A 70,734-nucleotide genomic window follows, 5' to 3' on the forward strand; every position below is an offset into this window, starting at 1 on the left:
ATCTTGAAGGAGATAGATTGATACACCAGAGCTTGGATGCTTTGAATGGTTGGAGGAATGTTGTTGCCAAACCATACCATTTTTCTTCCTCTATTCGAAGATTTTAAGGTGATCGATAGATTCAGCTTGGGTTCTTCTACTTTGACATATTTGTATAGGGTGATTTGTAGGGTGGTCAGTGAATCGATCGACAAAGTGAACATTTGTTTCTTTCTCTTGCAAACTTAGGCATGGATACACATACTGTGGTTAGCGCTCATCGTTTCCCAACCGTAAGGTTTCCCTCTTACTAGAAGGTAATAATATCACATACATATTTAATATCTTAATATGAATTTTAGTACAAATACTTAATCTCTCCTATTACACTTGAATATGGAACAAATTTAGGGGTCGTATGAATCATATGTGTTATAGGAGGGACTTGACATGATTGCATCAAGAAATCAATTGATGAGACAGTGAAAAAGTATGTTGATGTTGCATTCGCATTCAATGAAATCCAGTGTTCCAATTAATGAATATAAATGTATTCGTATATTTTTGCAATTTTGGTGGATGTCATACCTAGACAACACAATATTTGCCAACATAACAGAGACTATTCTTGAGTAGTATGCGTCATTCAGAGAGTGAGTGCTCATAATTTGTTTTCACATCGCAGACGACATTGCCCTGATTTGGTGAAATGTAAGTTTGAGTTCATCTAAAAAAATTCAAGGATCCCCAAAATGATAAGGGGCTTCGGATAATATATATGAAAGGGCAAGATTAATATTGGTCGAGAGATCATACAGAGTGGGTCTAGCTTTGGGGGATAGTGAGCTAAGCTAAGCATATTTGGGAAAATTATCTTGGATGGTAATTTTCGAGCCTCTGAGGTATATACATATACAATCGTTTAGGCAAGCCGATCACAAACAATTTTATCCGATGAAAGAGTATATGGTTGAACAAAAACGATGCGTACCATCAAGTTGTCGATGAGCGCATCAGCAAGATCGTTCTTGAGTATCCTAGCCTACTCACTTGGATTTGGAGCCACCAATGCAATAGTTCGTTCATTTTGCCTCTTTGACCTATTATCCTAGTGGGTCTTTGTACCACGACGACCAAAGATTTAGTCATGGCGGTATCTTTTTATGACTATTTTTTACTTAAGTGATGAAAGTAAACTATAATATTAAATGATTTTATTAAAATAATAAATTATATTAATCATATTAATAATTTATTATATCTTATTAAATATAAACATGTATGTTTAATAATATTGAAAAAAATTAATATTAGGAATCAATATTTTAGATATTTTTAAAATTAAATATAAAAAAGCATGTTATTTGTAAGGGCTTTATATATATATATATATAAATTAACTTACAATTTTTAAAAGATAAAATTAATTTTTAGAAAAAAAAGCTTATTTTTAATTGACCAATAAATATGATATTTTAGAAAGTAAATGATGTAAAATTATTGACAGAATTAATGATCATAAATGAAAACAAGAATCATTGTACATATCTCTTCTATATAAATTGACCTTTAAAAATAAATAACTATAATTAGGTTAAAATGGTACACAAAATTGAGGTATAGAAAAGGTAAGGGGAAAAAAGGAGTTTGAAGGACGGTTGCAAATTAATGCAGCAATTAAAGAGAAAATGAAAGCATGCAAATGGCCAAAGAAGTCTTTAAACTTAAAAAAAGATATTTACACCCAAAATTAGCTCATAAAATATTCTCCCACTGTTAGGGTTAACTCAGATCTGAGACAATCGGATATACAAAGTGTTAATCCCACAAAAAGCATGTTCTTTTAAGGGCCCCATCATCTCAGGAATCTCCCCTTTTGCCTTTCATCACACCATTAAATTAAACCAAATATTAGCATTTTCTTCTTCTTCTTTTTCTTTCATGTTCAAATCAATCACGACTTATTTCCTTAAAGTGGCTATTTATATTTGTAAAAATACTTACTTCATTATTAACTGGAAATTGTGATTAAAATGATACTTGTAACTATGATCACAGCTTTAATTACGAAGAAAAAAAAAAGGGTGTGAAAATAATAAAAAGAATATCGAGATTGTTTATATAGTTCGACCTTAGTCTAAATTTGCTAGACCGTACTCAAAGTAATGATCCATTATCTTTCTCATAGTACAACCAATGATTAAGTCCTAACACTGGTCTAACACTCACCAATTTAGCAACTTCATTGTTATACAAAGACCATATCACTCTCCCACTAAACTTTCCCCTTGGAAGCTCAAGAGGCTCTCCTTATTGCTTATAGAAATTGCTATACTATACGTCGATAATGGCAATAGGAATGATCGCAAAGCAATAAGAAAGAAAATTAGAACATACAAATTTGATGTGGAAAGCCCTTATCGAGAAAAATCACGAGTAGAGGAAGAGAAATTTACTAATGTTGAAAAAACAACAATATGAGAAGTTTTTGACTAAACGTTTTAACGGTTAAACAATCTTGTTATAATCAATATCTAATAGAAGAAGTATAGTTCTATACAAATTCAACTTGTACAACATGGCCCTCGATCCTTCGTCCCCACAAATCCCCCTATTTTGCCTCTTTATTTTATTTCTTTAATAAGTTACAAGATTCGGATTACACAACTCTAACAAAAATAATGTACACATACACATTCCTAACTTGAACAGATTTGTGCTCTATCAAATTCTCAAAAGTCTCAGTTTCTTTTTAACGTAGACAAAACTTAGGTTTATATACTACGTAAGTTTAAACTAAACTTTTGTTTACATAATAATTACAATCTAATCACTACTCTATAAAATAAGGCTAAAAATCAGTACAAGATACTACTTCCATAAGAGTTTCAATTTAATCCAATGCCTTCAAAGATAAAAAGTGATTTTACGTGTTTCACAAATAACCTATTTACTGCAAGGATGTGTTCAGCTTCAACTCAAGTGATATTCATGTTATGAGCTTTACTCATCTAAATATCTTCGAAATAAATAGTTCAATAATATCGTTTCAACCAAAAATATCTTGCCTCCAAATGTGTCAACAATATTTATGTATGTTATTTTTTTTTGAATTAATTCTCTAAAAATTATAGATAAATAAATAAAATGAAAGAACAAGTATTGAATAATTTAAAATTTAAGATAATATTATTAAGAGGAGTTGGTCACAAATGTCAAGAAATTAATGTTGATAGACAATAAAGATATATTAATGATAAAAAAAAAAGAAAATTGAAAGGACTGGTCTTGCTATACTTTCACAATAGAGCTTCCCTCCATGTTTTATCACAGTGACCCACTCACTTTTTGTCATGTAAGAGAGGTGTTGAGTGTTGACTACATCCAACGACTTAAATAAATAAATAAATAAAAAGGATCTTCTACTGTATCTGCTGCCACGTCAATAATTCTGAAAGTTTTTATTCTGTTAGCCCGACATGGACTTTCGACATTGATTAGTCACTACAACTTATTTCTTTTTATTTATACAAATGATTTTAATAAATTTAAAATTTATTTTTAATTAATTATTCTATTAATCATTCAATTATTATTATTTACTTTAATAATCTAATTATGAAAAATTATAAAACGATCCTTCAACTATTTTTTTCTTATCATCAACTATTAAATTACAAAGGAAAAATATAATTTGACAGTTTTTAAAATTAGCACAATAGCAACTTTGACTCTCAAACAGTTATGCTTTGTGTAAATTTAGTTTTTGTTCCGATCATATTTGCTTTTTCTGACACAATGCCTAGAAACACCCATAGCCCCTCCCCAACCCTTAAATAGGAAGATAATGTGCTTTAGCACACTTGAACCCACATCCCCCTGCATTGACAGCAATGCTCATGCCAATCGAGCTACATTGAGAGTTAATTTTAAAAGAATAAGAAAAGATGAAAATTGTTATCTTAGATTTTTTGTATTTCCATTTTTTTTTCATATTTTCAATCAAATTTTGTTGATAATTCTTTTTTAGCTTTTTAGGTGAAAAAGGTCAAAAAAGAAGAAAGAAAGCAGAACTACAAAATAGATCAAATTATACAATGTGTAAATATTAAGGGTTAAATTTTTTTAGTATCAAGACTAAATTGACACAATGTATAAATGTTGAGTGTTAAAATTGTTATTATGCTAATTTCAAAACTGCTACGTTATCTTTTTATTAGTCATCAAACGACTAGTAATAAGAAAAGATAAAATCGAATAATTAAGTGATTATTTTATAATTTTTCATAGTTATTACTACTAGTGTAGTTTAGCATTTGAAGCATTTTCTTTTTATGTAATTTCAGTTTTTTTCTCTTCTCTTGATTATCATGATGACGATGATGATGGTTGTTTAAACTTAAGGATTGTACACCCAAAAGGTACATGCATTAATTCGTTGAGTTAAAGTTTTGATATGGTGGCACATAAGGTTGATATTTAAGACTACCCAAAAGAGAAAAGAACAGAAAAAGCAGGCCAAGACAAGGTGGGGTTGATTTTCTAACCCTTCTTTAAGGCTTGTCATTTTGTATTATGCTTGATTTGATTTCTTTTAGCAAGTGTTTTCTCTTTTTCAATTTTAAAGCAACCCATTTTTGAAATTTATAATATATTTGTTAAAGTTTAACTGAGTTTTTACTGAAATATTTAAAGTTCATTATAATACAGATCATTATTGATTTTAAATAAATAAATATATAAATATAAATAATACAACGTACTTTGTATATTATAAAAATCCGTTTTTTTTAACATTAAAAAAATAAATCACTTTTTTTTTAATCTCAAAGTCTATCACAACCTCAATAGTCGATGAGTATTTGGCAGATCCGCTGGTAATATTAAAGCAACATGAAATCGATGTGTTAAAATTCTTACAAATTATTTTAAATACAACCAAAAATAAAAAAGCAAAGGATTTATGGGACATTGGTTATTTCACTTCAACTCTATGATTTATGTATGGCAACTCATTTAATAAGCTATTTTTCTGGTAGACATGCTTCTTACATCTCTTGTAAAGTGATCTAAAAGGCTAGTCCTTTAGGAGACACCATATTACTTTCCCATTATGAAGGTTTTAAATAAAAAATACTACATTGTACTTAGAGCTTAAATTTATGTCATGTCACCGATAAGGTTAAATTGGAATTTTAATATTTGTAAAAAAGAGTTTCTGTCCTAAAATTATGGTCATTTTTGTATTAAAAAGACGAGAGATGCTCACTTATTTAGTTTTTCAAGTTAAGTGGTACATGAAATCAGTGTATTTAATGTGTCGATGGATACATCCTTTTCGCTTTTAAAAATATTGGAATAATAAAAAATAAATAATTTTGATCATAAATCCTATAAGGAAGCTTGAAAGACCAAAAACATACATACCCTAAACCATCTTTGCTTAAAGGGGGAAATAACATTTAATGTTATGCAAGTGGAAGATTCTAACCTTTTAAGACTAATGCTTAATCGCGGCAAGTATTTAAGTAGATATTAAAACGATATGAAAGAAAAGAGAAGGTGTTGATATTTTGAATGGAGAACAGGAAACTGTGGTATATCCACATGGAAAAATAAGGATCCATTGGCTCGTGAGTAGCGCTACTATTGCTACAATAAGCATCTTGTCTTTGGTGCAGCAGCTTCTGGTTGGGGCTAGTCTTTTCCCAATCTTTCTAAATGAATCTTTGAATTTTCAATGTGTGTTGGGGAGGGGTCTTTAAAAAGAAAAAGGGTAAGTGGAAGCAAGAAGGAGCGTAGGGTAAAGCAAAAGAAGAGGTCTTTCTCATACACAGATCCCTATGGAATGCAGGAAGGATGCCCAGCATAGCTTGCTGGAACTCATTCTTTTTGTTTAGTTTAAAGGAACTTACTAGCTTTGTTTCTCTTTAGAAATCCTTTTTCAGTGAGAAAGAGAGAAAGAGAGAGTCATGCATAGAAATAGAATTGATTCAGTTGCAGGAGCTTTGGATTTGTTTTAGATAAGTTGCTAGATTTGATCCATCACTTCTGCAGCTAAAAGCCAAAAATCCCTGTTGTTTGTGTGTGTCTGTTTTTTCTTCTTCCTTTTTTCTTTTGCAAAAATGGAGTGAAGCATTGAGATGTTTGGTTTATGATTAGTTCATTTGTTTCCCAATGATTGAGTTGCCCTGCGCCAAGATAAACTTGCCTAGAATCTTTACTAGGTTTGAAAGAAGCATCATAGTTAAAAGATGAAGTCTATGAGCAATGATGATAACAACAACAACAACAATAAAAGTAGTAACTGGTTAGGTTTTTCACTATCTTCTCACATGAAAATGGAGGTTAGCAATCAAGGCCCTAATAGTAATCACAAAACACAGTCAGCTGCTTCTGGTGTTACAACAGCAGTTCCATCAAGCTTTTTCCCATCTCCACCATCTCATCTTAATTATGGACTTTATTATGGAGTTGAAGGAGAAAATGGGGGCTTGTATTCTCACTTTCCTGTGATGCCACTAAAGTCTGATGGGTCTCTTTGTTTAATGGAAGCTCTTGGCAGGTCCCAGTCACAAGGTTAGGCTCAAACTTCTACTTGTATATTCTTTTCTTTTGGAGTTTGTTTTATGCTTTGGGGGAAATAGTAGTTTATATTTTTTTCTGGACTTTTCTGTCTTTGACTTTTGGTGTGAAGCAATGGTTCCTACTTCAACTCCTAAACTGGAGGATTTCTTTGGGGGTGCAACCATGGGGACCCATCACTATGAAAGCAGTGACAGAGAAACTATGGCTCTTAGCTTAGACAGCATGTATTACCATCAAAATCCCAATCAAGATCACAACTCTCAGAACTGCCTAGACCACCTGCAACACTCCTCGAGGCAGCAGCACCACCAACACCAACTTCAGGTCCAACAATACCAATACTACTCAGGATACAGAAACCAAGAAATGTTGCTAGCAGAAGAAGCTGATCAAGAAACCCATGTTACTGATTGCAATCTTCAGCTCCCAACAATGGCAGATGATGGAAGCGCTGCTATGAAGCACTGGGCTTCAAGAAACTACTCCACTGAGCATTCTGCGATGAATCAGAAGATGATAGGGTGCATGGGTGATAATGGAGCTGACTCTGGCTCTATTGGTGCCATGGCATATGGAGATTTACAGTCTTTGAGCTTGTCCATGAGCCCTGGCTCACAATCAAGCAGTGTTGCTGGTTCACAGCAAATCTCACCTTCTGCAACTGACTATGCAGCAATGGAAACCAAGAAAAGAGGGCCTGAGAAAGTAGATCAGAAGCAAATTGCCCACAGGAAATCCATCGATACTTTCGGGCAAAGAACCTCTCAATATAGGGGCGTTACAAGGTTAAAAGTTTTTTCCTGCATCTTTAATATCTTCTTATTCGACATTCTTCTGTCTTCTATGCTTTCCTACAAAACCCTTTTTCTTTCTTTAAATATTAAAGTTTCTATTTGGCTCTTTCTTGTAATCTATTCCTTTAATCCTGTTTTTATTAGTTCTTTAAAGCATTTCCCTTTTATGTTACTTAGACATAGATGGACGGGAAGATATGAAGCTCATCTATGGGACAATAGTTGCAAGAAGGAAGGGCAAAGCAGGAAAGGAAGACAAGGTTAGTCTGGAACAATAATATACCCTCTAATTTTGGTATTCTTTGTTCTTGACCGGACTCATTTTTGTTCTCTCTTTTTCATGCATGACTTGGGGATTCCGATTCTAATCAAATGATTATTTTCAGTTTATTTGGGTAAGCCCTTCTGGCATTATTAATCATTAATTATTATCTTATATTTATTCTTGTAATGTGTTGAATAACAAATCATTTCCAAAATCTTTGTTTTAGGGGGTTATGATATGGAAGAGAAAGCTGCAAGAGCTTATGATTTAGCTGCACTCAAGTATTGGGGACCCTCCACTCACATCAACTTCCCAGTAATTAGCTAATTTTCTAGTTACTTTTTTTTCTTCTTCTTCTTTTTCAAATCGTAGGGTTTCCAGGGAATGTGAACTCTTTTTTGGTACTGAAATGTAATTATGATACTTTGTTTGGTAGTTGGAAAATTACCAAAAAGAACTTGAGGAAATGAAGAACATGACTAGACAGGAGTATGTTGCTCATTTGAGAAGGTAGTCGATCTTTGTCCCCTTCTTCTTTCACTGCAGTGCATGGATCACCATGATCTATGATATTTTTTTTAATGATTATAAAATTATACAATATGCAGGAAAAGCAGTGGATTCTCAAGGGGAGCTTCAATGTACAGAGGAGTGACAAGGTCTTCTTATGTACTTCAGTTATAGAAGCTGTTGAGCTTCAGCTCCACATCATTTCAGCTCCTTTTATCTTATTACTTTTTTTTTTCTGTTCTGAAATTTTAAGCAGACATCATCAGCATGGAAGATGGCAAGCTCGGATAGGCAGAGTTGCTGGGAACAAGGACCTTTATCTTGGAACATTTAGTGAGTTTATTTCGGCTATTTTCATTTAATCATATCATTGAATTTTAGAGTGTGTTTTTATTGACTTTAGAAACGCCTATTCGCTGGCTCTTTCGGCTCTTTTCCTAAAACAAAAAGCAAAAGCAAAGTGAAAAGAATAAGGCTGTTTTGTCCACAATCATGCACGAGAAGAAAGCTGATTATAATTCTAGATTGTCTTCTTTTGTACTATACGTAACAAGGTTAATTCAAGCTTTTTTTTCCCTCCATTTCAGGCACTCAGGAAGAAGCAGCTGAGGCTTATGACATAGCGGCTATCAAATTCCGTGGTGCGAATGCCGTGACAAATTTCGACATAACGAGGTACGATGTGGAACGAATCATGGCAAGCAGCACCCTCCTTGCAGGAGACCTGGCACGGCGAAACAAAGACATAGGACCTGCAAATGAGGCTATCAACCACAATCTTTTAGCTCATAACAGCTACGGTGAAACCAACATTTCACCAAAGAACAATGGGTCTCAACCAGACTGGAAAATCGTCCTTCACCAGTCCCCTGAACAGCAGATGGAGATGAAACAGGCAAATATGATTGAGAACTATAAGAGACAGGATTTCTCATTGGCCCCAGACAATCTGGTTGGGATGGACACAATCAACTCAGGCCAGAGGGAAGTGGATGATTCGAACAAAATGGGGACTCACTTTTCCAATGCTTCTTCACTGTTGACTAGTTTGAGCAGCTCAAAACAAGGTAGCAGCGGCAGCCTAGATAGAAATAGCCTACCATTGCCGTTTGCCATGCCTGCTCCACCGACCAAGTTGTTCACTAGTTCAACAAACTCTCTGAATTCTTGGATTCCTTCAGCTCAGCTAAGGCCTGCACTCACTGTACCAACTGTGCCAGTATTTACTGCCTGGACAGATGCTTAGATTAGACGTTTTGGTATAGTAGCCTTTTTTTTTTTTGCATGAAAAAAAAATCAGGAAAAAAAGGCTGTTTGTTCTTTTGTGAGTTTTTTTCCCTTGGTGAAAGCAATTAAGAACTTAATGGAGGTTTATGTGATAACTGCTGTGAAAAAAGAACAAAGTTTTAAACTTAAATCATATCCTCTTTAACCTTTCTTAGGATCTTGAAATGAAAATTGATTGAGGGAAATACTTTAAAGACAATATGATTGAAGTCTATGAGATGATTTTTGCAATATTGGGGGGTGAACTGATGACCCTATAGTCATAATTAGATTCACCTTTTACTGGTTTTCTTTAAGTACAAAAACAGCTCAGTATTTGTCCCAATAATGCAAAGCTGGTCTTCAGCTTTGGGGCCTTTGACCATAATATCTCTCATCTCAAAACACCCATAAGTTCTCCATATCCATAACACCATCATTGCCAGTACCCTTTTTTTTTTTTAAATCTCAGCTTTCTGCAAAGGCAAAAGAAGAAAAAGAAGGGTCCAAGGGAAATGGATTCCCCGCCCTTGTATGATTCAAGGGCACATAATTATTTCAAATTTTATCTGTTATTTTGTTGGAAAGTGAATGAACTAACCTTTTTTAATGGTCTTCCTTTAGAATCCCACTAACTGTAAGGCCTAATGATGCAGGGGAAGAAGGGAGAGAGTTTTTTAAAAGACATTCCATGTCCAGTTGTGGGTTTCCCGTGACCAGTCTAAGGTTAGGTTGAATCAATCATGGTTTTTTTTTTTTTTGGTTTGCAACTCGTGGGATATGATTTCTTCCCTTCATGCACATGTGCATATCAAAGCACTTCCATGCAAAGACAATAATGATATATTTCTAATAAAAAAACAATAGAAGGTTTCAATTTCATACCACCAGAGTTAATGGTTCAGCTCAAAGTTATCAAAGTGCAGTAGCTTAAGAAGTTTGCATTTGTTAAAATCTACTGACAAGTAGTAGCAGCATTAAACGAAACAGTGGCTAAAACCCGGAAAGGACAGTGACCATTAATTTTTGGTGCTGACCAACAGTGCAAAAAAGCATTGAAGATGATTGAACAGTGCTTTTGTGCTAACAATGAGCCTCGTAATTCAATTTCATGAATGATTGCAAGAGCTTACATTCTGGGTTTTCTCTGTGTTTAGGATAATAAAATGCTTTTTACACAATCATAAGAGCCAGAGATGTGTGTTAACTAAGCAACTTGGCGCCTTCAAACATGGAGCTTAAGAGACTAAGAATAGTATAACTTTTTTTCTTTTTTACAACTCAGCAGGAGTAAATCAGAAACATGAATATGTATGACCAATAAAACAAACATTGGGGTTCAAATAGCATAAATAACTTGATTGACATCGGAAATCCATTGTTTTCATTGATAAACTGCATACGACAGGCATATCTTTTGATAATGAAAAGCTTGATTGGAGAAGATTGATTTTGATTCTAAGTAGCATTGTCGGAAGTATAGGATTACAGTGAAAATACACACCCTCCCTTGGTGTGGATAACAGTGTTTTCCCTGTTTTGGATTTTAAGGCTTTAATTAATGAAAATAATAAAACATAGATTGGATGTGAGTGGCCTATCTCTCAGCCTCTTCCATGAAAGAGAGCACATGGATATCTCTTTTTTCCCACAATTATATTTTATATTATTTTAATTTCTTAACTCTAAATTCGGAGAAAATAGTCAGAATTATACAATCTGTGTAAAATGTTTCATCTTTCATTCTTAAAAGGATTTATAATGGTAAAATAAAATACTTTTTGTAAAGAAAAATCAACTTTATAAGATGTCAAACCATTAATGAATAACTTGTTCATCTTTCTTACAAAAGAAATTTCCACCGAATATTCAAAGCTGGAAACAAACAAATTTATTGACAAAAATTTTATTTTTATTTTTTTGGTTTGGACAATAAAATCCTTTTGGGATAAGTGGTGGTAGCAAAATTGCAGAAGAATAATGACACATCACTTTATTCATCATCAAATGTAGGGGTGGGTGGACTTGAAATTTTTGCTTTCAACCTCAAATTCGTGTGGAAATTATGCTGCATATAGACAAAAAATCTTTTGACTAAACTTCTCCCTTGTTTCTTTACAAAATACAAATTCAATTATCTAAACTTTAATTCATTTAAATTGTATAATCATCCTGCACTATATAGAAGAATACGAGTTTGAGTGTACTTTAGAACATATGATTTTTTTTTTGCAAATTTTATCTGCTTTTATGTAAGGGTAATATAATTTTTGACCTTTGAAGTCTACTTTAGTACTTGTACTTATTTTTGTTCACTTTGGTACCTAAACTCGACAACTAGATCCTTTTTGATCCCTTAACTTAGTTTCTGTTAAGATTTCATAATATGACTAATGTTCTTGGAATAGGACTGGATTCATCGATCAGGCTGGTTAGACTGAGAACCAATTGGTATCCTGGTTTGAAGGAAAGGATTGAATCAGAAGCTACTCAAAACCAGTAAAAATCGAAAACCAAGACAAAAACCAATAGTTGAATAAGTTGTACCTATTAAATATTACGTAATCATTCTTGGTCTAACAATTGAACTAATCAAACCGATTGAATCGAAAACCAGTGATCTGATTGGTTCAACCACTAGCCCGATTATTAGAACACTTTATTTGACACTCTAAGATTGTACCACATTACCACCTAAAAATTTATACATTTTTTTAATTTTCAATTGATGATGTGGCACAATCTCAAAGTGTTATGTCATCAAACTTTTATATTTTTTTAGTTTTAGGACCAAAATGAATCTAGTTACCAAGTTCAAGTACTAAAGTAGATAAAGAAAGTATAAGTACCAAAATAGACCTAATTACCAAATTTAAGGACCAAAAATTATATTATCCCTTTTACATATAATCATTTCTTTGTTTATATATATTTTTGGTTTCTCAAAAAGATATTTTAACTGGAGCGAGCTCAGTGACTCCAGTTGATTAATTTTTCGCGTTTTGTAGGTCCATCAAAAGGGTAAATAGTGATAAAAAGTTTTAAAACTACTCAATACCTAAAACAGGGATTGAATTCTCGACCATTAATTAAAGTAGAAAAAATCTTTATCATTTTATATATAACCTCGTGATTTGTTTATAAAACTCTAGAAATGTTACCATTGTTTAACAATCTCAATTTTTTTTAAGAAAAAAAATAAAATTAGAATTTACATACGACCATAATTAATTTTCATAACATAAAAAATATTTTATTCATTAAAAAACTAATTCATAAGCTTGTTTTTTTTAAACCAATATAAAGTTGAAGGCAACATTTTTCAAAATATATGATATTTATATTTTTCTATTGAGAGTTATTTCAAAATATATAACATTATATATTTTAATTTGTAATTGTTATATTTTAATATTTAAAATATAATTTATATATTCAAATTAAATTTTATAAATAAATTATATTAATTACTTAAAAATAATATTTCATATATCAAAATAATAATAAGTTACAATAAAATATTTTTTAGTATTTTATTAAAATATTTTAATATTAATAAATTTAAATCTATTACCATATTTAAGTTTTTTTTATTGAATTAGTGTCACCCTCAACATAGTCACTAACTTTCAAGAATTTACCAAAAGTCCCTCATTTTCAATAAGTAATAGATATTATCTTGAGATAATTTTTTTTTTCATATAAAATCTAGAGAAGTACTTCTGCATAATGAAATCGAACCCAAAAAATTGTGATTTGTAGTTTTTTTAAGATTAAAACATTTGACTTTTTTTTATCATTTATATATTACTATATTTAAGTGTTTTATTGAGATGGTGTCACTCTCAACGAGGTCACCAACTCAGTAATGAATTTACCAAAAGTCCCCCATCTCTAATAAGTAATAGATATTATCTTGAGAGTAATTTTATCTTTTCATATAAAATCTAGAAAAGAAAATACTTCTGGGATTTGAATCCAAAACGTTATGATTTTTATTTTTTATTTTTTTTAATTTGCTACATACATTTATTTTCACTCTCATTGTGGATATGATAAAATTTAGTATCATTTAAATGTATATATTTTACTTTACAACATCAAGTTTAAAATAAACATTTTATTTTCTCTAAAGCAATAATATTAAATATTTAAGTTTTAAATCAAAATTTTCGAAAGCAATTTTCTACCCAGTTTTTAAGTTAACTAGCCCTAAATCCATCAATTACAAAGAAAAACCACACGCACACAAATTCAAAACTTACGATGGAAAATGAATTGGGAATGTCATGTTGTCCAACAATTGTGGAATTCTGTTTATTCTCACTATTAGAGTAGGCCTCCTCAACCAAGGAATTGAGAGGAATGGCTTTAAGATAATGTTACCTCAAAACAGTAAGCCCACCATCCACTGATGCTCTGGTTCATTGTTTTTGTTTTCTCCCTATGGGAAATCTGGTTGTGTCATAATGCATTAGTTTTTTTTTTCAAAACCTAGACCTTTACAGGGGTTTGTGCAATGAGTAATCCTTGGTGCGGGAGAATTTTCTACTCTCTCCCCCCTTTCAAAGAAGCTTAGGCTATCAGGTTTTGTTCCAATGCCATGGAAACCCCTTCTATCGGGGTGTTTCAAATTAAATCCGGATGAACCATCTTTGGGGAACTTGAGGAAAGCAAGTGCAGGAACATTTACTCATGATCATCAAGTCTATTAGGTGATTGGTTCTTTCTGTCATATCCCTAATGTGACTAGTGTAGAACCAGAACTTTGGGCACTACGAGATGGACTAATATTAGCTAAAGACCATAACATTGAAAATCTTGAGATTGAAGTTGACACTGCATCTATGTTACATTTCATGAAGGCCCCTTCACACTCTAACTTATTATTATCTCATTTAATTGTTAAATGTAGGATGCTCCTCCATTCAATGAGTTCTAGCTCTACGATGCACATTTTTCAGGGAAGGGAACAAATGTGCGGATGCGTTGACCCGTTTGAGAAATAGTTATCAATATTAAGGGCACGTTTAGTTCGCTGTAATGAAATAGAGGCGTAATAGGTAATTCAATTGTTTGGTTGAATAGAATGGAATAGAGGCGTAATGACATTCTTGTGTTCGGTTGAATGGAATAGAGGTGTAATAGCATGAGGAAAAAAACTAAAATGACTAGAATACCCATAGCAGAAATTTTTTTAGGTGGATGATTATTGTTATTGTTATTAAATTTTAATAAGATTATTAATATAAATAATAAATAATTTAATCATATTTAATAAAAATTATTATTAAATATAATTTAATAAAAATATATAATTTAATAAAATTCTTAATATTAAATATATGAATTTACTAAAATCATAATATATAATACTATAAAATATAATTTAAAATAATTATTATTAAATATAATTTAATAAAAATATATAATTTAATCTAAAGTTTGAATGTGTATTTACCTAGCAAAAATCAACGAACTCTCGTGTAACTATAACCTAATAATATATTATGTATAATTAATATTTCGTGACTAATTAATAGCATAGAGAAATATAGTAATGAAGAATTTATAGTATACGATTAAAATGCTAATAATTTATAGTGTACAATTAAAATATTATAAATAAAATAATAGTAAATGATATATAAGATAAATTAACATATAAATAATTCATATATTTAGAAGGAATAAAGATAAATTTAGTGTTTATATTTTTGTAAATTCATATGTATTTATATATCTTTATTATTTTGTATTTTTTCTGTTTTTTCTTGAGATTTTCTGTTTATTTTGTATTTTATTTTTGGGAATTTTATATATTTTTCTGATTTTTAATAATTTTTAGACTTTGAAAAAGTTTACTGTATTTTTTATTTTTCACCACTTTCTGAATAGAAGAAACCACATGGAACAACTAAACAAATTCTTTAAAAAGAATTTATTCCCTTTTTTTTATGTATATTTGTTCTTGGTGGCTAAATTCTATTCCAACTGTTCATATGTTTTTTCATGCCTCACTCAGTTCCTTTGTACAACAGCAATACATAGAACAGATGCATTTAGAAGCAAATTTATACTAAAAGTAGAATTTGGATGCTATAGAATAGATGCCAAAAGTTTTACAATTGTAGGTTTTTCACTTCACTTGAATCTGAAAACACAAGCAATTAGGATTTTGAACTTTGCAGAAAAGCTCACCGATCTCACAAATAATTTACAAAGTAATGGAACTGGCATAAAAAAACACACACACACATACACATCTTGACAAGAAACCAAAACATTTTTGAGATATTTACAAAGGGCTAAAAAGAAAAAATTGTAGTAGTAATTCATTGGTTACATGTTGTCGTCCATATTTGTGGTCCGGAATGACCAACAAATCGAGCAAATCCTGAACCAAAAACCTTTCTCCTACTTTGGTGGTGTTGCCTTGGTATCCCTCTTGGCAACGAGATCAGCCATGAACTCAACAACAGCCTAATGTAGAAAGAAGTTGAATAAGTTAGTAGCTCATAAGAAATCAAACAGGAAAGGTCCCAGCAAGTTAAATTTGTAGCCAGATTAGCATTACCTGAGCACCCAATTTGATTACTTCTCTTGGTGGAAATTCTAAGGGAGTCTCATCAGCTCGGAAAACTCTCAATTTCGACAATAATCTGAAACAATCGGGTAAAACTCTGATCTAGTTGTCACTTATGTCCAACTCTTCAAGCATCTCAAGGTTTCCAATTGATCTTGGTAAGGCTCTTAAATCTGCAAAGTTCTTCCCGACATTCAATTGATCTCAAGGTTTCCCCACATCTCAAGGTTCAAGACTCCCTTTTACTTCACAATGTACCTATTAAAAATTATTGTAACCTACTTAAGTTCCATGTAGCAAGGGAAAAGCACAAGAATAAACTAGAATTAAAGCTGGATGACAGAACATTTGCTTTTGATAGAAATATTGACAACACCAAAACAGAACACATTCAAATTTATGGATTTTCTTATCCCAAAAGTTGTAGTTTCAGATTAATATATCAAACCTAGCAGTACATCTCTCAAATCATATATTAATATTCAATATAAGAACTAAATTCACAACTTACACAGAACTAATAACAAAATTTTAACCTACAAACAATGATTTCATGCTCAATTCATGGCTCTAAAATATGAACAATTCTTAAACGAATACAACTGTAAAACAAATGGCCTTGGTTACAACATTTTGGTCTTCCCCGAACATTTAAAGAACCCTATCTATATATGGTTTTCTAACACAGCTAAACTCCAAAACTTATATACTAAATAAAGACAGGATGCTATCACATAACATGATTACATAATTATGATAAAAAGAAAAAGTCAGCCCACAAGTTGATCATTGCTCTCCCTTCCAAATATTCACTACCCTCTGTCCCTCTTCTTCATTTTATAATACTACATTTTTTTCTTTTTTTATTATTAGCTACTACTCATTCCCCTTCCAAAATTTCAATTTCATCCTTTATAATTTTTTTGTAGGTTTTAATTAATTGTTTTAAAAATTAATCAGAATTTTCAAAAAAAAATTGTAGGGTTAAATAAAAGCGTTGCAACACTTGTATATATTTCCAAAGGCGTTCTAATTCTGCATAGCTTCATACATACTTTTTTCCTTTCTCCACCCTTTTAGCAATTACAAAGAAGTACAAGTCTTTCAAAAGAATAAAATACAAAGTTAGAACTTACATATTAATAACTCCAAACAACATTTAAATTATCATTCTCCACAACAAGAATGCCATAATAAGGCTTCAATATACCTTTTACATCTTTTTTGAAATTTGGTTTCTATTGAATTTCAAATCCTCTCTTTTAGCTTTATGTCTAAATTTTATCCTAGATTCATCAAATTAAGAAATTAGATTTAAGATCCACAGACTCTAAAATGGTATACAGTAAAACCAATATTTTCAAGTTCATTGGAATTGATTCTGTTCAAACACATAACATGCTTAAGACTAACTGCAGGCAAATTAATATCCAATACCTTCATGCCTACATACATACATGCATACATAAAAGTAGTGAATGGCTAAAATTCCATATCCATTAATAACCTATTTCCCTGCAATCACTGATCATCTGCCTGGCCAATAGAACTTCAAAAACATTGACAATATATAGATATATTGATAAAACGACAAATAAGCTTATAATATACATTATAGGTATAAAATATCACAAAATAATACATGAGAAAAAAAAGTGAAGTCTCTAACCTAAGAAGCTTTGACCAAAACTTGAAATGGGAGGAAAAGAAAGGATTGGTACAATGTTGAAACAAAGATCAAATGCTTGAATCCTCAAATTTATAGGAATGGGCTTATGAGATTTAGAGAAAACATGTTATAAAATGCTCTACATTTTACTTTTCTAAAATCGTTTTGAAATTATTTTTTATTCTATTAAGGAAAAATTAATATAAATGAAATGAAAAATTACCAGATTACTGTATTCTCTTCTTTCTTTCTTTATTTCTCCTTGTACAGTTGTTTGTCTCACATGGGTTGCTGTTTTTTTTCTCTTTTCTGGGTTGTTTTTTTTCTCTTTTATGGGTTGCTGTTTCTGGTGAAGTGTTTATACTGAAGAGATGTTTTTGTGTTGCTGTGGGTTAGGATTTGAAAGATGATAAAAATAAATTAACAAACAAACTAAACCCTAAACATAAAAACTTACACGGCGATGCGGCAGAGGACTGTCGATGGCAATGTAGAAGAGGACTATCGATGGCAATGCGATAGAGGACTTTCGATGGCAATGCAACAGAGGACTTTCGATGACGATGCGGCAGAGGACTGTCGATGGTGATGCAACAGAGGACTGTCGATGGCAATGCAGCAGACGTTCAGGGAAATCTAAGGGATTTGGGGATTTTGATTTGGGGAAAAAAACTATGGGATTTGGGGAAATTTTTAGGGGGAAAAATAAGGGGTTTCGGGAAACTGATTTGGGGATAAAAAATAAGGGGAGTAGGTGGAGGTGATTTCTCCGATTAGCTTCTGTTGATGTTGGGAGCGAAAGGGTAGAGGTCGATTTTTCGGGTTGGGAAGGTAAAACAGGAAGAGGGTGGAGGTCGATTAGCTAATCGTTACTTTTGGCAGGGAATACAAATCGGCCCTTAAGCAGAGAATTTTGGGAATACGTCGGTAATGTAATAGGCCAGTAATACCCTATTACACCGAACCAAACACACGATTGGGTGGGGCCCACGTAATAGGGCTGTAATGGCTATGCCATTACACCCAGCCAAACATGGTGTAAGTTTCTCATAGTGTAACCTCATTTAATGAGTTATTATGTATGTGTTCTAATCTACCTAGTTGCATTTGTCATTTATTGTTAGAAGACTCAAGGGCATCTTATGTATTGGACTTTAATCTAAGGATAAAGTACACCAACAGTCATTCAACTAGATCTCAATGACAAAATAGTAACTTAGCTTTCGATTCAATCACTAAAATTTCGAAAAATAACAAATCAATCATCACTAACCATTTTTTGTCACAAACATAACAAATATGTCATTTTCCGTTACAGACATAATAGAGCTGCCATTTTACATCCTTCTCTGTCCCTCCCTTCTCATCTCACTCCCCTTTACCACTGTTCTCCCATCCCTTTCCTTCTTCCCACCATCCCTCCCCCTTACTTCGATTCTCTCCTTCTCCCCACCGTCCCTCCCCTTACTCTGATTCTCACTCTCTTCTCCACCATCCCTCACCTTACTCATCTTCTCTCCCTCTCTCCCACCGTCCCTTTCTCTCTACTAACCCTCTCTAAAATCAATAATCGTTTATAGTCCCTTCCCCTCTACTTTGTAATCGTTTACAGTCTCTTCTCCATGCTCAATCCTAGAAAATAAAATTGTTTAGCAATAAATGAAGCCTTGAATCCCATTACATTCACAAAAAAATCCATCAATGTTTTAATTCTACCCTCAAAAGCTACCATTATCGAGGGATGATTCTTAAAAGCATCTAAAAACTCTTCCTCAGACCAACCACATTTCTTATAAACATCAAACTTTTTCTCCCAAGTGAATTTGCTCATTAAACCCAAAACAATAACAGCTAAAATAAAAGTAAACCTTTCAGGATTGAACCCCATTTTCTTTACTTTCTCTACAATCCCTTTGAATTGAATTGGAGAATAAAAGAATATCTTAGAAACTCGACGAAATCATTTAACTATGTTAAGCTCAAGCACTCCATTTTTTCTCAAAACATAAAAGGGTTAACTTTACCATAATTCTCAAAATCTGAAGAAAGCTATGGTTTTTCAAATTTTCATGTGAAAGAAAGGCCTTTTTTCTTTAGTTTTTAAAATGGGTTTTTGTTTACTTGCGTGGCTGTGGAGGTCACTTCTATCATTTTTTTTCTTCCAAATTTGTTAAAGCTATCATTTTGATAAGAAAAAGAAGAATATGATGAGAGAAAGAGAGAAACTTACTGGTAGTGGTGCGAGAAGAAGAATGGAGCAAAGGCAACTGTGGCTACCACAATCTAGGCTTTGCTTGTTGAAACTACTCCACTACTCATTCTTCAAAAATAGGTCTTTGATGGGATTTTGCTTGGAGGTTCAAGTTGAGATTTTTGGTTGGGAAGAAAAGGACCCATGTTTTTGGGAGATAAAATCAAGAGTTAGTAGAGGGAAAAGGACAATGAGGAAGAGGGAGAGAATCAGAGTAGGGGGAGGGATGATGAGAGGAGAGGGGGAGAGAAGGATGTAAAATGGCAACTTCGGTATGTCAGTAACAGAAAATGACAGCTCCGTTAAGTCTGTAACAGAAAATAGTTAGTGAAGATTGATTAGTTATTTTTCGAAAGTTTAGTAACTATGTTAAAAGTTGAGTGACTGTTGATATACTTTACCCTTAATCTAATAGTTGAAATGGTTACTTTTCTTGGTAAAAAGAAAGAATTGGGCCAAAAAAGTAAGTAAAAAGCTTTGGGCCATAACTTATTTACGGCGATACAATAAAGTAAATGAATGCATGGTTATTTGGTGTTCGTTAATATAAAAATTTAACACTTTTAAAAATTGCAATTATCTTTAGTAAATTATACGTATGGGATGGTTTCTTCTGGGGTTTTTTTTTTCTAAATCTCAAAGTTATATATTAATTTTGATTTAAAGTTAAATTTTATATATAAATTTTGATTTTGTATAAATTTATATATAAAATTTTGATTTAATGTAATTCTCATAAATTATTAACACAATTATTGATATATTATTTTATGTTTATATATTGCATACACAAATAATTATATTTAATCAATATAAAATAAATTAGTGTATTTATTTCTTTAAATATATACGATTGAATCAAAATTAAAGTTTCATGTATACATTTGAGCCACAATCAAACTTTCATGTATGATTGCATCAAATCAAAGTTGTAACACCCAAGTCCCAGACTAGACGTTAAGGTCAAATTATGAGGGATACTTCGTACGTGAAAACAATAATGCTTATCTTTGGTGAAAAGCTTATTCCAACTTAAGGAAAAACAAAATTGATTAACACATTGAAAACATTTCTATTCTAAAAAACCCGTAAGTATTATGATGAAAACCCCGTTTTATTAGCTTTATTAAAATAAATCCATTTTACTTAAATTGTTTGTGTGATAACATGTCGCAACGACTTAGTTAAAAACTTTGCATCAAAAAAACAATATAGCAATTCGATCTTATACAACCTTAGTTTATTTTTGGTCATGTTGTCTTGATTAAAATACCGCTTAAAATTAAAAAATTTTCAAAACAAATACCAAAATAAATTTTAAAGTCCCAAATAGAATTAAATGTCCAAAAGCCCGAAAAGCCCATAAAAAGTCCAAAACATACTTAAACACAATGTGCAAACCAAGCTCCAAGTCGTCGTCCAAAACTAAGCTTGAGGATCACCTGAAACAGAACAAGACAAATGAGTGAACTAGAAGCCTAATATGTGACTTATCCCACAAACATAATTTACTTATGGGATTTGCATATACGAATAATCAGATCGAAATTTTGTATTATATAACATATCAGAGAATATAATATAACATATTGGAGCATATCATATAACATATTGGAGTATATCATATAACATATCAGAACATATCTTACTCCCATCCGCTACACACCATCTCCGTCCAACCAATCACACCAATTAAGACAATAAGAGTCAATCCATCCAATCACACCGATATGTGGTGATATGCCATTCATAATTATGTAGCTGAGCTGCCAGACTGAAATTTACAGTCTAGTTGCCATAATTGCAGTAATAACAACCAGATTACACTTCATTTATCATATCATAACCCACCCCCAATGCAACTGCATAACATAATAGCATACATACATATATCATATATTGCATTACATGCATACCTACACATATATTTTACGTAACATAACTCAGCACAAGATTTTTACAAAACAAAACTTACTTATCATGCATCCCTAGCTCACCCATGTGTATACACTAAAACTTATGCTTTTCTGGGCCTATATTATGCTCACGAACCCAATGTATTGAGTCTCTTAATTGAGCCTTAAAATTGGTCATATAATCACACACAGCCGTGTGCTTCACATGGCCTACTACATGGTCGTGTGGCACACACGGTCTGTCACACGGCCGTGTGATGCTGAGTAGCTTTGAAAGTAGCCCTTGTTTTTTAAATTTTTTTTGAGTTTTAGTCGAAGTTTCAGATTTGTTTCACACACAGGGTTGCTTATTTGATTGACCACTCAACTAAGAACTCACAATACATATATTCAACCATCAAATCATACCAACTAATCATAAAAAAGCCCATTCAACATATCATCTTTTTATCAAAATTTTAGCCCTCAAAGCGAGATTCGAGTACTTCACTCGAAAAACAGTGTCCAAAATGAGAATCACTCCGCTGGTGGAACTTGATTTTCACATCTTTTGCCTAACCACAACACAAGAACATTTAATACCTTTGAGAATGAAGATTTAACATTAACGCAACCCTATATTGTTCCAAAGAACGAACTAAGAATAGAGCTTCAGAAAAAGTAATTAAAGGGAAACTTACACTGCGAACAACTTGCAATCCAATAGCAACAATATGCACGAAGTAAAAGGCAATACTCAAGAGTTATCAAAAAGAAGAAAAATAATTCAAGGAAGAAGAGAGAAAAGAAAAGAAAATCAGCCGGATAGGATAAAGAAAGAAAAACAACGTGCAAAAGGGGTGGGGTTGGACGGTTGCAAGTGGAGAAAAATTAGGGATTTTGATCATTTTTCAAAATAAAATAACATATTCTAATAATAACCCCACCCGTCAGATTTTGTAGAATTTGAATTGAACTCTACAACCAACAATAACAAGGAGCAAAAATATTCCATATTTGCACAACACAAGACTTAGAGGTAAGTTAAAACCATTAAACCAACAGGCTCATTCTTACCATAATCTTGTAAAAACAAAAGATATGCCCTAAGGCTCAAGTTGAGCATACTTCAAAAATAAATAAGAAAATCTCACAACATCGGGATCAAACTCAAGAACTAAGCAAACATCCAAGGCACTTAACCAACACACCAAATCAAATTATTTAAAAAATTTGCACAATTTATCTAAGAAATCTGGGGCGTTACAAAAGTTCATGTATCAAATTGCACATTGAATCAAAGTTAATGTATAATTTTGAGATTTGTGTTTTTTGTTTTGAAAGTAAGATGGTTGGTCTTAGCTTTACAAATTACAACCAAATTATTGAATAATGTTTCAAAATATAGGTTCGATTGTTAACATTTTTATTTTTTTTTTAAATTTGTTGGTGTGATATTTTGAAATAAAAAAAGTATTCGTTCGGTAGAAATATAACTAAAAAGATGATGTAATGAATTTTAATTTAGTAAAATGATTTTAACAATGTTAATAGTTGAAATTAAATTTTAAAATCTAAAAGTAGAAGAACTAAATTCCTAAAAACGAAAGTAAAAGGACAAAATTTCAAAATTACCAAAAGTAAAGGTACTTATGGCATATTTTAACGTAAATTTAGAAATGAATCAAGAATGGGGTAGACGAGAACGTAAGGCAAAGTGTTCATCCATGAACAAATTAAACTCTTTTGGTGTGAAAGCAAGCAAAGAAATAGACAAATCTATTTTAGTTAGGAACGAATTTTAGGAAACCCAACCCAGCCATGCATGTATAGTTGCAATCAAATTGATTGGGCCTCTCCTTTGATTTCCACTAAATGTAATTTTAGACCATTGGGGTCCCTACAAGTAGCTAACTTATTTCACCTCCAACCTAACTCTTCTTTTTTAATAATGGAAGTATATAAATACCTAACCTTTTCTTTCTTCTTCTCCTCCTGTTTTCAAACATCAATCTTTAATAATTGTAATAGGGAATAAGATTACTAGGGATTCAACCTTTTGCAATTAAAATTGATATAACCACTCACGTTGTTTATAAACATATATTTACTTTTGAGCTTACCTTAACGAGGTCCATTAGCTTATGTCTAACATGATTGCACAAAATATGGCCGGAAGTTGTGTATTATTTGTATATTTACATTAAATAAATTATGTTGAAACATCAACATTTCTCGAGTTCCTTGGAGCCCCAAGCATTGGACTAGAACCTGAAATAACCTTTGATTCCACAAACAGTTTCCTCATTAGGCTTTACAACAGAGAAATCATCTAAAGACACATGAATATCCCTTTTTTTTTCTAAAGTATCTATAGGAGTGAGCTTAACAATTAATCTTTCACATCTCATAATCCCGTTAAGGGTAGGGATGGATCTAGGGGCACGAGGGCGGTCGCCCCCTTAGAATTTTCAGGTTTCTGAATTTTATATATAAATTATCATTTATTCTAGATTTAGTGTTCACATTGTATAAAATTCACCCCTTGACCAAATTGTATCTCATATAATTCGCCCCCTTAAGTCTTAAAGTTATACTTTATATTAACACTGTATTTTTTCAGCCATGAAAATTATAAAGGCAAGCTTCACCATAGAATGGAGGATGATTTTCTTTCAACTTACTTGGTGGCAAACATCGAAAAAGAGATAACTCGAGAATTTTCTATAGTTTCTATCATTGATGAGTTTGATCTTATGAAAAAACGGATGGTGCAATTTAGGATGCCTAGTATTAAGAAATAGAACTAAGGCCAAATTTTTTTGATTTAATTTTTGGAATTATAATGATATTTATGAAATTTTTAGTATAGTATTAATTATTCTTTTTGCATATTAGAAAGAAATATTTAATTTTATATAGTGTGATTTTTTCTTTTAAATTTTTACAGTTAAATCGTTCATACTTTTTAAAAAATATTAAATTGATTTATTTAATAAAAAAAATATCCGAGAATAATTGTCTCTTTTTATGTTAAAGAAAAGGTCGTTCGAATTTAAAAGTTCTGATTCTTTAGAGTAAAATCCTGAATTCGTGTGTGATTAATGGGCAGATGTTAGACCATTGAATAATCACCCTAAACCTATAGACTAGAGTTTAAAGAGTGTCACATTTTGTCTGCTTGTGCCCAAGCAAATCGCAAATGTCAAGATATGCTCTTTCTTAATGAGACCCCCTTTCACACCACGGAAAGAAATAAAACGTGATAGCGATTTGGAGACAGAAAGTTCAACTCTGATCCGCACAACTCTAACTCTTCAAGGTTTAAATCAAGCTTAATACAAAAAACCAATAGGTTCAGTCGTGCTTAAAACCATCAACTATACAGGTAAGCCATCAACTGTTGTTGAACGAATAGTCAGAGGGGGCATCGTAAAGTTGAAACAAATGTGCATGTTTGTTGAAACACTAGGGAGCACCCTCAAGCATCCGATTCATATCTCTTATTTATCCCAATTTGATAAGAGTGATGTTATCATCTGAATTTGAAAGTTGTTGAATATCTTCCACATCAAGGTCTGTCAACAGGAAACTTGTCCAACCTTGAACCAAATCATCCACCACAGAAAACACCTCAAACAGCAAAAAGAATAAACACAAAATATTATCAAGTGAAAAACTAGGAACCAAAGCAAGACTTAACCATGGGAAAACGCTTGCACTAAAGGCAACACACAACTAAGCTCCTATTGCTTCCTTGAAGAAAATCAAGGAGACAAAAATAATTAAATTGCAGTAATTTAGGTATTTTAAGTTAATAATTAATAATTTACTTTTATAATTTTTAAATTGTCATTGAATTATATCTTGTAATTTAATTAAATTAATCATCTAATTCTTATTGAGATATTTTGCTTATTTCTAATAATTTATGTTCTACTGCCGAAAAGAAAATAAAAGAAGATTAAAACTGTCGACTAGAGAATAAATGGAAAACAAAAGAATAAAAGTAAATTTTAAAATTATCATTTTTATAATTTTATAAATTCTCAACGTTGAATTCCATATCAAACATGCAATTTAAATCATTTTTAATTCTAATTAAAGTTGGTTTTCACTAAAACAAATTAAATTGTTTTTTATTTTGTATATATTGTTCAAATAAATTCACTTTTTTTTGTGAATTACAATAACAGGGCAAAGCCCGAACAACAATTGCGACTAGTGCTACTCGAATCCAAGCTACACCTGGGACGGTGAACACCCTTGACCAATAGACCATTACATGGGTTCAAACAAGTTCACTTTGATCCAATGGGTCAAATTATTTTGATTCTTACATTTTTCACGCATAAATATAAATAATAACATTCAAATTTAAAAAAGTCATTTTAGTTTAATTAAAAAATTGTCTGCTCTTGGTAACATGTTCTTTGTCTGCTCTTGGTAGCACGGTGTTTTTTTCTTTTTTTTGTCTTTTTGCATTTTTTGTTGTTCTGGTTCTTTTAGGGTGCGCTTTTTCGTCTTTGGTACAATCTCTGTTCTTCAGTGCTGCATGAGTATGGAAAAAGGAAATGGCAGATCTACATTTAGAGGATGAGGAAGATGAGATTATGGATTTACTGGTTAATCTGGAGACAAATAATAATGGAATTGTGATGGAGTTCCGCTGGAATCTAGATTTGAAGGCTCAATCAAGAAGAGCTGTGGTTGCTAGCAGTGTTTGGCTTCGTGAGGAAGGGGGTGAAGAATTTATGGCAACTAATCTGTCAAATTAAAATGAATGGAGTAAACTACAGGATAATGAGATGAGAAATTCATGGAGAAATTTAAATCCAATTTTGGGATTTAATTTGGAGGGCTTTCCTAATATCGGTAAGTCAACTATGGCTGAACAGTCAAGTGGGCTGGGTCACACTATGATGGAACATGATTTTGAGGATTCACCAATTGGCTGTGTTGATGGAAAGAAAAGGTCTAGAATTGTTCAATTTGACTCTAATGTTTTTGAATTTAGTGATTCATTAGGGGCTCCAGATCAGCAGATCAATATTTATCAAAATCAGATATCGGCGGCTACCAGAAGGCAAGCTGATTGGATGCAATGAAGATATTGTGTTGGAATGTCTGCGGATTGGGGAGTACGCAGGCTATTCGTAGGCTTCGGCACATGCTGAAGTGTCATATCCCCAATTTACCTTCTTAATGGAGACTAAATGGAATAGGAGTCACATGGAAAGAGTAAGGAGACGATGTGGTTTTAATAACGGGATAGATTTTCACGTTGATGGATCTTGAGGGGGTCTTAGCTTAGCATGGAATGGGAATGATTTAGTCAAGCTTCACAGCATTCAAAAAACCATATTGATGTGCAAGTTTAAATGAATAGAGGAGATATTAAATGGAGATTTATTGGTTTTTATGGTGCCCCAGATTTGCGACATAAGGAGGAATGTTGCGATTTACTCAAAAGTCTTGGAAGGGATCAAAGTCTCCCTTGGTTAGTGTGTGAGGATTTCAATGAAATACTGTACTCTTTTGAGAAAGTTGGTGGTTTGCCATGAGATGAACGTAAAACTGAGTGTTTTGGGAAGATTTTTGAAGAATGTTGTCTAGTTGATGTGGGTTATTCTAGACCTCCTTACACTTGGGAAAAAAGGAATCTTCGAGAGACAAGCATTCGTGAGAGGTTGGACAGGGGAGTGGCTAATGCTACATGGTTGAGTTTATTCTCAGAGTTTTCCTTATGCCATCTCCCACACTCCATTTCAGACCATTGTCCTTTCCTAATTAAAACTGATCAGGATGAGTCATGGTGGTTAATGGAAGAATCTTGTGCAAGGGAAGTAAAATATAGTTGGGTTAACACCCCATACCCGGCCTAGACGTTATGGCTAAATATGACGATGTCACAGGGTAGTGCTTTTCGAAAAATACGTCGTCGCTAAATTCCCTTTTCTATTTAACCATTTTTTTCATTACCTTATGTTAATTTCAAATCGTGTCGTTCGTTTCCAAAACATTATTCATTTACAAATTGTTATTCAATTTCAAAACATTTTTTATTGCGAAAGCTTTTAAATAGTTTGCATATTCGTGGTATTTTTTGATAAAACATTAGTTTCATTTGAAAACCCGAGTTTTACCTAATACTAGCAAATTTAAATCATAAAATCGTATAAAAACCAAATTTAAACCAAAATCCGTAAAGGCCATAATTACAACAAAATACTCTCAAATAAAAGGAAAATCATAAACAGGTAATAAACAGTGTAAATGAAGTCATGTGGCCACCACTGAGTCCTCCGCCGCATCGATCCGCCTATATCTGGGGATTACCTGTATAGATTAAACAGAAAGGGTGAGTTTACGTAAACTCAGTGTGTAATCCCCATACAAATGTACAGATAGTAAATAGATAATCACAGTCTGGGCTTAAGCCCTTTTCAGTATCAGTATCAATCCAGTTTGGGCCTTAGCCCATCTCAGTACAAAAACAGTCATGCAGTAGGGCTTTAGCCCATCACAGTATCAGTAGCAGTAACAGATATGCAGTCACAAAAATCCTACCCATCCAGCCTCTACACACCATCTCCGTCCAACCCTACACTCCATGTGGGGATATAATCAACCCACACATCCCTACACTCCAAGTAGTACCGAATGCGGTGCTAGACAGTAGCTTCCAGTTGAGCTGTTAGTAAATTAGGCTCATGGCAATATACAGATATGACATGCTATAACATAATACCATGCATGTAAACGGGGCATACAATATAAAATCAGTGGGACATCATTAAGCTTAATCATATCAGTCATACAGTTATTTCAGTCAATTAGGAGTCTAGGTAAGCTTACCGACCCTACAGTAGGTTCACAGTCGACTTGGGCAACCCATGCAACCTTATCAGTCAAACAGTGAAAATGGGCCTACAAGCCATGATGTTTGCCCGTGTGGGGCCAAACACCGGTGTGGCCCACATGACTCAAATTGGCATTGGCCTCGTGATCCATTTTAATGTAACCCGTGCTAGTTAATTATTTATATGTGTTTCCACTATTTACTTATATGATCCTTCAAAGTTGTCTACTTGAGTTACTATTACTAAATTATTTGTATCTTAAGCTACATAATTCCGGATTAAGATCTGTAAATTTTCCTTGAAACTAGACTCATATATCTTCTTACCATAAAATTTTCAGAATTATTGGTTTAGCCAATAAGTATATTTTATTCTTTAAAGTTTCCCTTGTTTTGTTGTCTGACAGTTTCGACCTTTCTGCACTAAAAACTAATTATCTTCTCGTACAGAATTTGAATGATGTTTTTATTTGTTTCTCTTGAAAGTAGGCTCATTCAAGATTTTAAACATATAAATTCTAACCCATAATTATTTTTATACAATTTTTAATAATTTTCCAAATTCCGGATAGGGGATTCCGAAATCATTCTGACCCTATCTCAGTACAATTCAAATATCTCATAATATGAAATTCTTTTGCTTACTTCGTTTCTTTTATGAGAAACTAGACTAAAATATCTTTAATCCCATATGTTTTTCATTCTCTAATTCGATTTCCACAATTTATTATGATTTTTAAAAATTAGCCTACTGCTGCTATCCAAACAGCAAGCTTTTTCAGCTTTTTTCCGAATCTCTTATTTTTGTGTTTCGGGTACACACCTGGTTTTGTTTGATGCTAAAACAGTCCCCTGAGCACTCCAAAGCCTATAATTGAACAAATAACGCCATAATCAGTCTTACCTTGCGATTAATCAAAATCCTGAAACCAAAATACTTACTCATAAAATGATGAACACTTACCGCAGAAACTTCAAATCGATACGTTTACAAAAGCCTTAATCTTCGCGAAATGCTGTCGCCAACACCCCAGAATTAGACTATTGAACACAAAATAATATCTTAAAATGTAACCCAACAACTTATTGAATTTGCACAAGTGCTGTTTAACGCTACGAAATCAAGAGGAAAGAATGGGCTAGGAGAAACAAGGGAATTTCAGCAGTAGAGGAAAGAAAAGAAAAGATAATCGAGTAAGAAGCAAAGAAGACAAAAAAATTCAACAGAGATGGGGGAGAGAAAACGTCAGAAAGATGGAGAGAAAAATGACTCTCTTTTTTTCAAAAAAGGAAAAAAAGTGATCAGATTTTGGATATTCTCCCTCATAATCCCTATTTCACTCCTAAAATCTTTCCCTCACTTCCCACTACACATCCACCACTCAGAAACCTAGTTCAGCACAACTCTTGCCGAAATTAAGAGCAAAAATAAAACTTTTACCGTCTCAAAGATTCGAACCCATGACCTCCTTCACACCAACACTCCACTTATCCACCAGACCAGCAGACCCATTCTGTTAATTTGCCAACTTTTACTTAAAAGCCTACTGACCAAAGATAGTGCTTATTCATAAAAATACCAAAATTTGCCCAAGTCCTGGCTTAAACTTAGGACCTCTCAAACACTCCCAAAACACATAACCACTAAAGTAGACAAATATTTGTGTCACACATTCACAATACCCAAAATTAAAATTTTGGGGCGTTACATTGAAAGTCAAATATAGGCTCAGTTTTTGAGAAATTAAAAGTTGTAAAATGGGGTTTGAAATTGTAGGCAAGAGGGATCAAAGAAAAATGAGCAGAATCTTCTAAGCAGTTACATATCGAGTTGAGCAAATTAGTGGAACTCAATAGGGATGGTGAGAATTTGGCTGAGTTAATTGATGTTAAACTTCACTTTAATTTGGAAACTGACAAAGAAGAAGCTTACTGGGAACAACGTGCTCGAGCAAATTGGCTGAGGTTGGGCAATAAAAACACCAAGTATTTCCACAATTTTTCTTATCGTAGAAAAAGGCAAAATAGTATTCGAAAATTGATGAAGGAAGATGGTAATTGAGATAGAAATGAGAGAGAAGTGGAGGAAATGATGTGCAATTATTTTGTTAACATTTTTTATTCAAAAGGTCTTAGTTGCATGGAACGTATCTTATCAGGAGTGAATAAATACATCACAGATGGTATGAACCAGATGTTTTTATCCAAGTATACAAATGAGGAAATATTTGCTACATTAAAAGGAATGGGCCCAACTAAAGCTGCTGGTTGTGATGGTTTTTCAGCGGTATTTTTTTTAAATTTTTGGAGTATCATAAGGGATAATGTAAGTGCTTTCTATCTTGAAATTTTGAATGATGGTTTATTTGTGGAACCTCTAAATGTTACTAATCTAGTGCTGATTCCAAAAATTGCTTAAGCTTTGAAGGTGGAATATGCATGGTCTTATATAAAATAATGTCGAAAACTGTTGCAAACCGTTTTCAACAAGTTTTAGATTATTGTATAGATGAGGCCCAAAGTTCTTTTGTTCTGAAACGTATGATTATAGATAATTTTTTCTTAGCTTTTGAAATTCTTAATTCATTTAAGCACAAAAGAATAGGTAGAAAATGTTCACTTGCACTAAAGTTGGGCATGAGCAAAGCCTAAGCTCGAGTGGAATGGGCATTTTTACAAAAAATGATGATGAAGATAGGTTTCGACTCGACTTGGGTAGACTTTATTATGCAGTAAATTAGCACTGTCTCGTACTCTATAGTGATTAATGGTATAGAGGGGCAAAGTTTTAAACCTACCTGAGGCTTACGACAAAGGGACCCTTTAAGCCCCTATTTATTTTTAATCTGCAGTGAAGGTTTATTTTCTTCGATGAGATTGGATATAAGAGAAGATGTTTTGGAGGGACCAAAAGTTAGTCGACGTGGTCTGAAGATCTCTCATTTATTGTTCGTAGATGATTGTATTATATTTAGAGAGACTTCAACTAGGGGTGCGAATGTGTTGAAAGGTATCCTTAAGGAATATGAGAAAGTTTCAGGTCAATGTGTGAATTATGAAAAATCTACTGCTTTTTATAACTCTAATACTTCTGATCAATCCAGGGAAATTGTTTCATATATTCTAAGGGTTCGTAATTCAACAAATCCCGAAAAGTACTTGGGCCTCCCTAACATGGTGGGTCAGAGAAATAAGGAAGCCTTTCAATTATTTAAAGATCGGTTGAGATGCAAGATCGATAGTTGGAGTACAAGACTCTTATCTCAAGGAGGTAAAGAAATATTTATAAAATTAATCTTACAAGTAGTCCTGACTTATACTATGGCTTGCTTTCTACTTCCTAATTCTCTTTGCAAAGAAATGGAGGGCATTCTTGCGAAGTATTGGTGGCAAAAGGGATATGGAAAAAAAGGTATCCATTAGTGTGAATTGATAAAACTTTGTGATTTAAAGGAGAATGGAGGTACTAGCTTTCGTTGCTTAAAAAAATTCAATTTATCTTTATTAGCAAAACAGGGTTGGCGATTAATTTGTTATCCGGATTCTTTGCTTGTATGTGTGTTGAAAGCTAAGTATTATTCTGAAACAGATTTCATAAATGCAAGGTTAGAGAGTCTACCTTCCTATACCTAGAAGAGTATTTGAGCTAGGGATACTCTAAGATGGGATGTGCTGGAGAGTTGGGAATGGGGAAAGAATTCCAGTTATTGGAGCCGCATGGGTGTCTAGTTTAGGGAGTCACAAAATTCAAATTGTTAGTAGTATTTAGACTTTTTAATGAAGAACTTTTTAGAAGTACCTTCAGTGTGACTGATGTAAAACGTATTTGGAGCATTCTGTTGGTTCGTATTTCTCAAGATAATTTTTTGGTATGGAAAGAGGAGGCATCTAGTGAGTATTCTATCCACAATGCTTACAAAATGCTTTTACAGTTATTGGGTGATCCTAATCATTTACAGCAGCAAACAGAATACGTGCATTTTTACAAGAAACTATGAGGGCTTAATCTACCCTTTAAACTAAAGATTACAATCTAGAAATGCTATAAAAACTACATCCCTACTTTGTGTAATCTACAGTACAGAAGGCTAATAATTGAGGTTGTGTGTCCAAAGTGTGCAACGTTAATGGAAACTCACAAACATGTGTTTAGGAAGTGTCATGTTACAAAGGATACATAAAGATCTTTAAATGCATGTTGGCCTGAGAGAAGGGATGAAATGAGCTTTAGCTACCTGGTATTTTGCATCCAATACCATAGGCTAGTACAGAATCTTTGCATGTGCAATATAGGTTTTATGGACGGAGAGAAACAAATAAATTCATGAGCGGTAAAAAAGATCTAGTTCAAAAATTGCTAATTTTGTAAAAAAAATTACATTGCTGAATTAGATGGGTTGGAAAAAATCTTTACTCGTGAGTATGATGGGAAATGAAATATAGAGGCCACCGCGAACCTCGTTTGTCAGAATCAACTTTGATATTGCTTTCAACCAAACCAATAACAGTTCTTGCTTGGGGCTTGTAGTAAGGGATTCTAATGGGGGATTTTGGGAGTCAATTCTGTTCTAAATCAAAATATACGTTCTGCATTTACAGTCAAGGCTCTTGCATGTGTCTAGGGACTCCAACTAGGTGTAACAATGGGATTTAGGGAAGTGGAGGTTGAAGGTGATGCGAGATCTGTTATTAAAAAAATATAGAGTAGATGGGCAGATAAATCAGAAATACAAGCTTACATTACCAATTGCCAAAACCTAAGTGACAGCTTTCGAACCTGGGTTTTTCTGTTTGGGCATCGATCAAAAAATGAGGTTGCTAGAAAATCTGAGGATATAAAAGGGAAGGGGGAAAACTAGAAGTATCTGGTGCGTTGAAAGGATAATGAAATATGTTTTGTTGTTTTCCAATGTGTATCAAGAGTAGTGTTTAATTAATGCTATTGTTAAAGTTGTAGAGATGCTTTTAGAGCAACTCTTGAGTTCAACTAGGTTGGGCCATGCTTCTTGGTCCATTTTTTACTTTATTTTTTTTTGTTGTATTGGGTTGTGTTACTTTAATAAATAATCCAGCTATTTTATTCAAATAATAATAACATTCAATAATATTAAAATTCATTAATAATATTATAACTTCCTAAAAAAGTAATGACAATATAACATCAATGTAAATTTTAACATCCATAAATGGATTCATTATTAAGGTTAAATAGATAAAAAGAATGATTTTGAAAGTTGATTATAGATTTAGGTTTTTTTTTTCAAATTTAGGGAAATAGGCTAATATTTGAGAGAGAAATAGAAAATGCGCCTTGGAGGGTGTGCTTTTAGTCCCCTAGTTGTTACCTCAACAAAAAATGATTCATGTAGGACGCGATTTCTATTTCTAAGTTTTTTTTTGTGTTGGGTGTTAGAAATTCGGAGGAGAAAGATTTATGTGTTTGTGTTCAAGTTTGACATTGTGATAGTTTTAAGGTATGTTTGAGTTGACAGTGATGTGATAGCACTTGGAGACCTATACATTTCATCTATCGTGTGGGGAAAGAACCATCACCTTAGAAGCCCATCGCATTGCAACTCAGGCTCCTAGTTCACGGTGGTTAGACGGTCACAAGTTGTAGTATAAGTAGGGCTCTCAGTTGATGGTGGTTATGCGGTCACGGGTTCAAGTTTCATGATACCATAAGAGGATGCTTTATAAACCCCATACATAAGTTTGAGACCATAATCATATGGAAAAACAAAGTAATTTTCCAATATAATCAACTTATTCTTTTTCTTCATCTCCACCAAATATGATACCCTTAACCTCATTGTCCACAACTTGTGACAAAGTTGGGAGCAGAAAGACTTTCAAGGTGATAAGTGACTGTAATAATAGAGAAAAAGCTAAAACTCGAGTCGGGCGGTAGTAGTTGTAGTTATTAATGAGTTCTTTAATCACAGTAATCGCTATCAACTTGAGTCGCGTTTCAGCTTTTCTCCATCGTCACAGTCACTTCTCCCTGAAAGTCTTCTTAACCCCAACTCTATCATAGGTTATAGACAATGAGTTTAAGGATACTACCTTTGGTGGAGATGAAGAAAAAGAATAAATTGATTATGCTAGAAGGCCCCTTTATTTTTCCCTATGATTATGGTCTCAAACTTATGTATGGGGTTTATAAAGCATCCTCTTCTAGTATTATGAAACTTGAACCCATGATCGCATAATCACTATCAACTAGGTCCCTAGTTAAACTTCAATCTGTGACCACATAACCATTGCCAACTGGGAGCCCTACTTATACTTCAACCCGTGATCGTATAACCACCGTGAACTAGGAGCCTAAGTTGCAATGCAATGGGCTTCTAAGGTGATGGTTTTATCCCCACATGATAGATGAAATGTATGGGTCTCTGAGCCATCGCATCATCGTAAACTTAAACACACCTTAAAACTATCACAACGTCTACCTCGAGCACAAACACAAATAAATTTTTCCCTCCCAAAATTTCAACACTCATAAAAAATAATTTAAAAGAGAATTTTTTATTTTTTTAAGGGATGGTGGGTGAGAGAGTTGATGGAGTAAGGAGGAGCAAAACCCCATTTATATAAACAACCGAGGGTAAAATTTCTAAAAAAAATTATGTGAGAGCCTACGACCATCCGAGATTTCAGGGATGGGATGTCTAAAAATTATCTCGGGATTCTCGGGTTCTGAAATTTTTTCACGGGTTAGGATTAGGGTTGAAAATGTGAAGGAAGAAAACACCTCTTGCATGATACGTTTTCATCGCGAAAAGCATGTCCTACAGCAGATATCGACAATTTACAAGTTGGAATAGAGTTTTTCTCGAAAGATAAGGTGGCTTCAAGTTCTTCATTAAATGTCGATGATTTATAAGTTAGAATAGAGTTTTCCTCAAAAAACAAGTGCGCAATGTGTGACAGTAGATGTCCATGAAAAATCATAGCATCTATGAGAAAAAATACGGGTTTCTGGACAATTAAGAAATATAACGTTCTACATACTTATGTTGTTGCAAGTACGTCACGTGATCATCTGAGATTGGATTCTGGCCTAAATTTTGACATTGTCTTAGTTATTTTGAAATACTCATGTTGTCACAGGATCATCCCAAATTAGATTCTAACATGATCTCTGACATTATCTTACCCATAGTGAAAGCAAGTCCTAGGATTTCAGTGTTAATTTTGATTCGCAATGTTAGTAGTCAATACAATTACACCTTGTTGTACTATAAGGCCTAAGTTGCAAAATAGAAGGCTATGGAAAAGATGTATAATGGGTGGGATAAATCATGTAATGATTTATGGTATCGGTGTCAAGTACTCATTCAATACGTCTCAAGGATCGTCATTGATCTGCAAACAGAACCTGCATATCATGACGATTGATTGGTCCCCAGGAAAACAGTTTTCCATTGTCTTTTTTGGATATTCAAGAAATGCATCGCAACATTCCGATATTGTAAACCATTAGTCCAAATTAACGACACATTCATGTATGAGATATATGAGCATAAGTTTTTGTTGGTTGTTGCACAGGATGATAATTGAAAATTCTTGCCAATAGCTTTTGCAATAACAGAAGGAGAATTTGCTGATGCTTGGGATTTCTTCTTGACTAACTTGAGAAGGCATGTTGTGTCACAACCCGATATATACATCATTTCTGATAGGCGAATCAAAATATAGGCTACAATTGATCGATGTGGAAGCCTCTGGGACCGTGCAAACCATAGGCATTGTATACGTCATACAGGGACAAATTATATGGGCCAATATCATAAGGATGTTGAGCATTAACATAGGTATGTAGTAGTCACTATTTTCTATATCATTCTTTAACATATACATTTTTTACATTCATAGATATACTTTTTATTTACTTCGACAAGGTATGAACTCATCCAACATCATTTCCATTAAATGTTGGAGAACTTGTAGGTTATAAACAAAGACGGTGTAAAATACCACAATGGGATACCCAATAAGCAGTGGACTTAATCATATAATGGAGGTCTATGATACGGGCACATGACAACGAACCTAGCGGAATGCATAAACTCCATATTGAAGGGGACACTCATTTACTGATAACCTCAGTGGTCAAATAAAACATATTTTCGTTTATCAGTCTTGTTTCCAAATCGAGCGAAAAAATATGTTGGATAGATAAAGGACAATCACATTTGGTGCAAGGAGGTGATGAAAGATATTAGAGAAAATGAAAAAGTACGAACTCTATGTTTGTAGTCTGTCACTCGCATCCAAATCAAATATTTTGAGTTGCAGAGTTCCATAAACCCGAAAAAAGTATTATTGGGGATCGTACCATGCATACCTAGGACGAAGGGCCTATGACTGTGAGAGATTTCGAGCACTTCATTTTTCATGTGCCCATGCAATTGATGCATGTGTCTCAATACGTCTAGATTGTATGAGCTATGTTAACGAAGTTTACAAACTAAAACGCATATATAAAGTATGGAAATCTGAATTCTCACTATCCCAAATGAAAGTATGTGGCTATTTATCTCGAGCGTTCCATTTGAGTTGGTACCATATACTACGTTGCGTCGCAAGCCAAAAGGTTGGTCAAATTCTACTCAGATATGCGACAATATGGATATTTGGGAAAGGATAGACCAACCAATGTTATGCAGTTACTGTATGAACCAAGGGCATAGTAAGCCAATATGTTCACACTTGGGGCAACATTGAGGAGAAAACTTAACTAAGAAATTTATTCAATTTTTTATAGACATACAAAAAAGAAACAAAAAATCAATTTGTTCATTTTTTTCATCTTTTCATTGCTTCTTATTTTTTGGTAAATTGTAAGTATTGATATATTATTGATGTAAAATACAGTAGAATACAATATAAATTATTTTTCTTTTTTTCCGTAGATTGTAAATAAGTATATATTATTGACATGGAATACAATAGAATACAATACAAATAATTTCTTAATTTTTTTCTTAGATTGTAAATAAGTATATATTATTTATGTAAAATACAAATAGAACAATTTTTTTGATATAATTGGAATAAGTGCATTATGGATGAAAAATTTTAATACAATACAAATTAAAAGTTAATAAAGTAAATGATGATTTACATGACAAAAATTAAAAAAAAAATTTCATTGGCGTTGTCGGCTCGAATGTGTGTCACAACCCGATGGGTGTCGGTTACGAAAAGGATTTCTTCATAGTTGAGGTTCTGATTCCTCATCTTTCTCTTCACCTTGACCGCCATGTTGATCTTCATCTTCATCTCGATCCTCTGTGCTAGAGTATTGTGTCATCCAAGGTTCCCATTGTATATCTTCTGTTGTATTAACAAGTGATTGCTAAGATGACCCACATCGATAGAACAATGATGTTGTGGGGTGTTTCCGACACTATCGATGGATAAGTGTATGGTGTCCCATAATCTAGTTGTAGACAGAATGTTGGAGTTTTCGGCGATGGCAAATACATCGATGTTGTTGTTGGCATTGACGTGTAATATGGTCTCGAGGATGGAGGTGGTGTAAAAAAATATACTTAGAGAAGGTGTTGATGCATGTATGATGGTGTAGTACTTGCGTAAAAAATAGGGTTAATGAAAGCACTAGAAAAATATGAATCATACTGACTGGGAGGTGGTGCACCCATCGATGCCCCATGTAGGGTTGGAGTTAATAATGATTCCATTGAAGCATGTACTCTCAACCTAGGATTCATGTGAGGTCGTATTGGCCCCCTATAATGATGTCGCCTACTTATTTCCTCCTCCGACAGTAGATATGACTTACCATGAAGTCTAAACCATGTCATGTAATATGGAAAGGTCACCAAATCCGATGGGAGAATTGGTTCGCCCATAGGAATTTTGGCCAATATTCATCGATTTTCCCTGTAAGCCGATCATATGCAGTTCATCGAGCTTCTAAGGTGGCAGAGGAATACTTTGCCTAAACCCAAATTAGCACATCACTCAATCGGATTCGTACCTCTCGACCATTGCAAAAACTATTAATGACACTTTGATGTGCTAGATATTGGGGTTTTTTACTAAATTATTATAAAAAAATAAAAAAATAACCAAAATATTATAATTTTTTTTATTTATCAAAATATTATAAATTTTTTTATTTACCAAAATATGCAAAAAAAAAACAAAAACCTGCAAAAAAAAAAACCTGTGGCGGCACCAAAGGTGCCAAAGAGATTGGCGGCACCAATGGTGCCAAAGGACTAAAATGTAACTATCTGTAGTTTTAAGGACCTGACATGCAAATTTACCATTTTGAATTTTGAAAGTGAATTGTTGCCGCTGTGCGTGTGGGGCGCACTAAAATTGAAATGTGGCTAATTGCCTTCAAAGCCCTAAAGTAAAGCTTTTTAAAAAAGTATAAACTAATTCGCATTTTATGTATTATTTTGGTAATTTGATGAGAATAGTTTATTTAAAAATTTTACTAAATTTGATGAGAATATTTTATAATTATAATTTATTCTTTCTATTTGGGTTACATTTATGGGTGGTCAGTTTTATTATTACTTCTGGTTTTTCAATAAGGCATGCCTAGTATTTCTATTAATTTTTTTAATTAAATCTAATATTAGTTAAGTGATAATTAAGATACTTAGAATTCTAATTAAGTAATAACTCTATTTTAATTTAATAAACTATTCTCATCAAATTACTTAATAACTCTATTTTAATTTAATAAACTATTCTCATCAAATTACCAAAATAGAGTTTATTAAATTAGAGTTTATTAAATGAGAATAGTTTATTAAATTAAAATAGAGTTATTACTTAATTAGAATTCTAAGTATCTTAATTATCACTTAACTAATTAGAGTTTATTACTTAATTAAAATAAGGAGGGCTTAGAAGGCAATTAGCCATATTTCAATTTTAGTGCGCCCCACACGCACAGCGGCATCAATTCACTTTCAAAATTCAAAATGGTAAATTTGCATGTCAGGTCCTTGAAACTGCAGATAGTTACATTTTAGTCCTTTGGCACCATTGGTGCCGCCAATCTCTTTGGCACCTTTGCTGCCGCCACAGGTTTTTTTTTGCAGGTTTTTATTTTTATTTTTTGGTATATTTTGGTAAATAAAAAAATTATAATATTTTGGTAAATAAAAAAATTATAATATTTTGGTTATTTTTTATTTTTTATAATAATTTAGTAAAAAACCCTAGGTATTGCGATTGACCAAAAATTCAGTCAAGATGCATTCTTGAATTGTTGGATCAACGTATGACATCCATTCAAACTACAGTACGAAATTATAAATTTTATTACATGCCTAATATTAAATTTCAAATCCTTATATAAATATTATATAATTTAAAATTTTAAAAACTAACCTCGACTTCTGATCATTAATCTAACAATAGTTGGATATCTTTGAGCTCGTCCGATATACCCACATGACTAGTGTCATTGTTCCACATATTCAAATAATATGTTATTTTAAATATATAATAATAAATATTATGATAATTATATTATCAAATGAATTTTTACCTTAGTACGAGTGGGAATACATAAAGGGCGTTTACTCAGGGACATAAAAATAGTAGCCGGTATCATGCCCATGGTTGAAGGAGTATGCAACCACCAATTTTAATTTTTTAAGGTTTTGTCGCCCGAAACATCTCTCGATACAATATTGCCAACACAGCTAATCCCCAACTAAGTTGTCCCGCTTCTTTCAAGTCGACTAGTTGTAGTAGCCACCTCAAATGTACCAGATTTCAATATTTATCTGGCATTAGAAGACTCCCGATTAACCTCAGGATGAATGTTTGTGTTTATTGTTCTCTTTCAGTGAGACTCACGAAGTTGTCAATATAATTGAAATTGTCTTCTAACCATTTCATCTCGATCCGACTACCACTAAACTTGTCTGGCACCTTACCTAATAGTTGCTCACAAATTGCACTTCAATCGCCAATGCATAATACCCCTGTAATGATTCTCTCATCCACTAGTAAACCGAGTTGTAAAGCAACGTACTCAAGTGTAATTGTACACTCACCGCACGAAAGATAAAAATGTATGTGTCTCTGGTCTCCATCTTTCCACCAAAGCACTGATAAGTGCAAGATCAGATTTAGTCCCCTCGAGCAGACGAGACACGTGCAAGAATCTCGCCTCTTGCAAAGGTTGTTCAATAGCATGTGGTGCCCTCACACTTAAATTGTGTATATACGTCTCCATAATCTGATCTTCGGTTTGATTATATAAATATAAAGAATTTATAAAATTAATAATATTAACAACTTAATAATTAAATTAATTAAAATTAAAACTTTTAATAATATTTTCTTACCATTTACAATTGAACGCCAAAAATATGTTTTTTTATCCAAGCAGCAACACTGACATTTTTAAAATTATAAAAATCAAAGAAATTACAAAATATAAATTAAAACAACAAGAATTTGAGAGAAATTGAATGAAAAATTGAGAACTAAATAGTTGAGAGAATTGAGAGAATAAGATTTGAATGCAAAAGGAAGAAAATGAGTTGGGTTTATATAGCAAATAAACTAGCCGTTAGAAAAAAAATTAGTCCATTAAATTTTTTGACCATTGGGAAAAGTTATAGTTAGACAAAAATGTGTCTAGCTGAGGTGGCAACAAGGACGCTGAAAGCGCGACGCCCTTTTTTGCCACCTCAACTGAAAATGCGTCTTGCTAGATGCGTTTTTTGTTTCGCTCTCCAAAATCAATCTATTTACCTAACTTTGAAAAAAAAAACCTAATTCTCCCGATAACTTTAAAAATTGACCTTTTTAGCTAACCAACCCCACATCATTATTTATTAATTGGTATACCGGAACTACTTACGAGATTGAGATTAAATTTGTTTATTTATTAATGATAATTATGTCTTTTTCTATCTTAAAAATATCAAATATATTAAGGCAAGATATAGTTTTTTTTAATTATTCCTTTAAGACTGTACTCGCATAAAAATTCTAATTAGACCAATAATCTAATGGCGTGTTTTCAAAGATTATATTTTGGAATGATTTGTTCACAAAGATCCAAACTTAATTAATAAAAAAATCATTTGGTACATTTCTATAAATAGAGTTAAAGAAATTAATAAATATTTAAAAAAACATAAAACGATTTTTAAATATTATTTATAAAATAAAAAAATAAACTACTATTATATTAAATACTAACCTCTAAAAAATAGTGCTTACCAACCAAATATTGCATCCACACAAGTACAAAAAGATAATGTCGAAATATAATGGTATTTTAAAACTAAGGGTCTGTTTGATTGAAGGAAATGATTTTCCGGAAAATCATTTTCAACTTTTCCAGCGTTTGATTGGCGGAAAATATTTTCCACTTGGAAAATAAACTCCAAAACAAGGGAAAATAGGTTACATTTTAGGGAAAATGTCTTACCCTTTCAATTTCCGTAAGACATTTTTCGTGCTCTCCTCTCTATCGCCTCCTTCATTCCTTCCTTCATTTCCGGTAGAAAATTGCTTCTGTTTATCGATTTTCCAGTAACTTGTTTTTTAAACACAATTACAAATAATTTATTTGATATTAATTTTTTTCAATTTATAACGATTAATATTGTAGCTTAATAATTGAGTATTATTATAAATAAATCATTGCAATATATGTAAAAATAATTTAAAATATAAAAAATTATTAATATATATCAATATATGTAAAAATAATTTTTTCGAAAAATATTTCCAGGAAATCTGCCAAATAGCCGAAAATATTTTACACAGATTCAATCAAACACCAGAAAATATTTTCCAGTAAATCATTTTACAGAAAAGTAAAATATTTTTCCGAAATCATTTTACGGAAAATATTTTACTGGCAATCAAACAGACCCTAAGTACCCTTTTTTTGAGGTGATGAAGGTCAAAGAAAATGTTAGGTAACATCCAAGTAGGAGCCACTTCCTTTTTACTTATCTCTCAAATTGATCCAAAGTGTGTTTGTCCTTGTTTTTAATATAACACCCACAAAGCTAGGGTTGGAGATGACTACACTCTTAAGAGCTTTTACCATCCACGAAGAGAGGGAAAGATACTCTTTTGATGGGCCGAATTTACAAAGAGTTGAGATGAAGGACGCATGAAGGAGAGCGCCTAAAACTAAAAATAATAAGGGTAAATTATTAAATAGTCATTTTGGTTTCCCTCAGATTACATTTTAGTTATTTATGTTTGAAATGTTACGTTTTAGTCACTTACGTTAAAGTGTTGTGACATTTTAGTCACTGATCCGTTAATTGTCGTTAACGGTGTAATGGTGAGCTTATATGACACGTTAAATCATCATTTCAAACAAAAATTTTAGATTAAATTATACAATTGGCCTCCATATTTTTTCGTTTTAAGCAATTTATTTTTTTCCTTTTATGTTCTTTTAACTTTTCCTTTTTTTCTTTAATTTTCATCCTCTTTTGCTTCTCCCTCTATTTTCGTCCCTTCTCCATCTCTTTTAACGTAAAAGAAAAAAAATAAAATTGCTCAAAATGAAAAAATATAGGGACCAATTGTATAATTTAACCTAAAATTTTTGTTTGAAATGATGATTTAATGTGTCACGTCAATTTATCGTTACACCATTAATGGAAATTAACATTCAGTGACTAAAATGTGACGATAACGTAAGTGACTAAAATGTAACATTTCAAATATAAGTGACTAAAATATAATCGAAGAAAAACAAAAGTGACTATTTTGGTAGTTTACTCAAATAATAATAATGGTGAAATTAATTATTGTAACGGTGGGTTGGTGAAGTCAAAATTGAAAATAGAAATTAAAGACATTAAATTGAGACATATGTATATATAATAAATTATTAAATAATTATTTAAATTGATAATAAAATATGAAATAAATTTATATTTTTATTTATTTAGTTAAATTATAATTGAAAAGACATTTATATTAAAAATTAAATGTATAAAAACAATATATGATATTTAGAAATTATTAAATAATTATTAAATCCATTATTACATTAAAATATATTAGATATCCTATCACATGCGCATGTGTCACGGACTTAGAGTTTTTCCACACGATCCGTGCGGCCTTAGGCAGTTTCTTTGCTTAAAAACGCCTAAGTCAGCCTAACTCGCAATGATAAAGGATTCAACAGCAAAAACGCCTAAGTCGGCCTAACTTGCAATGATAAAGGATTCAACAGAATTCCCTTAAGGCACCCACGAAGAACATCAGAAGGACGAAGTAAGAACGAATGTTGAAAGATGAACGAAAGCCACAGAAAAGCAAGAACACTTGAGAGAAAATTTTGAGTGAATACTCTTAAAATTCTTATTGATAACTTAATGAATTACAATGAGCAAAGAGGTCTCTATTTATAGTTGAGCCTCAAGGTACGTCAAAGGCTACAATTAAAAGCTGTATACAATTAAAACTCTAAGACACAATTAGAAGTTGTATACAATTAGAACTCTAAGATTACATAATCATATCTTCTTGGGTCACTTCTCATATTTATCAAGCTCTTGGGATGGGCTTTTAATCTCTCCAGGCAACGGGCCAGTTTGGTTGGGCCAAATGGCCTCCTTCAAATACAATGGATCGCACAAGTTTGTCATGGTTGCGTGCTCTCATGCGCAACCCATGACATTCTCCCCCACTTGTTCTAGCGACGCCCACGTCGCATCTTCCTTATGGAACTGGTCAATTTTCCCTTGGAACTGCCACAATGCCTCGGCAGGTTCCCAACTTGCTTCACTATCAGGAAATCCCTTCCATCGAACTAAGTACTCATGCCGTGGTCGGAGGTACTTTTGTCTTATTACCCGATCTGCCTCAATGTTTTCGACTTCACGATCGTCCGACACCTTTACCCCCATCGGTGCTCGTTCAGAGTTGCCTCGATTTAGATCCTCTTGATCCCCATGAAAGGACTTAAGCATGCTTACATGAAAGACTGGGTGGACTTTAAGTTTTGTTGGCAGCTCAAGCTTGTAGGCCACCTTGCCTACTCTCTTCACAACTTTGAACGGCCCCCCATACCTTCGCACAAGACCCTTGTGCAAGCCAGTATATCGCAAAATCAAGTGTAGTTTAGCGAGGACTGAGTCACCCACTTGAAATTGCACATCCCTTCGTTTTTTATCAGCCCACTTCTTGCTACGCTTACTTGCCTTGTGTAAACAAGCTCTAGCCAAGTCATTCTTCTCTTGCCAATCTTTTGCGAATCGATAGGCTACCGGATCTGGTCCTGTATAATGGGTCACAACCGTGTTAGGTGTGAGTGGCTGTTGACTCGTCACTATTTCAAATGGACTTTGATTCGTGGCCCTACTTCGCTGCAAGTTGTATGAAAATTGGGCCACATCCAACAACTTTGGCCAATCCCTTTATGTGGCACTTACGTAGTGTCGAAGATATGTCTCCAACAATGCATTTACTCGTTCAGTTTACCCATCAGTTTGTGGATGCATACTCATGGAGAAGTTCAAATCTGAGCCCATTGACTTGAACAACTCCGTCCAAAATCGGCCCGTAAATCTCCCATCTCGATCACTGATAATAGACAGTGGCACTCTCCAATATTTCACCACGTGTCTAAGAAACAACCGAGCTGCTTCCTCAGCAGGGCACTCATTGGTCGCCGAAATAAATGTCGCATACTTTGAAAACCTGTCCACCACAACAAGAATACTCCCAAACCCGTCAGACTTAGGCAAACCAATAATAAAAATCCAGGGATAAACTCTCCCATGGCCTTTCCGGAACTGGCAAGGGTTGAAGCAAACTGGCTGGAGTCTTTAACTCAACCTTGTCTTGTTGGGATACTAGACAAGTTTTCACATAGGTTTCCACATCAGAACCCATGTTAGGCCAGTAATAACGTTCCTCCAAAAGGGCCAAAGTGCGATGCATCCCTGGGTTGCCTGCCCATTTCGGGTCATGACACTCCTTCATGACTTCCTTACGGAGTTTCCCATAATGGGGCACATAGAGGCGGTGTCCATGAGTGTATAACAACTCCCCATCAAGCCAAAATCTTCTTGTTTTTCCCTCATTAGATAGCTCAATCAAATTTTTGGCCGTAGGATCATGGGACAATCCCTCTCGAATGCGCTCCAACAAAGAGCCATTAGGTTGACTAATTGTTGCAAATTCCATCTTTCGACTAAGTGCATCAGCCACAATGTTGGCACTTCCTGGTTTATATTCCATTGTAAAATCAAATTCCGCTAGTAAAACCAGCCAACGAGCCTGCTTGGGAGACAACATTTTCTGGGTTAGAAAGTAACTATTAGCAACATTATCGGTAAGGACCACGAACCTGGAACCCAATAGATAATGTCTCCATGTGTGCAAGTAGTGTACTACCGCAGTCATCTCTTTCTCTTGGACCGTATATCTACGCTCCGTCTCATTAAGCTTTCGACTCTCGAAAGTAATTGGGTGTTTATCTTGCATTAGTACTCCCCCAATAGCATAATCTGATGCATCCGTGCGTACCTCATAAGGCTTTGCAAAATCCGGCAAGGCAAGTACGGGTTCCCTCGTCATTTCTTGCTTCAATTTATTAAATGCCTTCTCACATTTCGGTTTCCAATCTCATACCTTCCCCTTTTTCAACATGTCCGTTAAAGGAGTGGTAATTCTAGAGTAGCCTTCAATAAAGCGTCGATAGTAATTTGCCAACCCAATGAAGGATCTCAATTCTGTTACCTTGGTTGGAGGCTCCCACTCTGAAATGGCTCGTACCTTGCTTTTATCCATTCGGATCTTACCACCTCCCACAATGTGGCCTAGGAATGACACCTCTTGTTGGGTACATGAGCATTTCTCTTCCTTGATGAACAACTTATTTTCCCTCAAAGTTTGGAGCACCTCCCTCAAGTGTCCCATGTGCTCTTCAAGAGACTTGCTATACACCACAATATCATCAAGGTAAACAACCACAAAACTATCAAGAAATGGTTGAAGTACCTTATTCATTAGGGTGTAGAATGTAGCTGGGGCATTTGTGAGTCCGAAAGGCATCACAAGGAACTCATACGAACTGTATCGTGTCACACAAACTGTCTTTGGTTCATCTCCCTCGGCTATCTGAACTTGATGATACTCCGATCTCAGATCTAACTTGGTAAACCATCTTGCACTACCAAGCTGATCAAACAGATCTGCAATAAGAGGAATATGGTACCTATTCTTCACGGTGATCTTGTTTAGAGCTCGATAATCGATGCACATTCTCAAGGACCCATCATGTTTCTTTTGAAACAACACTGAGGTACCGTATGAAGATTTAGATGGTCTAATGAATCCCGCATCTAAAAGTTCCTTCAATTGTTTCCACAACTCTTCTAATTCTGGCGAAGACATACGATAGGGGGCCCTTGCTGGCGGCACCACATTGGACACTAACTCAATTTTGTGGTCCATCTCCCTCTTGGGTGGCAAACTTTTAGGCAACTGCGCAGGCATTACATCTCGGAATGATTGCAACAATTGACCCACTTCTTTCGGGGTCTCACTAACAGACTCAGCGGTCTCTTCGATCTTTAAGGTTGCTAAATATGATACTTCATTTCTTCGCACACCTTTAGCAAACTGAACCGCTGACAATGTTTTTCCCTCAAAGCTTCTTTTCTTTGTCACTTTCACCATGCATTGATGTTTTGCGTCCGAAATCACCATGTAATTGCTCGACAGGGCAATAAGAGCATTAACCTGATCTAGGAAGCTTAATCCAACCACAAAATCATAATCATCAAGTGGTATTACCTTAATGGATACCTTCTCAGACCATTTGCCGAGCTGAAGATCCACTCCCTTTGCAACCCCCTTGATTGGAATGCTTTCTGAGTTCACTGTTTTGATCCGACCCACTTCATTATCTACCTTGAGGCCCATTTTACAAGCAGCCTCCTCGGACATGAACAAATCAGAAGCGCCTGTGTCAACGAGCGCATTCAATTTTTGCCAGCTATAATGATGTTTACAAACATCAAACCATGGCTCATTCTATCTTCGACACCCCCTAGTATCGAACCAAGATTGTTATCCTCCACATCGGACTCCCCCTTTACTTCCATAGCCGTGAGAGCGGCCTTCTTTGGGCAGTCTTTGATCATATGTGGACCATCACAGTGAAAGCAACTTATAGGCCCACTCTTTTTCTTGTCCCAAGGCTTCTTACCATTGTCGTTCCTAGTGGGCCTTTCTTTATCTTCCCCCTATTACCCTTTTGATTAAATCTGAACTTAGAAGAATTGAGATTGTCTTTCTTCCCACCAAATTCAGCAAGCGATTCTGCTATGGACATCGCCTTGGTGAGTTCTTAAACTCTTCGGCGTTGTAACTCTTGCTTCACTCATGGTTTTAATCCGTCCATGAAAGAAAAGAATGCCTCTTTTTCCCCCATATCTGAGATTTGGAGCATAAGTTCGCTAAACTCCTGCACATACTCCCTCACAGTGCCTTGTTGCGCAAGCCGGCGCAACTTTCCCCGAGCTTCATCCTCGGCATACTCTAGGTAAAACTGTGCTTTGAACTCACATCGAAACTCCTCCCATGTTCCGATTTCGGTCCCACCACGTCTCACATCAGTAGACCTGCGACGCCACCACAACAAAGCAACGTCGGATAAATACATTGCAACAATAGTTACCTTAGTAACATCCTCCGTGATGCCTTTGACACAGAAGTATTGCTCGATTCCTCACAAAAAGTTGTCCACATCTCTTGCAGACCTTGTTCCCTTGAACTCCTTGGGCTTGGGAACATCAATATTGGGCTTGGGTGCGATGGCAGCTAATTCACCATTGCCCAAAGTAACATTGTAGATTGTGAGTTCACCATTGAGCTCCGCAATCTCCCCTTTCAAGGCCGCCACCATAGCCTCAATGACATCATCTCTACCAGTCAACTGTTCCACATTATCTGTCACATACACTTTGAGCTGCTCCTGCATGGACTGCAATCCATCATGGAGCCTATCATCGACATCATCAATCCTCTCCTTGGTATCCTCCACGGAATTCTCGAGAGTGACGACATGATCCTCTAAAGCTGACAATATGTCCCTTAAGCGACTAACTTTCGTAGCCCTCCCACGGGTCTCCATTCCCTCAACGTTCCCAGCAACTTCTTTCAACATCTTTCAACGGTGGCTTCGAACCTTAGCTCCAATACCAACTGTCACGGACTTAGAGTTTTTCCACACGATCCGTGCGGCCTTAGGCAGTTTCTTTGCTTAAAACGCCTAAGTTAGCCTAACTCACAATGATAAAGGATTCAACAGCAAAAACGCCTAAGTCGGCCTAACTTGCAATGATAAAGGATTCAACAGAATTCCCTTAAGGCACCCACGAAGAACATCAGAAGGACGAAGTAAGAACGAACGTTGAAAGATGAACGAAAGCTACAGAAAAGTAAGAACACTTGAAAGAAAAGTTTGAGTGAATACTCTCAAAATTCTTATTGATAACTTAATGAATTACAATGAGAAAAGAGGTCTCTATTTATAGTTGAGCCTCAAGGTACATCAAAGGCTACAATTAAAAGCTGTATACAATTAAAACTCTAAGACACAATTAGAAGCTGTATACAATTAGAACTTTAAGATTACATAATCATATCTTCTTGGGTCACTTCTCATATTTATCAGGCTCTTGGGATGGGTTTTTAATCTCTCCAGGCAACGGGCCAGTTTGGTTGGGCCAAATGACCTCCTTCAAATACGATGGATCGCACAAGTTTGTCATGGTTGCGTGCTCCCATGCGCAACCCATGACATATGCACGTGGAAACCACAGATTTAAAACACATATATGTGTTTAAAAATAACATATAATAAATAATGAAATGTGTGGTTTGAAGTTAACTAATCATAATAACATATGAAATATGTGTTGTAACGACCCGATTTTCAATGGTGTTGGAAAATACGGTTTTAAGATCCTATTTCTGTAAACCGAGTACATAAATATTAAATTATGATATTTACGGAGTTAAAATATAAATGAATTTAAATTTGGTTAAGTAATTTAGCCGAAATTGTGTTTAATTGAGGCCCATAGACTAAACTATAAAAATGCAATTGCTATGAATTTTTAATTGGCCAAAAGTTTAGGGATCTAAATTGAAATTAACCAAAGGTCCAAAATGGTAAATAAACCAATTTTTGATAGTGGATAGTGGATGATGATGGTAATTAGCATTAGGATTAGTTAATTATGATTAAGGTAAGTTAAACCATGATTTAAACTAATTAATTAGGATTAAATTAAACTAACTAAACTATAAAAGCCAAAGTTAGTGGAAAGAAAGATGAATTCATCATCTTCTTCCACCGGTTGTGCATGCTTAAAGAAGAAAACTCCATTGTAGGAGCTTAAAACAATCGGTCAACAATTAGGTAATGCAATTAAATCTTTTTCTTATAATTTTTATAGATTTGAGGTCATAGGAGCTCGATTTAGCTAGCTCATATATCAATTTGTGAAACCATTAAAGTTGTAGAAAGTTTTCATTGTTGAGAATTGAATCATTTAGGTGTTAAATTGATAGAAATTAAGTTTATTTTAAGAAAAATGACTTAATTGTAAAGTCTAATTGCAAGTTTCATACATTAGAGATCAAATTGAATAAAATGTAAAACTATCATGAAATTGTAGTACGAATAGAAAATAGAAGGCCTCTAATGAATATATGTGAAATTAGATTTTAATCCGAAGGTCTAAATCGAAAGATTATGTTTGTCCCAGGTTTAGTCCCTCGTAGCTAAAGGCAGCGCATGATCATCGAAAGGGAAAGGAAAGGCAGTAGCCGACGATGAGTAACTCAAATCTTCGGTTTGTATTTCTATGATTTGAATCACTAAATTTTTGCATATTTATATTATTTTGCATACTATTGTATTAAAGTAAGATGAAAATAATTATTTGAATTGAATTGTTAGAATTGAGATTGGTTATCGGAAAAAAGGATTAAATTGAATAAAATGGAAGATAGTGTAATTTGGAGAAAATATGAAATTGACTTTGAATTGGGCTGGAATATATTATGTTATGTGATAAATTGATTATTTGGATTCTAAATTGGAGATGATGAAATGTAAATTGTGTTATATGATGAATTGAATAATTGATTACCCTATTAATTATTCGGGTAGAGTCGGATATAGTTGGTGTAACACCCTTAACCCTTACCTGTCGCCGGAACAGGGTTACAGAGCATTACCAGGATTTACAATTTTATATCATTTCACATTCATACCATGTACCTATAATAATCAATCATATTGGCCCTTATATGAGCCATTGAAGCCCAAAACACGCTTTAGAATCAAGTCGGGACTAAACTGGGTACTCAGAGAATTTTTCGCAAAACTTCAAAAAATTTTCCTAGGTGAAGGGGAAAACGCCCGTGTGGCCAAGCCGTGTGGCTCACACGGTCAAGAGACACGCTCGTGTGGGCATTCGAAGTAAGGCACATGGGCATGTCTTAGCTTGTGTACGTGCCCGTGTAACTCTTTGACTTAGGTTACATGGCCAAGTCACACGCCCATGTGTTAGGCCATGTGAACATCATCAAATAGGTGCAGGGGTCAAACAACCAAGCCACACGCCGGTGTGCCACGCTGTGTGATCAATTCTGAGCATTCTGTTTTGAAATTTTTAAAGATGTAGGGGACACACAGCCAAAACACACGCCCATGTGCTAGGCTGTGCACCACACACGGTTGAGACACACACCCGTGTCTCTGATTGTGTGGATGAAATAAGGTTATTTCCTAGCCATATTTCTCACCCAAACTTGTCTTCCACCTACATTAACACTTAAACACATTCCCAAACCAATATAAAACATTAGAATCAAGCCAAAACCAAGTCTTATGCATATCATATCATCATATGTAGCCAAGTATCCATACTTAACAATTTGATCACTTACATATATATACATATTTGTATCAACTATACCAACTCAAACCATGCGATCACTGAATTTTGTCCGGTCCGTAGTTCGTGTTTTATTTTATTTTATCTTATTTAATTTTACATATATGTATTTATTATTTTTATTTTATTTTAAATTATGATTTTTCTGGGCTAGCCTCATATGGGCCTAATGATTGGGCCTGTGAGGGTTGGATAATTGAGTTTTAAATAATTGGATTTTGGACTTGTTTGGGGCTTTTGCCCATTTTTAATTTTTGTTTTCTTTTACATATATATTAATTTTAAATATTAATTAAATATTAATATTAAAATTTCGAAAAATACAAAAAAATATAAATTACATTTTGACCCTTAAACTTTTCCAAATTTACATTTTGACTCTTAACCTTTTTTGAATTTGCATCTTGACCCCTAATATTTTGTAAATTACATTTGGGACTTAAACTTTCTAGAAATTACATTTGGGCCCATATTTTCTTGAAATTACATTTTTTCCCCAGAAACTTTGCACCCTTTACATTTTGGTCCTTCTGGGCATGACAAGACCGCCCCCAATCAGCATTCGGGTGTGCCCCGCTCGCCACGCATGGCACCCCCAATGCATGGCCTCCCTTCTCCGCTGCCACCTGAAAACAAAGAAGAAGGAGACAAAATGGAAAGCTTAAAAAGAAAAAATTGAAGAGAAAGGAGGGGGAATTTTGGGGGGAACCAAAGAGAAAAAAAAAGAGAGAGCAGAGAAACCAAAAAAATCAAGCAGCAGCAAGCAAAAGCCCTCACCACCGTCGCTCAACCACCGCCACCGTCGTCTTCCCTTTACCTCCACCACCTGAAAAGCCGCAATCAATCAAAAAGAAAAGCAAAGCAAAAAAGTGCAGCAAAAAAGAAAAAAACGAAAGAACAACTTTAAAAATTTATGCTTCTCCTTCGCCACCGTTGTGCCCACTGCCGCGCCCTTGCATTCCCACCACCGTCGCACCTACACAAAGAAGCAAAAAAAGAAAATAAAAAAATAGCAAACAAAAAAAAAACAAGCAAAGAAGGAAAAGAGAGGAGAAAAAGAGAGTTTCGCCGCGCGCCCCCGTTGACCGTCAGGGCGTAAAAGGGCTAGGTTCAGCCCGAAGGAGAAAAAGAAATAAGAAGGAAGAAGAAAAAAGAAAGAAGAAAGAAGAAAAAGAGAAAAAGGAAAGAAAAAGAAAAAGAAAAAATATATATAACAGTCGGGTCTATTTGACCCGATCTGTGCAAAACTTGACCCGACCCGACCCGACCCGGATTCAACTTGAACAGCAACAATTAGCAGCAGCACAGCAACCCAATTCTGCAGCAACAGATCAGACCCAAAACCGCAGCCCAATCCAGCATCAAACAGCAGGTAGGCCAGCAGTCCAGCAGTAACCCAGCCCAGTTTCAGCAGCAGGCCACAGCCCAATGCCTCAGCAGCTCCAGTAGGCCCGATTGCAGCAGTGAAGCAGGCCAGCCCACTAAAGCCCAATCCGAAAAAAAGGAAAAAAGTGCCCATTCTTCAAGCCCATAACTTTGGGCTTTTGGTAATTTTTTTATCCATTTTAATTTAGTCTATTTATTTAAATATTGCTTCATTTTAATTAAATTAACATTTTAAAAATAACTTTTTAGAAATATTATTATGTTCATTTTATTTGCATGTTTAAAATAAATAAAAAATAAGAATTATTTTAATGCATAAGGCAACGAACTGATTTAACATTAAGTCGTTGATTTCATCGCTATGTTGGGTGAATATCGATAGCTCGTGTTAAATACGCGACGTCCTTCTAAAAATTGAAAATATTCAAAAATTCTTTTTAAAAAAAAGGATTTCTCGTGTTTTAATAGAATTACGATTAAATGTTAAGTTGAATCGATTTGACATTAAATCGACGATTTTATTGCCATGTCCAGGTGAATATCATCGATTCGTGTTAAATACGGTACATTTTTTAAAAAATCGTGTTTCAAAAGTTTTCATGTTTTCAAAATTTCTCGTGTTTCAAAAAATAATAATAAATTTTCCCGTGTTTCAAAAAATATATTTGTGTTTTTTTTTAAAAATAATTTTCGTGTTTCAAACTTTCGTGTTTTCAAAAATTTCTCGTGTTTCAAAAAATTTTGGCCTTTTCGCGTTTTCAAAAATTTTCGTGTTTTCAAAATTTTCTCGTGTTTTAAAAATTTTCGACTTTTCGCGTTTTAAAAAATTTTCGTGTTTTCAAAAATTTCTCCTATTTTAAAAATTTTCGACTTTTTGCGTTTTCAAAAATTTTCGTGTTTTAGAAATTTTCGTGTTTCTAAAATTCTCGTATTTCAAAAATTTCCGTGTTCTCAAAAAAATTATTATCGTGTTTCAAAATTCTCGCGTTTTCAAAACAAAAATTCCCATGTTTCGATTGGATCACGACTAAATATTAAATTGAACTCGTATTTTTGAAAATTAAGACAATATGTGTTTAACGAGATACCAATTTTGGGCGTCGTGAGGGTGCTAATACCTTCCTCGCGCGTAACCGACTCCCGAACCCTAATTTTCTCTGGATTTCCACGTAGACCTAAAATTACCTCTTTTTTAGAAAAGTTTAAAAAATATTTTTTTCTTTTAAAAAAGAGAATTTATTAGGTGTCCGATCACACCTAGAAAAAAGATCAGTGGTGACTCCCTTTTCAAATAAAATCGAGATACTGTTTTCAAATTTGCAATAATCATTTCTACTAGCGTCCGTGCCTAAATTTTTAGGTCGCTACTGTTACAATTTGCCTATTAGTTAACCACTAATCAATTATACCAAAACACATATCAACCATAATAAGGTCATATAATTATATATATCAAAATGTATCAAACATAAGCCATTCAAATGACTAATCACAACAAAACATTTACATGCCATCAATGGCCAAGTTAACCTATACATGCCATTATATCAAAGTTGATTTAAAAAATATACTGAAAAAGGGCGATTGATAGTGTGATGTGGCTCAGACCACCTTAACGAGCTTTCGGTTTACTATAAAATAGAATAAATAAAACAGAGTAAGCATTTAATGCTTAGTTAGTTCGTATAATAGGAAATTAACTTACAATTCATTTACATTTAAGGTAAGCATGCAAAATACATCCAAAGTAATTTGCCAAATAGTCTAAGCACACATAACCTCGTCGAACATGTTAGTCATGTATTTCATGTGAATATCAAGAAACAGGGATGAGCTCCTCAAATATTAATTTTCCATGTGTTTTCAGGTGTATACAGGTAGTATCTCATTCATAATTCATCTTTACTTATATCAGAACTTTGCCCATTAAACCATTTGAAATATCGATGGATACACGGGTAGTACACATAAAGTTCACACAACTTTAATCCGTCAATTCATATTCAAGAATGCTCATGTGAACACATAAATGAAAAGCTTTCTCTCAAGCCATATAACGGGAAGCTCATGTGAGCCATGTAACGGGAAGCTAATTCGAGCTGTATAATGAGAAGCTCATAAGAGCCATAATTAGGAAGTTCAAGCGAGCCAATATCGGGAAGCTCCGGAGAGCCATATATCAGGAAGCTCATAAGAGCTATGGTGTGTCTACAACACATGCAGAATCACAACCAATCGGGATGCTCTGAAGAGCTATTAACGGGAAGCTCGCAAGAACCATATAATAGGAAGCTCGAGAGGGCCAAATATTGGGATGCTCATGAGAGATAATAACGAGACGCTCTTTCGATGTATGGTGTGCCCGTAACATATGCAAGACCATAACCAATTCGGGAACCCTGTATCCATCAAATCTCATTTATCCAAACAGGACTTATTATTTATTGGGCATTATTGGATATGTGATCAATTTCATACATATGACATTTATACAATTCACATATACAACATTCAATTCAAACAAATAAATATATACAATTTAGTTACACGAACTTACCTTGACAAGTGTTCGTGAATTGTAATCTACTAATCCAATGCTTTTTCTTTTCCTCGATCCAATTCCATATTTGGTCTATCCGGATCTATACGAGTAAATTTAGCTCAATTTTCTACAATTCATATTCAATTCAATCCAATTCACATCTTAGGAAAAATTACTATTTTGCCCCTATACTTTTAATTAATTACAATTTCATCCCTAGGCTCGGAAAATGAAATTCATGCAATTTAATCCTTATTCCAAGCCTAGCAGGTTTTTAAATGCAACATTAACAACCCATGTATTTCATAAAATTCAAAATTTTTCCATGAATTTTACATCTTTACAATTTAGTCCCTAAATCACAATTTCATCAAAATTCACTTTACAAAAGTTGTTTATCTATCAACAACCTTTCATTTTCTACCATAAAATTTCATAATTCAACTATATTCATCGATGTAAAAATCTTAATACTTTGATAAATTTACAAATTAATCCCCGAGATAGCTAGATTAAGCTATTATGATCTCGAAAATATGAAAATTATTAAAAACATGACAAGAAAACATACCTAATTGAGCTAAATAGGTTTTCTCAAGACCCAAATTCCATGGCTAGGATTTCCATCTTTTTATTTGGGAAAGATGATGAAATATGATGATATTTTAGTATTTAACTAATTTATCATCTTTATTTTATCATCTTTCCAATTTAATCCTTTTCTTTTCTTAAATTTCCATGGATGAATCATCATACTTATCTACTAACTCCTTTTAATGGTCTATTTGTCATATAAGGACCTCCAATTTTTAATTCCATAGCTATTTGATCCCTTTAGCTATTAGAATTCAACTTTTGCGCTTTATGCAATTTGGTCCTTTCCATCTAATTAGACATGTAACCGATAAAATTTCTTTACAAAATTTTCATACAATATTTTAGTCATAATACAGACCATAAAATAATTTTAAAATAATTTTTCTTACGGACTCGGATTTGTAGTCCCGAAACTACTATTCTAATTTCACTGAAAACGGGCTATTACAGTTGGCATGTCATAGGATAAATTGAGTACGAGTTACTTCAATTATGTGTTAATGAGCGTTGAGCGCATTTTCCTTCGGACGTTTCAATGAGTGCAAGGCACAACTTTTATTTCGATTATACTGATGAACGCTAGGCACGATCTATCTACTTTGGATGTTTCAATGGTGCCAAATTTGTGTTAGTTGGGATCCGTGTATTCGTTTGAGTCTGAGTCATATTAATAGGAAATATAAATTGCAAAATAGTTAATTGACATTTGAAAATGAGATCAACATTATGAAATTGTATTACAAGTACGCATTTGCGATATATAATAATTGATAGCATGTGAAAGATCATGCAAACCGGTTGAACAAGCCTAAGGGCTGATATAGAATAATGATGGTAGATTTGATTTCAATTCAAGGATGATATACGAATTTGATTGAATGTAATAGAGTGAAAAATAATGTGATTGTTAAGTACATTGGTATGATATGTTAATTAGTTGTTAATTGAGGTAGTATGTTTAGTTGGTTCTTTTGGCATAAAGAATGTATCTTGTAGCATATGTATAGTGTTATATGTATTGAAGAATGGCATGAGTTGTATGTGAATTAGTTGGTATTGAATTGGAAATTGATTGTATGCTTTTGATTTGAAATTTGTATTAAATTAATTTGAATAATGAAAATACCATTGAGGTTTATTACTTAGCGTACGATTTTGTTTTCCATGCGCAGGTTAGGTTTATGACGAGGTACCAAGCATCAACTTCAGCATCCAGACAAAGATCCAAACTCAACAACGTTTGTATAGTTTCTTTTGTTGGTTATACGACATGTACCTAGGTTAAGTTAGAATTAGTATTTTGATTTGATTATATGCTAAATACATGGAATTCGAAATGTCATAACCTATAATTAGGCAAGTTTTGTGGTATGATAATAGCCTAATTGGTTTTGTGTTGATATACATATGTTTATAAGTTCCCACTAGTTAAATGAAGGACTTAAATGAATTGATTGTGTATTCAAATGAAATTATTGAAATGAATGTTAACATGTATCTATAATTGGTACTTTAGACATAAATGAACTCACTAGGTGTATGGATTTGGTGGAAAATTTTATGTGCAAGTAAATTTGAAAGGTTTTAAGTGTTTACAAACAGGCACCAAAACTTATCTATTTGAAAACAGTATGTCACGTCGAGACGTTGAACGGTGGTTATCGCAATGAAATCAGGCCACCATGCCACGACGTGACATCGAGCATGGGTCGTTGAGACGAGACCTAGACAATATGTTACGTTGCGACGAGAAACCCTCTGACGTCATGACATTGGCTTGAAATTTTGTAAACATTATTTCGATCTCGGGTTAGTATTGAGCTTTCGTAAGCTCATATAAGACCCAAAAATAAATACGAATCAATTTATATACCTCTTTAACTTATATTGAGATGTTTATGTTATAAATTGAACCGTGATTTATTCGTTGCTGCTCTGGCAACAAATATGACACCTTGTAACTCGAACTTGGCAACTGGGTCGGGTATGGGGTGTTACATGTACAATTTTAAAATTAAAAAAATATATTAAATTGTGAGTAAAACAAAATTTAAACACATAAATACATCAGATTAACAATACTAAATACACTACAAGTATTTATCATCATGTTGTCATCAATTGTGAGTTAGCATTGAGTTAACTTGTGATACCAACTTAATAATAACATTATTAATAAAACTGTTGGAGATAATAAATTATGCATATTAAAGTAAAAATTATAAAATACATTAAAATGAAACATTAGTTGAGTGGTACATTTAAAGTTTTACCAATTCAATTGGCATAAGTTTAAATCCTATTGTATGCAATTTTTTATTAGCTTTTGTTAATTTGAAAAGATTAAAGTACATTCAAATAATATAATTTATTTTAATTATGAAAAGGATATTTCATAATTTTCATAGTAGAAAATTAAATAATAGTATAAATAATAAATTAAAGGGTAAAATGAAAATTTTAATCTCTATTGAAGGTACAGCCTATGTACTGGATGTCTGCTGAAAAATAACTCAGTGTGGTTGAAAAGTAAACGAGAGGTTTATCCAAATAATCTTTCAGTCAAATTACTTTCAGTTGGATATTATTATTATTATTTGCCTAAAGATTGCAACTCATGGGAGCTGGGATGCATCCAAAGGGCCCTAAGGCTTTGAGTTGAGGCCTCAATTTATAGCAGAAAAAGCAGAAGAAAAAGAAAGGGTGATTGGGGGATATTTCATTTTCATGATAGGGAAAAACCCCATTTTTTAGAGAATGCAAGAATGGAATGGAACCCCAAAAAATGTGATGGTTTATAGGCATTCACTTCAGCCAACCAAACCCCACACTCCTTCCCCCTACCCCTGGGTTCCAGCCCTTGGATAGGGCTCTCCCTTATTTTAATTGAATTGTCGAACCATCTACTGAGTCCCTGCAATATTTTTAATGAATTAATTTGAAAATGGTTTATTAGAAATGAAGGTGTGAGTGACATTAGTCACTACTCACTATGTGATGTCTGAATCTAATGCTTCTTCCCTTTTTATTTTTTGGGGTCAAAACTTTCATTTAATATTGTAAGGTATTCTTTATGTAACTGAACAATCAAAGAATTTAATATTAGTAAAGAAATAAATAAAAAGTATTAACAAAACCATTAATCGATAATAAGGTAATTAATGTAGTCAATAGTAAAAAAAAGTTATAAATTTGGAGAAATTGAAATTATAAAATTTATATTAAAGAAAAAGAAATAGTACATAGATTCCAATCAAATTAAAACATGAAAAATGAGAATTGACCAAAAGGGAGTAAATAGCAAATGGAAAAGCAAGCAAGCAAATAAACAAAATATGTAAGTCTTCCATTTGGAAGAGATGATATTTCACAGTTAATTCTCTTACTCCATTTATATGATATAATTAGTAAGCTGAAATTTTATTACAGTTGATACAACATCTGATGGGTCACAGTTTCCCATCATAAGGAAAAGAAAAGGTGGCATTAATGGTGGAACACATAGGCTAAAAGCTTCTAATTCCATCATTGTTTGTCATGGACTAATATTCCTTCAATTCAACGTTTCTAAGTTTCAATCAATCCTTCCACGACACAACTAGAAGACAATCATAGTTGCCTGCTGGTTCCCCACAACTCAGAACCACCCCCCCCCAAAATTCCCCTCCCATGACCCATCTCCCAACAAAAGTTAAATGACCAAATCCTCTAATTCTATTCCCTTTCTTTCCCTTTTCCCCCTTTCTAATCCGTTTTGTCACTATCCTTAAGCCCTCAGTTGTGCAGCTCTCAGCCCCACCTTCTCTTGTCTCTCTCTCGCTTTGGCCTCAATTTCATCCAACAGTATTGGTCTTTCTCCCTCTGTCTCCTTTGTTGCTACCTTGTACCACCGCAACCCAAGGAGGATTGACCTGTTTTTTTTCCTCTTTACATTTCCTTGCCATCTGCTGACCAAGTTTTTGGGGTTTTGTTCCATGGATATGCTAATTATTCTCTTCCTGCTAACCTCCGCCGCTCTTCCATTGGCTTCACCAGATCCAAACGACGAGGCTTGTTTAACCCACGTTAGCCAAACCTTGAAAGACCCTTTGAAGAACCTGCAAAACTGGACCAAACCCAACTTCGCTAACCCTTGCAACGGTTTCACTTCTTATCTCCCTGGTGTCACCTGCAACAATGGTCGAATCTACAAGCTTTCCCTTACTAAACTCTCTCTCCAAGGCTCTATCTCACCTTTCCTTTCCAACTGCACTAATCTTCAGTCACTTGACTTGTCTTCAAATTCCATCTCAGGCCCCATCCCACAAGAATTGCAGTATTTACTCAACCTGGCAGTGCTGAACCTTTCATCGAACCGACTTGAAGGCGTGATCCCACCGCAGATTACCTTATGTGCTTATTTAAACGTCATTGATCTTCATGACAATTTACTCACTGGCCAGATTCCTCAACAATTAGGCTTTCTATCACGGTTGTCAGCTTTTGATGTTTCTTACAACAAGCTTTCGGGGCCAATACCAGCCTCTTTAGGGAACAGAAGTGGGAATCGGCCGAGTTTCAATGTCACTTCTTTTGAAGGCAATAAGGATCTTTATGGATACCCTTTACCACCCATGAAAAGCAAAGGGTTGTCAGTTTTGGCCATTGTTGGGATCGGGTTAGGAAGTGGGCTTGCTAGTTTGGTGCTTAGTTTTACAGGAGTTTGTATCTGGTTGAAGATTAGAGATGAAAAGATGGCTGCCGAAGAAGGGAAGATGAGTCACCCTATGCCTGATTATTAAAAGCTTGAATCTAAGATTAATTACTGATCTAAAATGGGGAAAAGAAAAGACTGAAAATTCCAGGTATGCTTTTAATTAAATCCTTTCCTTTCTTCTCAATTTTTAAGTGAGGTTTGGGTTGAATCTTTATTTTCCTAAAGCAGTTGCCTTTTCTGGGTGTTTATGATCTTTTTGTGTTTAACGATCTTAGGATTGTCTATAACATTTATTTTCAACAATGTATAAATTTCTGAGTAAATATAAAGTATTTATAAGAGTTAAAGTCGATCCAATTTTAACACTGCTTTTTTGCTACTTGGTAGGCACTTCCCCTGCTGGTTTCTGCTTTATTTTGGGTTATGGAATTCAACGTTGAGGTCTCTAATCCATGGGCGCAACTAAAAGGAGAAACCATACTGTAATTGCATTTTATTATTGACAACCCATGTGACCTTGATCATTAACGTTTTAATCTTTAAATTTTGGAAAAGTGATCCCAAACCATTTCAAAGTGACCCTGAAAAACATGCTCAGGTGAATTCGCTATAACATCGATTCTTCTTAGAATTGTGTGACCCAAATTCTAAGAGATTGCTTGCAAGTCAAGTTAAACAAAAATATATTTTCTTTCTAGAAGATTTAGTATTTATTAGTATAATATATTTAGCATTTATTAGTATAGTTTATTTGACTTACTAATTTAGCCTATAAATAGGCTCCTTTACAATCTTAGAATTAAGAGACACCCATTAGATTAGAACTCATAACACATTCAGAGAATTTTGTGTTTACGTTTGAGGGTTCTTTGTTTTTCGGGTTTTCGGGGTTTAGTTTTTATCTCCATCTTTTGTACTCTTCATTCTTTTGCCATTATAGTAAATTTATCTTTGCCCGTGGTTTTTTATCCTCTTTTGAGGGGTTTTTCCACGTTAAATTTGTGTGTTCATCTTCTCAATTTCTTCTACTATTTTTACTTGTTCGTTGCTTAATCGGGACGATCCTAACAATTCTAATGAAAATTTAGGGCTTCCTTATCTCCAACAATTCATTTATCTACTTTTCTCACCTAAAATCCACTTGTTTTTTTCTTATTTATTTATTCCAGAAGCTCACATTTTACAATTTCTTTGTTGATCCTGTTTAGTAATTGGTTGATAGTTTATTATTGATCGCAATGGTTGGTTTGATCAACTTATTCTATTAATTGATTTGACCAACCGATTTTATTAACTGTTTATTTAAAAGTGTTCAATCAAACTTAACTGATATGTGTAAAATGACAAATAAGGGTATGACACAATTTATTCTTAAATATTTATTTGTTTATAATAATTTAGTTTTTATTGTGTGAAATTATTGAAATAAAACACAATTACCAAAGAATTAAAACATCCATTATAGAAATTAATTAGTAAATACTTTTGAAATTTTAAATAAACAAAATTCTTAAGTTTCTTATTTGCGAATATCAACCTTGAGGAAATTGATAAATATTAATAGTGTACCGATATAATTGTAAACTATATTCTTAGTGATAATTATGTCATGTTCTTAGCATGTAAATTGGTAATAATTATATCACTCTTTGAATAAATTTGTCAAATAACATATTTCAATTAATATAAAGTAGCATAAGAAATCATTTTACATAAGTAAATTGAAAATAAATTAAAAGTACATAAATATTCAAGAAATGGATATATATCCAAACAAGTAAAAACGAATATTTAAGAAACACGACGTTATAGTCTAGTTGCCATCAAACTAGTAGTGATGTCATCGATTTACAAGGACAAAAAATTTCGATAAATAAAGGCCAGAGGAAATGTACAACAAAATTTAAAAGGATAGAAATAACTAACCTTACTGAATGAAATCATCTTGCAAACGAATTTCCATAGTTAATTTTTATAGATTCACAATGGAGGTTTTTTTTTGAAGAATTGCTTTAGACTTTGAAGGTGAAAGTAGAAATGAGAGAATGGAGGTTATTAATATCTTGACACCTCTATTAGGTTTGAGAGCATGTGGCAAATGGAGTAATTTTTTAGTAAGTATGGTTAGATATGTCATTCCACATATCTTATTCATAATCACTTGTGAAAAAAGTTGCCCATCCTTGATTTTTTTTTTTGTTTTGGAGGTTTTAGCTCAATAAGCTCTTATAAACCTCTATTCACCAAAAATTACAATTAGAGAGTTTGACTACTCAATCCTCCATTTGTGCCTAAATCAACTAAAAATGTTCAACAATTTGTTTACCAAACACCCTAATTTAAAAAAAAAATTAATTGGTAAGTGAAAATTTTGAGATGGATTTAGATTTTATTTTCATTCGAATTTAAAAAAAAAAAGATAAATATCAAATTTATTGGTTTAATGTGTAATTTATTACATAAATTTTGATTTGGTGCAATTATATATACGAAATTTAAATTGTGGTTCATATGTATATATGAAACTTTGATTTTGATTCAAATGTACACATTTAAAAAAATACATACATACATTTATTTTCATATTGAGTTAATATAATTATTTGTATTTGCAATATATCAATATAAAATTATGCTAACTTGATAATGTTGGTAATTATTTGTGAAAATTGAATCAAATCAAAATTTTATATTTAAAATCGAACAAAATCAAAGTTTGTATATGATATTACATATTGAATCAAAATTCGTATATAATTTTGTATATGATATTACATATTGAATCAAAATTCGTATATAATTTTTATATTTATCCTAAATTTAAAATGTTTAATTAAAATTAAATGATTTATTTATAATTTTAACATCCACTTTTAAAACAGTAATTAAGTCCTCTATTTGACTTCTTAATTATAAAATTTGAAATTTTGTTAATGCAATTTCATGTTTGGTAGTTGTTTTTCTTTTTTATAATAGAAACATAAGGAATACAATAAATATTTTTTTTATTTTTATTGATTCGAATCGAGGCACCAAATTTAATATTTGATAAACTGTTAAAAAAAATTCTTTTTTACCTATATGGGTTTAAATTAATGCCAATTTATTTAAAACTAAAAATACTTATTTTCATCATTTTTCACTTTTACATAACATCTTTAAAGGAAAAAATGAAAATAATTTTATATATTTTTATTTTCCAAAAATTATTTTTAAATTTTTTAACTAAACATGTTTTCTTCAATAATTTTCATTTTCTAATAAAATGAGAACAATCTAAACAGAGTCTTAATTTCGGGTGTTATATAAGAAATTTATAGGTCATTTATATTAATTATAAAGACTTTAAAATCTATATTTTGCATGTTGTAGTATTGATAACGGATTATCATAATTTATTTCATATTTTTATTATAATCTATGTTAGAATTCTAAAATTTATATTAATTTATAAGTGTTATATTAAAACAACATTTTATAAATAATTTATATTAATTGATGATAGCTCGATGAAGCAAACCGAAAATGTCAAGAGAGAGGGTGAATTGGCCTTTAAAAAATTTGGTGAAAGTAAAGGTAAGAATGAATAAAGAACATAAAGAATTTAGAGTGGTTCAACCCCAATTGCCTACTCCACTATCTCAGCTTTCCACCACTAAGGATTTTCCCAAATTCACTAATTTGTTCAACCTTTGAGGATAATGTTTAACCTTACAACTCCTTAAGATTTCTACCCTAAATCTTAAGTTTCAAGCCCTCTCAAAGATATACAAATGAGCAAATAAAGAAACAATCCTTACAAGATAAAATTGTTTGCAAATTAAAGCACAAATATAATGAGAAACACTTGAGCAAAGGGATAGAGATAAAGCTCACAAGTGTATGTAGGAAGAATATGAAAATTTAAGCTCTAAAGTTGTTTGATTGATATTTTTGCTTGAAAGTACTTTGTTTGATGTTGTTCTACTTTGAAAGATGATATTTATCCCCCCTAATAGATTTCCAACCATTGAGGTTGTTGGTGAAATTAATATAGCCGTTAGGGATATAAAAAAAGAGCATTTATTTCACTTGCAACTACGAGTATCGATACCTCCAAAAAGGGTATCAACATTTTTTGTCATAAATGCCAATTCAGTGATCGTTGGAGTGAAATAATCGATACTTAAAAAATATTTTACCGATACTTCCTGAAATAAGTATCGATATCGGATCGAAACTTTGTAGGGTTTATGAGAAACATAATATTATTTTGGTATCAATTTTAAGAAAGGTATCGATATTTTTAAGGTTTCTGAAAACAGTATGCCTTTTTGGTCTTAATTTTTCTAAGAGTATTGATATTTCTAAAATTATCGATACTTAGCTAAATGGTAACGATACTTTTTGGCCTGAAGCAATTCTGACTTGTTTGAAAATTATTTTGATGTGTTAAAATAATTTTAACTTAATTGAGATCATTTTGACTTGGTTAAAAACATTTTCACTTGATTTTAAAATTGTTTCAAAATTTTCTAAGAGTTTATTGTAAATATTCAAAGTTTTATTTCTTAGAATTCAAATTTAAAAATTATTTTGTCAATTTTAGCTTATATTCAAAAACACTTTTAATTTGTTATATCAAAATCTTTTATCAAATAAAACTTAGTTTAACAATCTCCCCATTTTTGATATAACAAAATATTTGGTAAATTTGTTTTTGAATAATTGCTCCCCTTTAATAAAAGACATTTTAAATTTGAGGCCAAAATAAAATTTGTCATTCAAGTTGGCATTCATTTTTACTTAAAAAATTTTGGTCACAAAAATTTGCATTTATCATCAAAGAGTAATCAATCAATTTACATTTTCTTCTCCCCCTTTTTTGTTATATCAAAAGACAAATAAAACTTAAAGAGAAAAGAAGTTAGCTTTCAAAAGATAGATAAAGTTAAATGAGCATCTAAAAAACATCTTAAGATACAAATAAAGCAATAAAGTGTAATAAAAAGATATAAGCATAAACATAAAAATAAAGTTGCAAATGTTATGAAAATGAAATGTATGGTCTAGAGCTAATCTAATCATCATGATGGGGGGAGAAAGGAGGCGTCGAAGGGAAACGGGATAAGAAAGATGCCATTTGCGTCTCCAAAGTCGAGAGATGAGAGTTAACATTTTTTCTAAGACCTCGAATGTCATTGCTCAAGGAATAGATAGCATCGAGGATAGCACTATTAACCTTGGAGGAGGGTTGGGCAGCATACGAAGAAGAAGTCGGTGGAGCAACGGGCTCGGGTACCGAAATATTGTCAAAAGTAGCGTTGACGTCGTCATCTTCATTATCCGCCAGATGGTCATGTTTTATCCAAGTGTTGGTGGCAGCATTGAAATGATATCTCGCATGATGTAGGCCCTATAACTAATAGGTTGATTAGAAGAAACAGGGGGTGTCTCCATGGGTGCTAATGCCTAATTACCTAAACACGTATGATAAATACATACCATGAGGAAGAGTGATATTTGTATTCATCCCCCTTCTAATAACTTTGTAATGTCATTAAACAAGATAAGTGCAAGGTCAAGACGCCTATCGGATTTAAAGCAATCGAGCCACCAATAATCGGTGTTTCAAAGCTTGGCATGCTTTTTGATAGGTCTTAGGTTCCATGTGAGAATTAAATGGAGGACACGATTATGGAGATTGAGTTTGGATGCCGATCCGGACTGGATAAAAAGGGAGGGATCAAAATTCTTTTTTTCGTCAGAGGAACCTTCGGAAGGTAAGTGAAGATAATCGCCAAACTCTTCGAGAGTGAGGTGAATAGGAGTTCCCATTAAAAATGAGATGATGGCAGTAGCAGTGTCATCAAACTCGTCATGTTTGAGTTTGGCATTAGAAAAGAAAGCTTGAACAAGATTTAAATAAGTTGGCGAAGAAATACCTAAAAATTCCACCCACCCCTAATTTTGTAATGTAGGGAGATAAGCAAAGCTAATAGCCTCTAACATGGTTATATTAACTTTCCTAGCCTCTCATACACGTTTTGATGCAAAATATGAGTTAAAAATATACCGAGTGTGAGAGTGTTGAAAACAAGTGCTAAACGATTACTCCAACTCACTAGATGGATCAAAAGAAGATGCACTAGTCCTAGAACGCTTCTTTGGGGCCATTCTAGCTATTAACCACTTAGAAACCACTAAAACCAAAAAAAAAATCTCTTTGAGGAATTTTATCAAACACTTGGTGGGTTAAGGTTTGAAAATTTTTTTTAACAAAGATCTTTAGGAATAGGTGATCTCCTACAATAAAATATGATATATATTGTTCAAAAATATCCCAATAACCATTAACAAACCTGATTTCAACCTACATTTATCAAAATCAACAAGTTGAAAGTTTTAGTTATTTACCTAAAAAATGTTGAAATAGGAAAAATCTTCAAGAAATGATGAGCAAATCTTGTGAAAAAGATGTTTGAATATGTAAAATGACTAATATTTGTCAAAAAATTGAAGAAATTTGAAAAACTTTGGAGAGGAGATGAGAGGATTTTCGGTGGAGGGAAAAACTAATTTTAGGGATTTTTGTTTTAAAACAACAACAGGTACCTTAAAAACCTCTGGTATCGATATTTTTACACTAGTATCGATATTTTTATAATAGTATCAATATTTTTAAGTTGGTATCGATACCAAATTACCGTTCTATTTTCCAAGTGTAGTAAGATAATAAAAACGAGATTTTTAGGTTGTATTGTTTTCTAAGGGTCCTAAAATGACTCCAAAACTATTCCTAAATATTTCTAAGCATAAAGATATGTAACGTGAGTAAAAATGCATGAAATGCATGAAGCAAAAATATGTTTAAAAAAATGACTAAGTTAATACCACTTCTCTAAAATGTAAAAGGAAGTGAAATAAAAATAGAACAGTTTTTCACATGAAACTCCCCCTACCTTTTTGCATATAAAAGTCATGAAATCCATACTCAACAAGCTTTTTACAATAAAAATAATCAAATAATGTACAAGAAGATTATAACACAAAGTCTAGGCAAGGTTGTTAAACCTAGTTCTCCTCTAAGTGTCCAAAATCTTTCTTTATCTAGAGGTTTTGTGAAAATGTCAGCTAATTGGTTTAAGGTGTCTATATACTCTAGAACTATTTCACCCTTTTGGACATGATCTCTAATAAAATGATGTCTAATTTCAATGTGTTTAGTTCTAGAAATTTGGATAGGATTTTTAGTGAGACAAATAGCACTAGTATTGTCACACTTGATATGAACGGTATCTATATCAATTCCATAGTCCTTAAGTGTTTCATCCATAAAATTTAAGCACAACAACTACTAGTAGAAATATATTTTGCTTCAATGGTGGACAATGCAACACTATTTTGTTTCTTTGAAAACCATGAAATTAGCATGTTACCTAAAAATTGACAAGTATTGGAGGTGCTTTTCTTATCTAATTTGCAACCTCCAAAATCCGCATCCGAGTAAGCATGCAAGCTAAAGGATGAGTCTCTAGAGTACCAAAGACGTAAATTTGGAGCATCTCTAAGGATTCTCTTAAGGGCTTGTAAATGTGATTCCTTAGGACAAGATTGATATCTAGCACACAAGTATACGCTAAACATAATGTCGGGTTTACTTACGATAAGATAAAGCAAAGAACCAATCATTGACCTATATAATTTTAAATCAATACGTTTACCTTCCTCATCTTTGTCAAGCTTTGTAGAAGAGCTCATTAGAGTAGCGTGTGGTTTGAGAGCGTCCATCACAAACTTTTTGAGCAAGTCCCTTGTGTATTTAGGTTGATTGATGAAGATACCATCCTTTCTTTGCTTGATTGGAGACCCAATAAGAACTTAGTTCTTCCATCATACTCTTCTCAAAATCACCTTACATTAGCTTAGAAAATTCTTGACAAAGAATATCATTAGTAGAACCGAAAATAATATCATCAACAAAGATTTGAACTACTAATAAATCTTTGTATTTTCTTTTAATAAAAAGTGTTGTGTCAACCTTCCCTTTACAAAAATCATTCTCAATAAGAAAATTTGATAATCTTTCATACCAAGCTCTAGCTTGTTTCAAAACCATATAATGCTTTTGAAAGTTTGAAAACATGATTTGAAAATTTTGGATCTTCAAAACCAGATGGTTGTTCAACATACACTTCTTCAATTATAAAGCCATTTAGAAAAACACTTTTTACATCCATTTGATATAATTTAAAATTATTAAAGCATGCAAAAGCTAAGAGCATTTTAATAGCTTCCATCCTAGCTACGGGAGCATATGTTTCATCATAATCTATTCCTTCCTTTTGAGTGTAACCTTAAGCAACAAGTCTAGCCTTGTTCCTCACTATGTTACCACTCTCATCTAGTTTGTTCCTAAAAACCTATTTAGTTTCTATAGTAGATTTATCACTAGGTCTATCAACTAGGGTCCAAACTTCACTTCTCTTAAATTGATATAACTCTTCTTGCATGACCAATATCCAATATTCATCATTTAATTCTTCTTTGATATTTTTAGGCTCAATGCATGAGATAAATGCAACATACTTACAAGTATTTCTAAAAGAAGATCTAATAATTACCCATTGGGAAGGATCTCCTAAAATCATACCATCATTGCATAGTTAAACTCTCTTGGATGAGTAACTTCCTTTTCCTCAATTGAAATTTCTTCTAGAGCATCTTGTATTTGTTCTTGAATTTTTCCATTTGATGATTGATCCTCTTTATTGAAAAATTCTACATCATCATCATCAACACAAAATCCTTTCTAGAAGGAGGATTAGAGTCATAAAAAATAACATGTATAGACTCTTCTACTACTAAAGTTCTTTTGTTAAAGACTCGATAAACTTTAGAATTTAAAGAATAACCAAGAAAAATTCATTCATCACTTTTTGCATCAAATTTAACAAGATTATCTTTCCCATTGTTTAAAACAAAACATTTACATCCAAATGGATGAAAATAGCTAATGTTAGGATTTTTGTTTTTGAAAAGTTCATATGAAATTTTCTTTAAAATAGGCCTAATCATCACTCTATTAATCACATGGCAAGCGGTGTTTGTGGCTTCCGCCCAAAAATATTTTGGTAAATTATTTTCACAAAGCATATCCTCTAAAGTTCTATTTTTTCTCTCAACAACTCCATTTTGTTGAGGGGTTCTAACTGTAGAAAAATTATGGCTAATTCCATTTGAGTTGCAAAAATTTTCAAAACCAAGATTTTGAAATTCGGTTCCATGGTCACTTCTTATACTAGTGATAGAGTAACCCTTTTCATTTTGGTTTATTTTTTAAAATGTGATGAATTTTTCTAAAGCTCCATCTTTAGTACTTAAGAAAAGAGCCCAAGTAAATCTAGAATAGTCATCAACAAGTACAAAGCATATTGTTTTCCACCCAAGCTAGATGTCCTAATTGGACCAAACAAGTCTATGTGAATTAGTTAAAGAACTCTACTAGTTTATACATCATTAATAAGTTTAAAAGAAACTTTTTTATGTTTACCCTTGATACATGCATCACAAACATCATTCACATCAAATTCAATTTTAGGCAATCTTCTTACTAAGTCATTTTTAACTAATTTATACAGTATGTTCATGCTAGCATGTCCTAGTTTTCTATGCCATAATAAAGAACTATTCTTATTTTTAGTAAGAAGGCATAAGCTAGAGTTATGCATATCATCTAAATGCATCATATATATATTTTCTATCGTATGTCCTACAAGCATAATCTTATTAGAAGCAATGTCAATAACTTTACAACCTTTAGACTCAAATATGACATTGAAACCTTTATCACATAATTGACTAATACTTAGAAGATTATG

The 70,734-nt window shown here is 33.1% G+C and overlaps 2 protein-coding genes and 1 long non-coding RNA gene across 6 annotated transcripts; 2 read left to right on the forward strand and 1 right to left on the reverse strand.

The window, feature by feature from the left end:
* The first annotated feature begins 5,506 nt into the window (after positions 1 to 5,506).
* LOC107954879 (AP2-like ethylene-responsive transcription factor ANT) lies at positions 5,507 to 10,284 on the forward strand. The gene is made up of 9 exons (XM_016890563.2): positions 5,507 to 6,558; positions 6,677 to 7,352; positions 7,539 to 7,621; positions 7,748 to 7,756; positions 7,853 to 7,941; positions 8,063 to 8,136; positions 8,235 to 8,285; positions 8,393 to 8,469; positions 8,724 to 10,284. Exons 1-9 carry the CDS (start codon positions 6,234 to 6,236, stop codon positions 9,380 to 9,382), a joined length of 2,043 nt encoding a protein of 680 aa, XP_016746052.1. The 5' UTR covers positions 5,507 to 6,233; the 3' UTR covers positions 9,383 to 10,284.
* A 5,195-nt stretch (positions 10,285 to 15,479) lies between these two features.
* On the reverse strand, positions 15,480 to 22,671 carry LOC107954878 (uncharacterized). 3 transcript variants are annotated; one of them, XR_001699730.2, is made up of 8 exons: positions 22,505 to 22,671; positions 22,233 to 22,378; positions 21,291 to 21,350; positions 19,888 to 20,216; positions 18,115 to 19,289; positions 17,881 to 18,020; positions 15,980 to 16,246; positions 15,480 to 15,885 (listed from the first exon to the last, which is right to left on the reverse strand). It is a non-coding gene; the product is annotated as an uncharacterized lncRNA (long non-coding RNA). The 3 variants fall into 3 exon arrangements; XR_001699732.2 differs by having other exon boundaries at positions 22,315 to 22,378; positions 22,505 to 22,670; XR_001699731.2 differs by lacking the exon at positions 22,233 to 22,378 and having other exon boundaries at positions 22,505 to 22,669.
* A 36,889-nt stretch (positions 22,672 to 59,560) lies between these two features.
* Positions 59,561 to 61,583, forward strand: LOC107954877 (receptor-like protein 44). Of its 2 annotated transcripts, XM_041104018.1 has the most exons (3): positions 59,820 to 60,357; positions 60,472 to 61,022; positions 61,262 to 61,583. In XM_041104018.1, exons 1-2 carry the CDS (start codon positions 60,153 to 60,155, stop codon positions 60,957 to 60,959), a joined length of 693 nt encoding a protein of 230 aa, XP_040959952.1. In that variant the 5' UTR covers positions 59,820 to 60,152; the 3' UTR covers positions 60,960 to 61,022; positions 61,262 to 61,583. The 2 variants fall into 2 exon arrangements, with proteins under 2 accessions (XP_016746051.1, XP_040959952.1); XM_016890562.2 differs by having other exon boundaries at positions 59,561 to 61,022.
* Positions 61,584 to 70,734: the final 9,151 nt, after the last annotated feature.

The sequence above is a fragment of the Gossypium hirsutum genome, chromosome D11, assembly GCF_007990345.1.
Source record: "Gossypium hirsutum isolate 1008001.06 chromosome D11, Gossypium_hirsutum_v2.1, whole genome shotgun sequence".
NCBI classification, from domain to species: Eukaryota; Viridiplantae; Streptophyta; class Magnoliopsida; order Malvales; family Malvaceae; genus Gossypium; species Gossypium hirsutum.

What these genes read in the sequence shown, in the direction of transcription:
- LOC107954879 (XM_016890563.2), top strand. Translation starts at nt 6,234, where the DNA reads ATGAAGTCTATGAGCAATGATGATAACAACAACAACAACAATAAAAGT. An exon ending in CCACTCACATCAACTTCCCA is followed by an intron (nt 7,942 to 8,062) that starts GTAATTAGCTAA and finishes TTTGTTTGGTAG; the next exon opens with TTGGAAAATTACCAAAAAGA. An exon ending in ATGTACAGAGGAGTGACAAG is followed by an intron (nt 8,286 to 8,392) that starts GTCTTCTTATGT and finishes AATTTTAAGCAG; the next exon opens with ACATCATCAGCATGGAAGAT.
- LOC107954877 (XM_016890562.2), top strand. Translation starts at nt 60,153, where the DNA reads ATGGATATGCTAATTATTCTCTTCCTGCTAACCTCCGCCGCTCTTCCA.